The 72,089-nt window shown below is 52.0% G+C and overlaps 1 protein-coding gene across 1 annotated transcript; it reads left to right on the plus strand.

Annotated features, from left to right (window-relative positions):
• The first annotated feature begins 14,995 nt into the window (after positions 1-14,995).
• On the plus strand, positions 14,996-52,856 carry LOC144951638 (uncharacterized). Its single transcript, XM_078881928.1, has 15 exons — positions 14,996-15,047; positions 20,137-20,214; positions 20,626-21,008; positions 21,088-21,752; positions 23,588-23,674; positions 24,355-24,411; positions 25,157-25,338; positions 26,737-26,829; positions 27,769-27,880; positions 29,366-29,530; positions 30,053-30,122; positions 34,414-34,545; positions 45,770-45,984; positions 46,708-46,961; positions 49,651-52,856. The coding sequence occupies exons 1-15, from the start codon at positions 14,996-14,998 to the stop codon at positions 49,716-49,718; spliced, it is 2,613 nt and encodes an 870-aa protein (XP_078738054.1). The 3' UTR covers positions 49,719-52,856.
• Positions 52,857-72,089: the final 19,233 nt, after the last annotated feature.

Here is a 72,089-nt window from a genome sequence, read left to right on the forward strand (position 1 = left end):
CACTTTATCTCTCATCACTTTATCCCTCATCACTTTATCTCTCGTCACTTTATCTCTCGTCGCTTTATCTCTCATCACTTTATCTCTCATCACTTTATCTCTCGTCGCTTTATCTCTCATCACTTTATCTCTCGTCACTTTATCTCTCGTCACTTTATCTCTCGTCGCTTTATCTCTCATCACTTTATCTCTCGTCACTTTATCTCTCGTCACTTTATCTCTCATCACTTTATCTCTCGTCGCTTTATCCCTCATCACTTTATCCCTCATCACTTTATCTCTCATCACTTTATCTCTCGTCACTTTATCTCTCATCACTTTATCTCTCGTCACTTTATCTCTCATCACTTTATCTCTCGTCACTTTATCTCTCGTCACTTTATCTCTCGTCGCTTTATCTCTCATCACTTTATCTCTCATCACTTTATCTCTCATCACTTTATCTCTCATCACTTTATCCCTCATCGCTTTATCTCTCATCACTTTATCCCTCATCGCTTTATCTCTCATCACTTTATCTCTCATCACTTTATCCCTCATCACTTTATCTCTCATCACTTTATCTCTCATCACTTTATCTCTCATCACTTTATCTCTCATCACTTTATCTCTCATCACTTTATCCCTCATCGCTTTATCTCTCATCACTTTATCCCTCATCGCTTTATCTCTCATCACTTTATCTCTCGTCGCTTTATCTCTCGTCACTTTCTCTCTCGTCACTTTATCTCTCGTCACTTTATCTCTCATCGCTTTATCTCTCGTCACTTTATCTCTCGTCACTTTATCTCTCGTCACTTTATCTCTCATCACTTTATCTCTCGTCGCTTTATCTCTCGTCACTTTCTCTCTCGTCACTTTATCTCTCGTCACTTTATCTCTCATCACTTTATCTCTCGTCACTTTATCCCTCATCGCTTTATCTCTCATCACTTTATCCCTCATCGCTTTATCTCTCATCACTTTATCTCTCATCACTTTATCTCTCGTCACTTTCTCTCTCGTCACTTTCTCTCTCGTCACTTTATCTCTCATCGCTTTATCTCTCGTCACTTTATCTCTCGTCGCTTTATCTCTCGTCACTTTCTCTCTCATCACTTTATCTCTCGTCACTTTATCTCTCATTGCTTTATCTCTCGTCACTTTATCTCTCGTCACTTTATCTCTCGTCACTTTATCTCTCGTCACTTTATCTCTCGTCACTTTATCTCTCGTCACTTTATCTCTCGTCGCTTTATCTCTCATCACTTTATCTCTCGTCACTTTATCTCTCATCGCTTTATCTCTCGTCACTTTATCTCTCATCACTTTATCTCGCGTCACTTTATCTCTCATCACTTTATCTCTCATCACTTTATCTCTCGTCACTGTATCTCTCGTCACTTTATCTCTCGTCACTGTATCTCTCATCACTGTATCTCTCGTCACTTTATCTCTCGTTACTTTATCTCTCGTCGCTTTATCTCTCATCACTTTATCTCTCGTCACTGTATCTCTCGTCACTTTATCTCTCGTCACTGTATCTCTCATCACTGTATCTCTCGTCACTGTATCTCTCGTCACTTTATCTCTCGTCACTGTATCTCTCGTCACTTTATCTCTCGTCACTGTATCTCTCATCACTTTATCTCTCGTCACTTTATCTCTCGTCACTTTATCTCTCATCACTTTATCTCTCGTCACTTTATCTCTCGTCACTTTATCTCTCATCACTTTATCTCTCGTCACTTTATCTCTCGTCACTTTATCTCTCGTCACTTTATCTCTCGTCACTTTATCTCTCGTCACTTTATCTCTCGTCACTTTATCTCTCGTCGCTTTATCTCTCGTCGCTTTATCTCTCATCACTTTGTCTCTCATCACTTTGTCTCTCATCGCTTTATCTCTCATCACTTTGTCTCTCATCGCTTTATCTCTCATCACTTTATCTCTCATCACTTTATCTCTCGTCACTTTATCTCTCATCACTTTATCTCTCATCACTTTATCTCTCGTCACTTTATCTCTCATCACTTTATCTCTCGTCACTTTATCTCTCATCACTTTATCTCTCATCACTTTATCTCTCGTCACTTTATCTCTCATCACTTTATCTCTCATCACTTTATCTCTCGTCACTTTATCTCTCGTCGCTTTATCTCTCATCACTTTATCTCTCGGTCACTCTCCAACACACCGGTTGTGCTTACGAGATGCAACCTTGCTTATTGGCTGTGTCGGGTGGTGGCGGGTTTCACGACACATTCATGAATCTTGATTTCAAGCTTTCGTGACTGCAGGAATTCATATTCATGTTCCTTCGCTAAAGCCACGTCTCTGTGTGTCTTTGTTGTGTATCTCTCTCTCTGTGTGTGTCTCTGTGTGTGTGTCTCTCTGTGTGTGTGTGTCTCTGTGTTGTCTCTCTCTGCTTGTGTGTCTGTCCGTGTGTCTATGTTGTGTGTCTCTCTCTCTGTGTCTCTGTGTTGTCTCTCTCTGTGTGTGTCTCTGTGTCTCTCTCTGCTTGTGTGTCTATCTGTGTGTCTATGTTGTGTGTCTCTCTCTGTGTGTCTCTGTGTTGTCTCTCTTTGCTTGTGTGTCTGTCCGTGTGTCTATGTTGTGTGTCTCTCTCTGTGTGTCTCTGTGTTGTCTCTCTCTGCTTGTGTGTCTCTCTGTGTGTCTCTGTGTGTGTGTCTCTCTGCTTGTGTGTCTCTCTGTGTCTGTGTGTGTCTCTCTTTGTGTGTCTTTGTGTGTGTCTCTCTTTGCCTGTGTGTCTCTCTGTGTGTCTATGTTGTGTGTCTCCCTCTCTCTCTGTGTGTCTCTGTGTCTGTCTCTCTCTGCCTGTGTGTCTCTCTGTGTGTCTATGTTATGTGTCTCTCTCTCTCTGTGTGTGTGTCTCTGTGTTGTCTCTCTTTGCTTGTGTGTCTGTCTGTGTGTCTCCGTGTCTGTGTTTTGTCTCTCTCTCAAATTGAGTTCTCCCTGATGACGACTGCTGTGTTGCGATCGAAACGTCGTATTCTATTATTGAATTTATGTTATTTCTGCCTGACTTTACCGAAAGAACCAAAGAGTCACGTAAAAAGGTTCAAAGAAAATAAGTAAAGAAAATAATAGCGGTGGGGTCTGTGGACTTCTCTAGATATTTAAGAGTTGCAGGAATTCATATTCATATTCTTTGGGTCTTTCGTGACTTTACCGAAAGACCCACATAATAAGACACATTCATATTTGCGCGACCTAACCACTCCCCCTCCGCTCCCCCTCCCCGAATTAAAACCTTTATTACAGCTTTGTTTGAATGTATGCATGAATTCTCGAGTCGGGAAATTCCGTTTTTCATTTCCATAAGCTGCGATTAATTCAACACGCAGCATACGTAGCGTCGTGGGATTTCTGTCAGCGTGCCAGCCTTCCCACACACACACACGTACGCACTGGCTCAGACCTATGGACAGGCGTCGTTAATTACACGTTGCCATTATATTGGCAACTCTTAAATACTCGACCCCACCGCTCTGCGTCAATGGATTGCGTGACACGCCATCCGATTATGCCCAATCTTGTACTTATCTTACCCTACCAATGCAGCAATCGCCTCTCTGCCTCTCTGTGCAAAACGACGTGATTTTTATGTTTTATTTCACCAGGTAAAGCCCCGCTCATATATTTAGCGTCGTTGTCAGAAGAACGACCTATCTACCACAAACCACAGTGGCTCACCATCATCATCACCACGTGGAAATGCATAGCAGCCAAACAACTCTGAAGTGCATGTTGAGTCGGAATGTGGAGGGGAGAAACCGGAGGAGCCGGAGAAAAATCCACGCGACCACGGAGGGAGAGAGAGATTGAGCGAGAGGCACGCGCACACTCCAAATACACAGCAGCAGGCGTCAAGGTCGGGATCGAACCCACGGACCTCCTGTATAGCAGGCGAGGGAGTTAACATCTCGCCGTCGTGGCGCCCTGCGCTTGCAAGGGCGGTGTGCTTCGTTGCCACCGATTCCGACAGTCATTTCATTAACGCACGCAAAGTACGTGGTTCTGCATTCAGATGCGATCACATAAAAATTTCCATATTTAGTGTCATATCTGATGACCTCAACGACCCCACCCACCCACGACCAACCCATGACCACACCTCGCCCCTTTAACCCCTCCCCCCACTACCCTTGATCTCGTCTCTCCCCCACTTTATGAGCAACACCACACACTCGGGTTGCATCTCTCTGCAAATCCGTCATGCAGTCATCCATACGTGCGTGGAGGGTTGTGAACCACGGGGGCTTTGGTCGGAAGCACCGAGGGTAGGAAAGTATAGCAGTGTCCATCACGTGCAGTCGTAGCGCTAACCGCTGCACCACCGCTCTCGACGTGTCCGTTCGCACGTTTGGCTACGTACGGTGCGAAAGAAGTTCAGCAGGACGTGTCGAAATGCCCTGCCGCTGGGGCACGTGACGCAACGATGGCTCAGTATTCTGTTGACTCGGCGCTTGCCCCCCCCACCCCCCCCGTAATGGGCATGGATCCAACTTTCTGTGCAGCGTCTCGGGGGTGAATGCTGTATTGTGTTGTGGTCGCAGTGCGTGAGAAAGCGGGTGAGGCTTCTTTTGTTTCTTTTAACTGAATGGTAACCTTTAAAATATATATATAAATGTATCAACGTGATTTGATTTATTACCAACATTTTTCGATGTCGTCATTCGGAAGACAACGACAACGATAGCATTGTTACGCAACGAAAACGCAACAACAATAACCAGGGTATGTATGTGCAATGACAATAGAGCCTGCATGTGTTGTGAGGGGACTAGTGGCCACGGGGGGTAATGACAGGGGAGTCAGCTGTGAGTGTGAAGGGACTAGTGGTCACGGGAGGTAATGACAGGGGAGTCAGCTGTGAGTGTGAAGGGACTAGTGGTCACGGGAGGTAATGACAGGGGAGTCAGCTGTGAGTGTGAAGGGACTAGTGGTCACGGGAGGTAATGACAGGGGAGTCAGCTGTGAGTGTGAAGGGACTAGTGGTCACGGGCGGTAATGACAGGGGAGTCAGCTGTGAGTGTGAAGGGACTAGTGGTCACGGGAGGTAATGACAGGGGAGTCAGCTGTGAGTGTGAAGGGACTAGTGGCCACGGGAGGTAATGACAGGGGAGTCAGCTGTGAGTGTGAAGGGACTAGTGGTCACGGGAGGTAATGACAGGGGAGTCAGCTGTGAGTGCGAAGGGACTAGTGGCCACGGGAGGTAATGACAGGGGAGTCAGCTGTGAGTGTGAAGGGACTAGTGGTCACGGGAGGTAATGACAGGGGAGTCAGCTGTGAGTGCGAAGGGACTAGTGGTCACGGGAGGTAATGACAGGGGAGTCAGCTGTGAGTGCAAAGGGACTGGTGGCCACGGGAGGTAATGACAGGGGAGTCAGCTGTGAGTGTGAAGGGACTAGTGGTCACGGGAGGTAATGACAGGGGAGTCAGCTGTGAGTGTGAAGGGACTAGTGGTCACGGGAGGTAATGACAGGGGAGTCAGCTGTGAGTGTGAAGGGACTAGTGGTCACGGGAGGTAATGACAGGGTAGTAAGCTGTGAGTGTGAAGGGACTAGTGGCCACGGGAGGTAATGACAGGGGAGTCAGCTGTGAGTGCGAAGGGACTAGTGGTCACGGGAAGTAATGACAGGGGAGTCAGCTGTGAGTGTGAAGGGACTAGTGGCCACGGGAAGTAATGACAGGGGAGTGAGCTGTGAGTGCGAAGGGACTGGTGGCTACGGGAGGTAATGACAGGAGAGTCAGCTGTGAGTGCGAAGGGACTAGTGGTCACGGGAGGTAATGACAGGGGAGTCAGCTGTGAGTACGAATGGACTAGTGGTCACAGGAGGTAATGACAGGGAAGTCAGCTATGAGTGTGAAGGGACTAGTGGCCACGGGAGGTAATGACAGGGGAGTCAGCTGTGAGTGTGAAGGGACTAGTGGTCACGGGAGGTAATGACAGGGGAGTCAGCTGTGAGTGTGAAGGGACTAGTGGTCACGGGAGGTAATGACAGGGGAGTCAGCTGTGAGTGCGAAGGGACTAGTGGTCACGGGAAGTAATGACAGGGGAGTCAGCTGTGAGTGCAAAGGGACTGGTGGCTACGGAAGGTAATGACAGGGGAGTCAGTTGTGAGTACGAATGGACTAGTGGTGACGGGAGGTAATGACAGGGGAGTCAGCTGTGAGTGCGAAGAGACTGGTGGCCACGGGAGGTAATGACAGGGGAGTCAGCTGTGAGTGCGAAAAGACTGGTGGCCATGGGAGGTAATGACAGGGGAGTCAGCTGTGAGTGCGAAGGGACTGGTGGCTATGGGAATGTTCGATAAGGGAGCGTGGTCAGAGGACGGTGGAATCTGCCGGTGGAGCGAGCGTCCAGAGTCAGCAAGATGTGTCGAGAATGGGGGCGTGGCCTCGTGTTGAGATATGAGGGAGATGCGCGGGAGATTTGGGGATGCTAAGTGGGATAGCGGCCAAACCACAGAGTCTCCTGGCGGCTGCTAGATTTTTCTTTTTGCACGTTCAGCAAAGTAGCCCTCGACGATTTACCAAGCATCGCACCGAGTAGTGTTCGCTCATTCGGGGGTGGCGGTGGCCGTGGCTACGCCGCCATATGTGGCCTGCCCCGTAATCCAGTCGCTGTTGGAGGCACGGGTGAGGTTTTGCAAATCACGCACGTGTGTTGGGAAACTCCATTCGCGTTAGTGGATTGCTCGCAGGGTGAGGCCATGAAGTTGTTTAGTTTTCACAGATGTCCGGCAAGGGGTCACGCGCCAGAGTCAGCGAACAAGAACAACAACGAATACAAGAAACGATACAAGGGTAAGATGGACGAAAGATAAGCAAGTCAATTTAAAACAATATATAACTTACAGCAGTATTCTTCATTGCCCGTGGGCAGAGGTCGCAACCGGGTACCCGATACCCGTACCCTACCCAATACCCGGCTACCCGTACCCGGCCAGGTATGGGTACGGGTACCCGTTTGCGACCCTGGTGCGGCCGGGTACGGGTACGGGTAAGGAATCAAAACCCGTTTGCGACCTCTGCCCGCGGGTCATTGGCGACCCCTGGTAGCCTTTAGTGCGGCCCCTGATGTGCGGCAACCGACAATACACAGCATGTGAAAACACACCCCATCATCATCATCGTCACTGCGCTGCTGTCAAACCCCAAATGCATAATGCAGGTTTTATGGGTTAGATCGCGTAAATATATAAATGTGTAGTTAAAACCCGACACCACCCGACACAGTCAACTAGAAAGGGTTGTCACGTAAACAGAACGTGGCCAATTCGTCACTAGTACAGCACTAGTGTGTAGTGTATAGTGTAATGTATAGTGTAGTGTATAGTAGTGTAGTGTATAGTGTAGTGTATAGTAGTGTAGTGTATAGTAGTGTAGTGTATAGTGTAGTGTACAGTGAAGTGTATAGTGTAGTGTATAGTGTAGTGTATAGTGTAGTGTATAGTGAAGTGTATGGTAGTGTAGTGTATAGTGTAGTGTATAGTAGTGTAGTGTATAGTAGTGTAATGTATAGTAGTGTAATGTATAGTAGTGTAGTGTATAGTAGTGTAGTGTATAGTAGTGTAATGTATAGTAGTGTATAGTAGTGTAGTGTATAGTAGTGTAGTGTATAGTGGAGTGTATAGTGTAGTGTATAGTAGTGTAGTGTATAGTGTAGTGTATAGTGTAGTGTATAGTGTATAGTGTAGTGTATAGTGTAGTGCAGGGGTCGGCAACCTACGGCTCCGGAGCCGCATGCGGCTCTTTGCGGGCTGCTTCTTGACAATATGTACGTATGTACAGTATGTACTCAGATGCATTGCGGCTCTTGAAATACTGAATTTTGTACCGAATTGGAAAGAAATGGCTCTTCTTGTTATTTTGGTTGCCGACCCCTGGTGTAGTGTATAGTAGTGTAGTGTATAGTAGTGTAGTGTATAGTGCAGTGTGTAAGTGTAGTGTATAGTGAAGTGTATAGTGTAGTGTATAGTGTAGTATATTATTCGTACAGCGCACCGATGTGTTGGAGAGCCAAGCCACAACATTTCCAATCTGAGTCCGACGTTTCGCCAGTAATTACAACCAGCTTCATCAGGCAAACAGCCAGATTTGTGAAGTTCACCAATTTCGTTCCTTCAATAGTTTCAAATGTGTGGCGGCCCTCACTCACATCGGTGATGTCTTATCGGCGAAAATGCCATCACACTCCCTCCGCCCTCCCCCTCTGAAAATGAATGATAGGACGCTGGCTCACAGCACGGAGGTACAAATGAACTCTGCCTTCGCATATCTCAACCGCAGTCACGCATTACGGGACCCGGAGGAGGGAGCGGCAATTGGAGGGAGTTATCCTCGCTACAATCATCGCATTACCCGGCCAAGTGCCTACAAACTGATATCGTCAGGATGTTCTGGATTCTATCAGACATGACAGGGTGTTTGCAAATAATTTTTTTAAACACTTCTCAGAATTTGTAAACAATACCACGAGGAATGTGCCTCCGGGTTCTGGAGACCACCTGGAGCAGATTGCAGGCGTGCGTTGACAATGATGGCGAACGAGTAGGAGACTCTTTGACTTGTTGAAGCTATTAACATTCCTGCGGAGGGAGCTGGTAGGAACGTTGGGTTGCTCGGTCAATGGCCAGGGTCAATGTCGGCGTGGTGTATTCCGCAAATATGCCAAACTGTGAGGGCGGGCTCAAGCCGGCGTGAGTAGGTTAAACGTTGAGTTTTACAAGGGCACCACGGGGTGACCAGCCCCTCCCCACCCAGCCTGCCCCTCCCACCCCCCACCCAGCCCAACCCTCCCCACCCAGCCCCTCCCCACCCAGCCCCTCTCCACCCTCCCCTCTCCACGCAGCCCCACCCCTCTCATTGTTGGATGCACGACGGACGGACGGACACAATAATCCCCTGTGGGCTGGTGTAACCAGGAGGTTCCTACCAGTAACATTACATTTGTTATCATGTTACAGTGTTATTATCGGTTCTTTTTCCATTCAAATCGATAGTTCCCATATAAGTGTGAAAACATTTATTAAAGAACCCCGTATACATATATATATATTTTTCTTATCGTTTCAAAACATGCCATCGATATGCCTCGGTGGCTCAAGATCGGCCGAGTTGAACGATCAATCGTCAATTTAAAGCTTTCGTGACTGCAGTGATTCATATTGTTGGTTCCTTCGGTAAAATCACGTAGAAGTGAAATAATAAAATAATAATGTTTTATTTTTTATTATTTCCCTTCTACGTGACTTTACCGAAAGAACCAAGAATATAAAGATCAATCGTCACTCGAAAGGCAAAGATCCCCATCCGATTAGCACGGTTGGCAACATAGGTTGCGTAACAAGTCCAACATGCATACTTCACAGATTGTTGTTGGGGGGTGAGGGAGAGGCGAAGTGCTTTTAGCGAGTAGCACCTATGAAGACCGTCACGACGCACGGAAGATGTGGGTGGATGGATGGGTGGGTGGATGGATGGGTGGGTGGATGGATGGGTGGATGGATGGGTGGGTGGATGGATGGGTGGGTGGATGGATGGGTGGGTGGATGGATGGGTGGGTGGATGGATGGGTGGGTGGCAAGCACCACGCCCAACCGCCCTCATCTCCCGAAGAACAAATATGTGCGCATCGCGCCAAAGGTGTCATTCATTTGAGGCTGAGTCGACCTAGGGGGATGGAGGCCCAGGACAGAGCCAATCGAGTGGAGTCGCCGTATTGTGCAACCTCCACCGCCCCCCGCCCCCCGCCCCCCCCCCCCGGGCGATTTGGCTTCTCGACAAAGCGTAGGAGCAGCGTTGGAGGGCTAATGACATGTTGACAAAAATAAATATACACACGAGACTTCTTCTTGGTTCTTTCGGTAAAGTCACGTAGAATGGAAATAATAAAATAATAATAATAAAATATATATAAAAACAAAACGTAATAATATTATTCTTTTATTACGTTTCATTATTATTATTTTATTATTTCCATTCTACGTGACTTTACCGAAAGAACCAAGAAGATGAATCCCTGCAGTCACGAAAGCTTTAAATCGAAATTTACACACGAGACGTTGACAATTTGATATCCGCCCTCCGACTCTCTTGGGAGGATTGTGTCGAGCGTCATCCGCCGCCGCTAGCGGGCAGCTCAGCCGTTCCCGTGCGCACCGCGTGCGCGCGTGTTGAACGGCGTTTTAGCACCGTGCCAACAAATGGTTGGCCCAACGCGGCAAACGTTGTGCCTGGAAAAGAGGGTGGGTTGTCAGTTGCCGTGGCCGCAGCACTGGATTGGAAGCGATGGGCCGAGGTAGCAACAGCAGCAGCAGCTGTCGACCCATGCGCTTCGCAGTGTTGCCCCACGTTAGTGTTTTGTTGTCCAGCAGTGGACAAGAGGCACTGAACTCTGTCCGCTGGGGCAACGGGCGGGCGAAGTTGCCCCAGTGTGGCGACTGACGGACTTAGAAGGTGACGGGCGCGAGCCTCTCGTTACACGAAAGTCGTTTTTAAATCCTTTATATTAAGTTCGCTTGCTTGCTTGTTTGCGCGCTTACGACCGTGCAAATCTTTCGGTCGTTTTTTAACCCACTTCCCGTGATCCAATCGAGCTGACATTTTGCACACAGACTCGTTGTGCGTGACAATTTATTTTCGTGAAAATTTTTTTCCAAAATGTTACACTTTTTAGGAAAAAATAAATTATATTTAATTACCAATTGCTTAATGGTGGCAGGCAATCATCTGATCCATAGGTGGCAGCCATCTCAAGCCAGAGGACGAGAGGACTCTAGCCGCCACGCATATAAAGGATTTATAGTGAAAAACTTTGTTTTTACGGGTTAATTTATTTGTTGTTGCTTTGCTGGATACGCCATCCCGACTCAGAGCATAACAATATTCCGCCTGATCGCACATTTACATAGCGCCTTAACGACGACGCTGTGCGGTGAACTAACTATGGTACAAGGATGGTTGGTGAGATGAAACGAGATGAGTGGAATGGGATTGTTGTGTGTAAAATGAGGTGGTGGTGGTGGTTCTGACGATGCGTGGAATCGACGAAGATGGAACTGAGACGAGTGGATTGGTGATGGGTGGCCACGGTTGAGTCGGGGATAGGGATGGTGGCGTTCGTGCGAGTGGGGAGGACAACACGGGGAGATGAGAGGGTGGGCAATAGAGAAGGAGCGGGGTTTCAGGGAAGAGTGGAAAGTAACGAACGAGAGAGGGTGATTGTTTGACGCGCAAAGGGCAGTTGATTCCAGTGACGAGGGGGAGCTAGGAGAGAGAGTGAGCGAGCGAGCGTGCACACGGAGGAGGAGGAACAGAAAGAGCCAACAAAGATTTGGAACGCAGAGAGAGTAGCAGGAACTTAAAGGGAGATTAGAGAAGAGAGTTGAGGAGGAGCCAGGCCCTGGAGTGATGTATAAACGAAGGTGAATGCAGATTCGCATCATCACCCAGCACAGAAATCCTCTCTCATCAAGACGCTCATCCATCGGGCAAAAGGCAGTGTCAGATGGTGAAAGTTTAAGGAGAGAGATTTCAAAATGTTAAAGAAGCACTAAGACTGAATGGCTACAATAATGCTCAAATTGACAGAGCACTGAATGCCAAATCAAGATCGAACAACACTACTGCTGAAAGTGATCAGATTATCAATACGATTAAAATACCACATATCTCGGGCGTTATTGACAAATTAGCCCGTGTTTTGCAAAGCAAAACATTGAAGTGAGATTTGGTACGGTGCACAACATTTAAAAACTAGTGTCTTGTACTAAAGATGAATTACCGAAGTCATCAACAGAAGGTGTATATCGGATCAATTGCTGATGCGGTAAGTGTTATATTGGACAGACGCGGCGTAACATTAGCGTAAGACTGAAAGAACACCAAAGGAACATTGAATGATCCCAAACACAGCTGTCAGCAGTGGCAGTGCATGCTTGGCAACAAGGACATTCAATTTTGTTTTGATTACCGTTGAAGTGCTATGCAGAACTAATTATTACTGACCAAGATTAGTTAGAGAATCAATTGAACTTGAGAAGAATTCAATTAATTTCAACCGCTGTGATAGCTATAGACTCAGCGCTGCCTGGAAGATTATTATTAAGAAATACACAGCACACATTACAATTCCTTACAGGTGAGTCACATGTTAAGTGGCTGATGACTGATCTATTACGTAAGTGCAAACACCTCCGCCTCTGATCTCGAATCCTGATAGGGTTCAAAAACGATGACGTTAATAATTTTTTACCATTTTTTCTGGCAACAAAACTGAAACCTTTTTGCAATTAATCATGTTTGAATTAACCACAATACCTGCAGTCAGAATGCAAACAAAAAACACACTCGCCCTCCCCCCAAAACCATATTTCCATTTTGAAAATAAAACATGCTTCAAATCGCTTTAAACTATTGTCATTGTAGTGCGTAGGTAATGTGGCGCTACACTCTGACGTTGTAGGAGTGCTGTTATAACAATCAGTGTTCTTATAACAATTCTATATAAATTTAAAGTTGCGCATTTTGATGTGACGTCACATTTCTCAAACACCCCCCCCCCCTCATCTTCTTGGTTCTTGCGACAGACCTGTTCTTCACCTGAGGACGGCTGCTTGCGTTGTGGCCGAAACGTCGTGATAATTATTTTATTATGTTTATTTTTATTATTTTATTACTTCCCTTCTACGTGACTTTACCGAAAGAACCAAGAAGATGAATCCCTGCAGTCACGAAAGCTTTAAATCGAAACCCCCCCCCCCCTCGTCGACCCCCCCCCCCCTAGGTGCGTGACGTCATTTATGGACGGCCCCTTACGAGGCGCCCTGGCGATCATGAGTAACAATCACGTGACCTCGCGTTGGCATCAAACGGAGCGCCCTCGCCCGTCAATTACGAGCCGAGGCCACATTTTCCCGTGCTAATTGGCGTATCATGTAACACAGAATATTTGCATTGGCTTTGGATGGATGTTTTAATTATCTGAATGACGGCCAAGGCGAAGCCCCAGCAAGTGCCCGCTGACGCCACTACTGGAGCTGTAGAGATCTGCCCTCCCTCCCTCTCTCTAGATGGTATTTGGCCTCCTCCTCCAAGCCTGCCACACGTCTAGGGACGATGTGACAACAGCAATACCTCACCACACCTGGGCGCAGCATGCCCATAGACTTAACTGTGATAGCTTAACTGTGATAGACTCGTTCATACTGCTGGGCGGACAGAGGCAGGGGACACGTGTTAAGAGACTTGCAGAATTACTTCATCGGTGGATGATATGGCACGGGATCGGTGGATGATAGGGCAAGCATCGGTGGATGATAGGACACGGGATCGGTGGATGATAGGGCAAGCATCGGTGTAGGAAAGGGAAACTTCTCACGTGATGAACGCACATTTGTGTGACCCATCGACCTGAGTGCTGGTAGGGCGTTGTTGCTGCCGTAAATTCCAAATCCGTCCGTGAGTCAAAGTGAAAGTCACCCACTAGCAATTACGACGGTAACGCTGTTGCAAGAGCCGTCTGAGGGGGTTGGGGGGGCCTTGGGGGGGGGTGGGGCGGGTTGGGGAGGGTTGGGGCGGGTTGGGGGGGGGGGGTTGGGGGGGGGCTGGGGGGGGTTGGAGGGGGGTTGGGGCGGGTTGGGGGGGTTGGGGCGGGTTGGGGGGGGGGGGTTAGGGGGGGGGTTGGTGGGGGTTGGGGAGGGTTGGGGGGGTTGGGGCGGTTGGGGGGGGGGGTTAGGGGGGGGTTGGTGGGGGTTGGGGGGGTTGGGGCGGGTAGGGGGGGGGGCTGGGGTGGGGTTGGGGGGTGGTTCGGGGAGTGGGGTCGAGGTGGGATTGGGGCAGAGGTCGCAAACGGGTTTTGATTCTGTACCCGTACCCGGCCACACCAGGGTCGCAAACGGGTACCCGTACCCGTACCTGGCCGTACCCGTACCCTCAGGTGGTGGGTGTACACCCAAGAACCCATTCCAACCAAAGGTGGCCTGGTCTCAGCTAGCTGATGAAAGTTGCAAGCGAGAATTTCATCATCGCTTGCGGCTGGGGTTGGCATCGTCCCCCACTCCTCCAGATGTCGAGGGTAAATGGGCGAGGTTATGGACTGTGACTCATGCAGCTGCAATGGCTGACCTGCCTACGATCCATCCTGGGTTTAACCGGGCTGGATTGTGAGCTCACAAATCCCTGAAAGATCTGGACAAAGTCCTATCGGTGAGCTCCTCCAGCAGGCAAGGCTGCGTTGGCTGGGCCATGTAGCCCGCATGCCAAGTCACCGCATGCCTAACCATCTTTTGTTCGGCCGGATCGAGGGGGCTAAACGGGCGCGGCACGGGCTAGAGAAGGGGTGGAGTGATGTGGTACAGGAGGATGTGGAGCTGAGTGGACTTGCCGATGACTGGTACCAGCGGTGTCAAGATCGGCCTCAGTCGAGGAGGCTCGTGAAGGACGCTACTGGGCAGTTGGAGGCAGTTGCCCTCCAACAACAACGGAGGGCGGAGGAGCGACGCTCACAACAACGAGCGGAGCGCTGGGTGGCTAAAAGCACAGCAAGTTGGCACAGGTGGTGCATCAGCCAGTCATCTCAGTCATCTCAGCCAGTCGACCCGTGGCACCTGGGTCTGCCCCGTGACCTGCCAAGCGGGTGTTCGACACTTCACGTGGCCTCAAGATGCACATGGCCTGGCACAAGCGTCGTGGTGACGTCACCGCCACTTAGTGGCGAATGGCGGTTGTTGTTGTTGAGGGGGGGGGGAGTTTGGTGTGGGGGATTGCGTCACCGGTGACGTCACGAGGCCTGTTCTGCTTGGGGATGAAAAGCGAACAGCTGATCGGTGAACTCCGGCTTGGGCATTTATAAACGTTGCTTTTATTATTCTCTTTTAAAAAAACACATAACAATGCGTGCTTAAATTTGTTTACAAACAAGAAGAAGAAGAGGACGTCTTTAAAACCGTCGGAATGCGCTGAAGGAGGAGGATAAAGCCCCCTAATGTCAATGGAGGAAAAGGAGTCCCTGCAGAGGCAGATTCGCTTCCTCACAGGTACGCGTCTCGTCGCTTTCACACGTCGGTCCGGATCGTTCATTTGCGTCTCCATTCGTTGGTCGTTCGATCGTTCCCCTCTTGGTATCGCTAGCCCAGACGACAGCCGATCGCCTTCGCGGGCTGCGTGTTGAGCAGGCGACAGACTCGGCTCTTCCTAATTGTTTTCATCATCGTCGTCGTCGTAAATAGCTTCTACAGGTTATAAGACACACCCCCCTCTCCACCCACCACCCCGTTTGTGTTTTAAAGCGAAACGTGGAGAGAGTAGCGCGTCTTATAAGCCAGTAGTTGTGTACGTACAGTGGTGTACTGTACGTGTGCGTGTAAACCATCAGCGCTTGGGAGAGTGTTGCCCCCCCCCTCGTGTACCCCCCCCCCCTCGTGTACCCCCCCTCGTGTACCCCCCCTCTCGTGTACCCCCCCCCCTCGTGTACCCCCCCTCGTGTACCCCCCCTCGTGTACCCCCCCCCTCGTGTACCCCCCTCGTGTACCCCCCCCCTCGTGTACCCCCCTCGTGTACCCCCCCCCCTCGTGTACCCCCCTCGTGTACCCCCCCCCTCGTGTACCCCCCTCGTGTACCCCCCCCTCGTGTACCCCCCCCCCTCGTGTACCCCCCCTCGTGTACCCCCCCCCTCGTGTACCCCCCCTCGTGTACCCCCCCCTCGTGTACCCCCCCTCGTGTACCCCCCCCTCTCGTGTACCCCCCCCCCCCTCGTGTACCCCCCCTCGTGTACCCCCCCCCTCGTGTACCCCCCTTCGTGTACCCCCCCCCTCGTGTACCCCCCCTCGTGTACCCCCCCTCGTGTACCCCCCCCCTCTCGTGTACCCCCCCTCGTGTACCCCCCCCCTCGTGTACCCCCCTTCGTGTACCCCCCCCTCTCGTGTACCCCCCCTCGTGTACCCCCCCTCGTGTACCCCCCCCCTCTCGTGTACCCCCCCTCGTGTACCCCCCCTCGTGTACCCCCCCTCGTGTACCCCCCCCCCTCGTGTACCCCCCCCCCCCTCGTGTACCCCCCCCCCCTCGTGTACCCCCTGTTAGCGAGTCACCTTCATAGGTGACTCGCTAACAGCACTTGCCCCTACAGCCTGTTGAGGCTACACGGGGGATCTTTGTCTTTGTGGGGAGCGGTGGCGCAGTGGTTAGTGCGCTGCGTTACGAACCCAGCGACCCGAGGAGTTCGATTCCAGCTCACGGCTGTCGCCAACCCCACTGACGATGATCTGAAACGTGCCTGGGCCCTCCCCTAGGTCGGCTCGGCCTCAAATGAGTACCTGGTGCGGTTGCGTAAACATCGCCGCTGGGGAGACAAAGGCGGCCGGGCGTGGGGCTGGCCACCCACCCCCTCGTGTTACCGGGCCCGGCCTTCATAGGTGCTCGCTAACAGCACTTGCCTCTACAGTCTGTGTCATTCATTCTTGATTTGAATCTTGATCATGAGGAGGAGGAAGCCATTTATTTGGTAAAGCCCTGTGAGCCATGTGGCTCTTGAATCGGGTGCAACCGCAACAAACAAAAAAACTAAAACATGAACAAGAAAACATCTTAAAGTTACTAGGCGCAAACAGAAAAATCCAGGAAAAACCAGCAAAGTCTTCCAGAAAAAGCACCGTATGCAAGTCAAACAATAACATAAGACCATTTAGATTAAAGTTATCAGTCTAACTCTGTACTACAACAAACAAATATGGCTAAACCAAAACGTTTTCGAAATCACCAAAATAAAGCTATGCAAACAATGTCACAGTGATAATTGTTTTTTTACCCTTCTATCTGGCAACAAAACTGACACCTTTTTTTAAAAAGGAGTCATGTTTACATAGACCACAATACCTGCCAGATAGAAGGGTAAAAAACCGATTATATTTTTTACTGGCAAATGAGGTACCGATGGTGTAAATGCTTGCCCCGAGCTCTCATACTCTGATGGTGCATTGTCTTTGAGTTGTGCTCCTTTTGGCGTCATCTGGTCCAACACCATGTGAGACTAGGCTCTAAGGAAAGCTGTCTCGGGTGTGAACCAATCAACTTCAAGGACAATGCATACATTATCAGAGTTATGTTTTTTGTTTGCATTATGACCGCAGGTATTGTGGTCTATGCAAACATGACTCCTTGTAAAAAAGGTGTCAGTTTTGTTGACAGATAGAAGGGTAAAAAACCAATTATCATATTTTTTATTGGCAAATGAGGTTCCAATAATGTCACAGTGATCGTTGGCACTGATTGAAATTTAACAATAACTCTACATAACATGTACTACCAAATGTACTACCAAACAATGCGGGCACAACTAATATTTGTCTCTGTTTGTCCCTTGTGATGGTACTTTTGTTTTTTAGGATGAACTTTGAGATATATGAGGGTCTGTAATAAGGTATAGGGGCACTGACATGGGGTTAACAGGTAATGCTGTAGATTTGAAGTTTTCGTGACTGCAAGGATTTTTTGTTTTTTTTCGGTAAGGTCACGTAGGTAATTTTTTTTAAATCGGCACACTTAAGCGGTGTGTATATTCTTGGTTCTTTCGGTAAAGTCACGTAGAAGGGAAATAATAAAATAATAAAAATATAAAACAATAAAAATTCTCACGACTTTTCGACTGCAACGGATCTGATGATGATTGCTTGTGTTGCAGTCGAAACGTGAGAATTTTTATTGTTTTATATTATTTTATTTTTTCCCTTCTACGCGACTTTACCGAAAGAACCAATAATAAGGACGCTTGTGTTGCGCCCGAAACGTCGTGATTTAATTTATTAAATTTTTTTACCGACGTAACTTTACCGAAAAAACAAAGAGTATGTCTGGTATTAAAACCGTTGTTTTTTTTAAACAGATGTTTTTTTTAAACAGATGTTTTTTTTTAACATGTTTTTTTTAAACATATGTTTTTTTAAACAGATGTTTTTTTTACGCACGGTATTAGCCAAAAAATATATAAAACACGATAGGTTATATAACTTAAAATAAATTTTTAACCGATTAAAAATGAAGAGATTATTTGTTAAAATTACATTAAATGCAGTTTGGTTGTAACGACTTTGAATTGCGTAGACCGCTTACGCCGCGCGCCTCGCTCGGCCAATCGGCGCCGGCGGCTGCCACACCGCGTGACGCGGCGCGAGCCAATGGGCGCGCGCGGACATCGCCTGTCCGCGGTGGGAAATGCAATCGGGGTTCGCGTTTCTTAGGGTTCAATACTATTTTTAAAAATTTATCTTTTTTGTTGTGGCCAGAATCAAAGTGTGAACATCTTAACACCTCTTTCATTTCCAGAGAGGTTAAAAATATGATATTATGTTTTATTTTATTATTTTAATAAAATATTATTATTTTAATAAAATAAAACATAATAAAATAATATTTATAATTATTTTATTATGTTTTATTCTATTATTTAATTATTTCCATTCTACGTGACTTTACCGAAAGAACCAAGAAGAGGATTTCTACTCCTCCGCGCCCCACTGGAATGAATGTCGCTTAGCTGTTAATGCATGCATTTGGTCGAGCAATTGATATAAAAGCCTTCACAAGCTTCCTATAGTAAGTGGCTAAGTCAAGAAATTGCTGGACTTCCGTGACATTCTTTGGTGTGGGCCAGTCTTGCACACTCCGATTATTTTCTGTATCTGTAGCCACCCTCTCCTGACTGACTACGTGGCCCAAATATTTAACTTCTTTCTGCAAAATACAACACATGTGCGGTTTTAATCTCAGATTAGCCGCCTTCAAGCGGGGTAAGTACCTCATGCAAAGTGCTCCTCAAATGTGCTGGTGAACACAATAGCATCGTCGAAGTAATTCAAGCAAGCAGTCCCATTGGAAGCCAGCTAACACCGTTTCCACGAGTCTTTGGAACGTAGCTGGCAAAGCTTGGAGGCCCATCGCCAAAACGTTGAACTCAAACAGTCCCCCTGGTTAAATTTCGATTTAAAGCTTTCGTGACTGCAGGGATTCATCTTCTTGGTTCTTTCGGTAAAGTCACGTAGAATGGAAATAAAATAATAAAATAAAACAAAATGAAATATTTCTCACGACGTTTCGGCCACAACGCAAGCAGCCGTCCTCAGGTGAAGACCAGGTCTGTCGGGAAGACAGCGTCTGAATGAAACAGCGCCCTTCCCCCCCTTCCAACCCAGCTTAAATATACGCTCCAAGCATGGTGCTGTTTCATTCAGACGCTGTCTCCCCGACAGACCTGGTCTTCACCTGAGGACGGCTGCTTGCGTTGTGGCCGAAATGTCGTGAGAAGAATTTTATTATGTTTTATTTTATTATTTTATTATTTCCATTCTACGTCACTTTACCGAAAGAACCAAGAAGATGAGTCCCCCTGGTGTAACAAATGCTGTTTTATGCTTAGTGGCTTCATAAAGTGCCAGTTGCCAATATCCCCAATTTTAGTCAAGCATAGAAAAAAATAATTCGCTCCCGATAATGCACCAATAGACTCATCGATTCTTGGAAGTGGGTAAGCGTCTGCAACTGACGCTTCATTTAAGCGTCTGTTAGTCGATGCAAAAGCGTGCACTCCCATCCTGATTATGTCCGCTTCTAACATGTCTTTCACACATTCCCGGATAATTATTTTCTTCTGGGATGCTCATTCTATAAGCATTTTGCGGAATGGGTCTGCCCCCCTTCCCCCCCCCCCTCATTTAAATCACTTGCTTAATAGCATCGGCCCTTCCCAAGTCATACTTCGAATGGCTGAACACATCAGAAAATTCCGTCAGCAACCCAACGAGTGCGGCGGGCTGGTCACTCGACAACATCTCCCCCTCGTCGTTCGCTGGTGAACATGCTCCAGTCACGTTAGCGTTCTCTCCCTTTTCCACCTCCTCTACAGCTGACACGTGCGCCATCGGAGTGTGTGCATTCAACGCAACCGGTTCATCCGACGCTTTCAGCACTTGCAATACAACCGGCTGATTTCGCTTAACCACAGTGTCAGCCGCAATGAGCGGCGTGGCGAAACAGCGAGCGCAATCTCAGAGGCGCCGACACTCGCGAGCGCGGTGGAATGACCGATGCCCGCTTCAACACCGCCTGCACGTGTGCACCTCGCGCGGATATCCCCAGATGGCCGGATGAAGGGCACGACTCCCCACGAGGTGTTTCAATCCATTCCCTGGCCGTGTCGCAGCGCGGCCTTGGAAGGTGAACCGTCCAGCGAGGCCATCTAGCGCATCAACTCTTCAAGTTGTACCCGCCCTCTGTCCGCCCACTCTGCTGCGTCCACTGTGATCCGGAAAGCCTGTAGCTGCTGCCCATGTCGTGGACTTAAGGCCGGTGGTGGCGGCCTTGCCGGTTTTGGCCTTTCGACGTCCCGGCTGTTTGCGTTGTGGCCGAAACGTCGTGAGAATTATTTTATTATGTTTTATTTTTATTATTTTATTACTTCCCTTCTACGTGACTTTACCGAAAGAACCAAGAAGATACATCTCAATAGTTTACCTTGTTTTCGTTGTTTTGCAATGTTTAACTTTGTCCCATGGTGTTTTATTCCCCACCCCCACCTCCTGCAACCCCCCTCCCTCCCCCCTGCCCCCCTTCGTCCTCACCCCACAGGTCTCATCAACGCACACAGGAGTCAGCATGGAGACGCGCCACGCTGGCCGTCGGATCACCTCTCGGGCCGTGGCCTGGTCGACCCTTCGTCCTGCACGTGGACCAACCCGGCACGCGCCCGTGTTGTCTCCTCGCCACCGACCGTCGCTTCCGTTCTGCCGCCGCCGGCGCCCGGCAGGCCGAAACGACCGGCAGCGTCCGCCCGTCTCCGTCTCGGCCCCGCCACGGCCGTGACGTCGAGCGTCCCGGCGGTCCAGGCGGCGGGGGCCGTCCCGACGAACGGCTCCGGCAAAGCCGCGGCCGTGCCGCCGGGACCGCTCGGCGTGACGCTGGCGTGCCGCAGTCCGGCGGCACCGAGCGTCTGCCGCGCGCCCAGGAAGCCCGTGATTTGCGCCGACGGGCTGTCGCGCTACTCGTGGCGACGGCCCCCGTCTGTGCGCGCCGCCCCCCGCCGGCGCGAAGGCCGACGTTCCGAAGGGCTCCGCTCCGGGCCCCGCGCCGGCGTCAGTCGCGGCGGCTCGCGTCCGTGGCGGCGACAAGAAGCAGCTGCAGCAGCTGCAGCAGTTGCAGCAGTTGCAGCAGCAGGCCACGAAGCTGCGCAGCAGCACGCCGCTGTCGGCCCGCTCGAAGGCGGCCACCGCCGCCGCCGCCGGCACCAAGTACGTGTGGACGGGCGCCACCGCCGGACGCGGCGGCCCGCTCGCCGCCTCGCCTGCGTCCGGTGTTTCGCCCGGCTGGGGCTTGTCTCCCGTGATGCGGTCTCGACGGACGGACGCCGAGTCCACCGAGGTCGGTTCGGCGACGTCGTCGGCCGGCGCCACTATCGCCGCGGCGGCGGCAGCGACGGCAAAGCCGCAGAAGGGACGTCCGCCGCGATTTACGGCCGCTCCTGAAGCCGCTTCTCCCGCCGCGGTGCGTCCCGGAACCTCGCGCTACAAGTGGAAGTCGAGCGGCGGCGACGGTGGCGGCACTTTGAGAACGCCCTCGCCGTCCGCGGCCGCCGCCTGCCCCTGCGCGACGATTTTGGCCCCGGCGAGGAACCGGACGAAGTTCGTGCGGCGCAGGAGCGTGCTCTACGCCACAGCGGCCACGCCGCGCGTCACCGGGAAGGTGGCGCTCAGGACCAGGTGCGTGTAACCGCCGCTGACCCGGCTGACCCAGTGACCCGGGTCAACCTGGTCCACACCCATCCGACACGTGTATTCTCTTGAGTCTTGGCCCAACAGTCGGATGGAACAGTGGCGAAGTGGTTAGTTTTGCTGTGCTACAAAATCCACCCGCCCGATTTCGATTCTCGGTCACGCCGAACAGTCGTTGTCCTTCCCCGTTTCCGCCTCGCCAGCCCGCATAGACCAGCACGGCGAAGTATGGTCAAACAAACGCAGTCAACCCCCACGATGTGTGACAAGACGTGGGGAGGTCTTCATCCATTGGAGGATAGAGAATGGCTGGAATGAACACGTAGATAAATATATGCCCTGCGTACCTTGTGGCTCATGGACATACTAAGGGATTCATATTCTTGGTTCTTTCGGTAAAGTCACGTAGAAGGGAAATAATAAAATGATAAAAATAAAACATGATAAAATTCTCACGACGTTTCGGCCACATCGCAAGCGGCCGTCCTCAGGTGAAGAACAGAGCTGTCGGAAAGACAGCATCCTAATGAACACTGCTAAGCTTGGCAGCGTATTTTAAGCTGCCAAGCTTAGCAGTATTCATTAGGATGCTGTCTTTCCGACAGCTCTTCATTCTTCACCTGAGGACGGCTGATTGCATTGTGGCCGAAACATCGTGAGAATTTGATTGTTTTATTTTTACAATTTTATTATTTCCCTTCTACGTGACTTTACCGAAAGAACCCAGAATATGAATCCCTGCAGTCACGAAAGCTTTAAAACGAAAAATTCTAAGGGTTTTTTCTACATGGCTGGTAACGTCATCAAGAAGCTAAAACACACGCACGCGTTATACCACGCTACGTTGCGATGCGAGAGACGCTGCGTATTGCAGCTGTGATGGTTGAACGGTTAGAAAGCACCGATGATCAACCATTCATTCGTTTTTGAGCGCACGTTTTCTCTCTCCCGCCCGAGTTCGCGTGAACCTCGCTCGGTTTGAGAGGTGTGTTCACCCTCGGCTGTCACACTTCAACGGTGCGGCGTGCTTTTGCGTTTCAGAGCCCTTGCATTTCAGGGGTTGCGTGCTCGGCAACTTGGCGATTCAATAAATAAATACAGCGGGGTGGGAAAAAGCAAGAATAGTTTACATTTTTACGGTAATTATACGTCTTCCAGCGAGCGTCGCATTGCCGCTCATAACACATCATAACGCTATTCAAAACTCGCATGGTGATTCATAATGACGGTTACACCTAAGCGCTGGCGCCAATCATTTCGTGATGTACTTTTGTTTTCTAACAACATTTTGTCGTGGGTCCCCCGCCCTTCCTGCGCCCACCACCACCACGACTGCCATCGCCAAATGAGGGGGGGGGGGCCCTCGCGGACTTTATCCCACAACAGCCAACGCGCCCAAGAAGCTCAACTTGAACGGCGCCCCGGCCCAATAATAACCCCGTCGCCGAGATTAACCGGCGGTGAAATTAATGACAAATGTACCAAAAGTTTCGTGGGAGGGGTGCCGGGAGATGGGGGGGTGGTGGTGGGTTTCTTCTAACGAGGGATTCGATTTCAATCCCACCGTGGGATTTGCAGACCGGACTCTAATATTAGACAGTGCGTGCACTATTTGCCAAAATGCGCTTTGTATTTTACCCCCCACCCTCGCTTTCGCCCGCTGCCACCCCCCGCTGCCCCCTTTGCCCCCGTGACCTTAATGAGCTGCCCGACACGAACGGGCCGGCCTGGTGGGTGGGTGCCCTAGTGGCCGGGTGCCCTGGTGGCGCTAGCGACGACGCCGCCGCCGTGACAATCTCTTTCTGCTGCTGGCTTTGCCGCAGGTACAAGCTGGTGCGGCAGCCGTGGGGCCCCGTGTCCCCACGCATGCCACGGAGCGGGCCGCACGCGCGCGGAGACTTCATGATGCGGTGCGTGCCCGTCGAACGCGACGCAGGCGGCGAAAGATTCCTCCTGGCCGGAATGCCTCCACTAGAGGGGGCCCCAGACAAGAGGAAGTTTGGGCAAACTCTTCCACGCTAGGGGTGTGCGGCTGGTAGGGCTGTAGGTCGGGTAGGGGTGTAGGAGTGGTAGGCCTGGTAGTCCTGTTAGGGCTGTGGGTCGGGTAGGGGTGTAGGGGTGGTAGGCCTGGTAGGGCTGGTAGGGCTGTGGGTCTGGTAGGGGTGTAGGGGTGGTAGGGATGTGTGGAGTAGTGGGGCTAATAGGGCTGTAAGGCTGGTAGGGGTGTAGGTACACAGTGTTGGTGTACGGTGCTTTTTCTGCAATATTTTGCTGTCTTTTCTTGGATTTCCTGTTTGCACAGTTACTTTAAAATGTTTTCTTGTTCATGTTTTTGTTTTTTTGTTTGTTGCGGTTGCACCCGATTCAAGAGCCGAATGGCTCACAGGGCTATACCTAATAAATGAAACTTGAAACTTGAGGTGTGATCGGGGTGGTAGGGGTGTAGGTGTGGTAGGAGGGCGGGTGAGGTCGTAGGGCTGGTAGGTGTGGTCTGTGTGGAGGCTCTTAGAGCTGGTAGGGGCGATGAATGTTGGGAACCACGGGTTGAGAGCGAGCGGTCGAGAGTGAGCTCCGCGCGTGTCTCCCGCAGGAGGATGAGCGTCATCAAGTCGCGGCCCCAGGCCGACCTGACCCAGACGCAAAGCAGGTGCGGCTTTCCCTGTGCGCAGTGCGTGTGTGTGCTGTGTTGTGCGTGCGTGTGTGTGTGCGCGCTGCGTTGTACTGTGCGTGCGTGTGTGCTACGTTGTGCCGTGCGTGTGTGCTGTGTTTTGCTGTGCGTGTGTGCTGTGCGTGTCTGTGCTGTCCTGTGTCTGTGCTGTCCTGTGTGTGTGTCCTGTGTGTGTGTACTGTGTGTGTGTGTATGCTGCGTTGCATTGTGCTGTGCGTGTGTGTGCTGAATTGTGCTCTGCGCGTGTGTGTGAGCTGCGCTCACTGTGCCGGGCACGTGCGTGCGCTGCGCTGTGCCGTGCGCGTGTGTGCTGTTTGATCAGTGATTACACCGTGTGCGTGGTGTGTTCACGCTGGTGGTGTGCGTGGCGTGCGTGTGGTACGTTCAACGCTGATTAATTGGATCATTGATTTGATTTGTGCTTTCGGTAAAGTCACGTAGGTAAAAAATGAAATTAAAATTAATAAAAAATAAAAACAATAAAATCACGACGTTTCGGAGGCAACACAAGTTTCCGTCTTCAGGTGAAACTGTCACAGTGAAAAATCTGGATCAAGTGTTTTTATTTTTTTTATTAATTTTAATTTCATTTTTTACCTACGTGACTTTACCGAAAGAATGAAGAGTATGAATCCTTGCAGTCAAATCTAGAATTGATTGGTGCTGCTTCTCGCGTGTAACACACACACACGCACGCACACGCACGCGTGCGCCTCCCCCACAGCGCCGACGTGTGGTGGGGCCGGAGGTGCCTGCGACTCATCGGCGGCGTGGCCTACAGCGTGACGGCCCAGCGGCTCGCACGAGCCGGCCACGCGCGGCCACCGTCACAGCAGCAGCAGCAGGGCCAGGGAGCGGCCTCATCGCCCGCTAGGACCCCATCGCCAGCTCGCTCGCGAGCCAAAGGTATGGGGGGGGAGATCGGTGGGGCCGGGGGGTTGGGGTGGTATCAGAGGTCGCAACCGGGTACCCGATACCCGTACCCTACCCGATACCCGGCTACCCGTACCCGGCCGGGTACGGGTAGCCGTTTGCGATCCTGGTGCGGCCGGGTACGGGTAGGCCGTGAGTCACTGGTGAGTCACCGTTTGTCACTCATTTCAGGTAGGGTACGGGTAGGGAACGGGTACCCCTACCCGGCTGGGTACGGGTACGGGTACCCATTTGCGACCCTGGTGCGGCCGGGTACGTGTAAGGAATCAAAACCCGCTTGCGACCTCTGCGGTGAGCACGCTGGACTCGCAGCGCTGGAATTCGCAATCTACAGGTCGCCGGTTCGGCTCTCGTCTCCCCACCCCCCACCCCCCCCGCGCGTCGGTTGACAAGACGGGTGCGAGCTGCCAAAAGAATCCCCTTCCGTCCAAGTCAGCTGTTCAATTTCTAGATTTGAAGCTTTCGTGACTGCAAGGATTCATACTCTTAGGTTTGTTCGGTAAAATCACGTGGGTAGAAAATAAAATTTAAAATTACTAAAAGTGATAATATAAATAAAATAATAAATCACGACGTTTCAGAGGCAAAACAAGTCTCCGTCATCAGGTGGGACCGTCACAGCTAGATTTGCTGTATCAAGTGAGGCAGGGATTCCAAGATACAAGTTCTTAAATACAAGTTAAGGGGGGAGGAGGGGCTTATCTGAATGTGGTAGCCAATGAATGGAACGTATTGGGAGGGGGGGCGGGGCTAAAAGAGAGTGCATGTGGAACTGTTAGTGCACCTGTTGGTGCACATGCTAGAAGAGAACGAAAATGCCCATGTTGTTTTACCCAGCGTTGGTTGACAATCAAATACAAAAAGGAGAGTACTGTTAAAAGCTGGGGATATTAACACTCGGTAAAGTAAAATAGTGCCTGTCAAATAAGATGGTCCAAAAATGTGTAGTTACATCTTTTTTGCATCAGCTGTTCAAATAGCCAATTGGCTTTCAGCACCGAACGTGGAACCTCTGCAACGAGCGGCGAGTACGCTCGGTCCCCGCGTGTTGGGTTCCTTAACCCTTTCCCATTCTGATGAGGTACACCGAAATAGAGTTGCTTTATCGGTACCGAGGCACCTATCGTAGGGTGCGGTGGTGTCGCTACGGTTCTGTGCGGTGAGCAACACTGTCTTTAAAAACAACGGCGTGACGCCGCCTCTCTGAACGGGGACCCACCCTGCAACTTGCAGACGTCACGGAAGGGAAAAGGCTGAAGCCATTGATTTGTCGTGCACATGTTGGACGATCACCGCCCCTCCGCCCCCCTCCCCACCGCCTGCTCCACCTTCTCGACCCCCCCCCCTCCCCTGCCCTCCCCCCCCACGCAGGAGGCAAGACGCTGCACGTGTACGTGAACCAGGGCGGCGTGCGCTACTCGGCGAGCCACTCGGGCAAGAAGCTGCGTCGACTGCACTCACCGAGTAGGGCACCCACCGCTGACAGTCCCTGGCGTACTAACGGTGCCACCCGTAACGCCTGGTATACAGGCGGCCGTGGGTTCCATCCTGACCCTGACGCCTGTATATTTTTGGAGTTTGCATGCTCCGTCTCGCCGTGGCCGCGTGGATTTTTCTACGGTTTTTCTCTCCCCATTGAGCGATCATTTGTGAGAGCCAGGTCGCTTGTGAAAAAGAGCCAACGTAGCCCAGTGGGCCTTAGCTGGTGAAATAGAAAAGTGTTTACTTTAATATTCCGTACGACGACGGCGGTGGCACGGTGCCGCCCGACCGATGCAGTAGTGTAGCGGTTAGCGCTACGCTGCACTACGAACCTGGCGACCCGGGTTCCATTCCCGCTCACGGCAAACACCAGTGACGATTATCTTAACCGGTCCTGGGCCTCCCCTAGTTTGACTCAGCCTCAAATGAGTACCTGGTGCGGTGTGTAAACATCGCCGCTGGGGAGACAAAGGCAGTCGGGCGTGGTGCTGACCACCCACCCCCTCGTGTACCGTTCCGGCCTTCATAGGTGCTCACTAACAGCACTTGCCCCTACAGTCTGTTAAGGTTATACGGGGGATCTTTGTCATTGTGCGTGGCGGTGGTGTAGCCGTTTGCGCGCTGCACTACGGAGCCTGACGGCCCGAGTTCGATTCCCGCTCACGGCCAACACCAGTGACGATTATCTGAACCGGTCCCGGGCTTCCTCTAGGTCGACTCAGCCTCAAATGAGCACCTGGTGCGGTGCGTAAACATCGCCACTGCGGGGACAAAGGCGATCGGGCGCAGTGCTAACCACCCACCCCCTCGTGTGCCGCAGTGCCGGCCTTCATAGGTGCTCGCTAACAGCACTTGCCCCCAACTGTCTGCTAAGGCTACACGGTGGTGAAGGGGATCTTTGTCTTTGTGCGCGTGTTGCAGGGCTGGGGGCCAGCACGATGTTCTTCGCTCGATCGCCGGCGACGCTCAGCCCCGGCAACCTCTCATTCTCGGCCAGCAACAACAACAGCAGCAGCAGCCGCGTCCTCGCCTCGTGAGTCGCCCCGCAGTTAAACCTCCCGTCCCCCGTCACGTCGTAGTCAAGGAAGCGTATTGTTAAATAAATACATCTTCTTGGTTCTTTCGGTAAAGTCACGTAGAAGGGAAATAATGAAATAATAAAATAAAACATGAGGACGGCTGCTTGCGTTGTGGCCGAAACGTCGTGAGAATTATTTTATAATGTTTTATTTTATTATTTTATTATTTCCCTTCTACGTGACTTTATCGAAAGAACCAAGAAGATGAATCCCTGCAGTCACGAAAGCTTTAAATTGAAATTTAAATAAATACAATTACAGTTCCTTCTAAGGGAAACAAATACCAATGAATAACAATTGGATGATTACCAATCTATATAATTGCAATACCCTCCCCCTCTTTGCCTCGAATCACTGCACCAGATTGAATTGAATTAAATGATGACGTCACCCTGATGCTGCTCTATTTATAACCGGAAGCAACAGGAGAGCTTCACCATTCTTGCCCGATGAAGCTGATTGTAATGATCAGCGAAACGTCGTACTACTCAAATTTATAAATGCTGTTGATTCTCTCTTCAGCACACCGGTGGGCTAAAGAAGTGAATTATTTTGTCCGTTGAAAAACGTGACACATTTTTTTACTGTTTGGCCGTGTCGGGTGGTGGAGGGTTACGACACATTTATAAATAACGCGATCTGACCCAAAACCCTATATTATGATGGAAGTTCCCGTGAAATATTCTGTCCCCCGCCCCCCCCCTTCCCGTGACGTTCTTTTCGAAGCGTCATCTGAGACACGTCCCTTCCACAACGGTGGCGAGATCTTGGCGACCTCGCCTGGTAGTCAGGTAGTCGTGGGTTCGATCCCGACCCTGACGAGGCCTGCTGTGCATGAGGAGTTTGCGTGTCTCTCTTCCCGTGGCCAACTGGATTTTGCTCCGGGTCGTGATGCATTTTTTTACGTGATGCATTTAGAGCATTTGTCTGCTCTAAATGTCCACGCGATGAGCCACTTTGTCGGGCTATCATTTGTGATAGCCAGGTTGCTTCTGAAAAATAACTACACAGCTGAGTGAGTCTTACCTGGTAAAACAAAACATTATTTTTAGTTTAGTCTATCCCGTTTGTGCTGTGAAAGCTCCAGAGAGCCATTTTGCCTAGTCTTGTTCGCTGGCCAGATTAATGGTAGTAGTGACGTTGATCGTGGTGATGATGATGATTGTGGCAGTAAAGTTGATTGTGGTGATGATAGCGGCATTGATTGTGGTCGTGATGCTGATTGCCGTGATGATGTTAGCGACGTCGATTGTGGCGATGATAATGGGAGTGATGTTGATTGTGGTGGCGGTGATGATGATGGTTAGAGACATTGTCGTCGTGATGATGATGGTAGTTGACGTTGGTCGTAAGCGGTGGTCGTGACGACGACGACGATGATGTTAGCGACGTCGATTGTGGCGATGCTGATCGCGGGGCGGTATCGATGGCGGTGTCAGGAGCGCCGTGCAGCGGAGTGTGCAGCTCATCCGCCGGGCGAGGCTGTGGCGACGGCTGGAGCGACCGCGCGACTACTGCACCTTCTACAACCGCTTCGGCCGCTGCAACCGCGGCGACGCCTGCACCTTCCTGCACGACCCCGACAAAGTGGCCGTGTGCACGCGGTGAGTTCGTGGTGCAGATGAGTCCCGATAGGCGCGGAACCGGTCCGCTGCCGTGCGCCGATCGCTGTGCTGCTGTATTTTGGCTGATGGTGATGTAACAGTGATGATGACGGTGATGATAAAAGTGATGATAACAGTGATGATGACGATGACAGCGATGATGACATTAACAGCAATGATGACAGTGATGATGACAATGACTGTGACGATGACGATGATGACGGTGACATTGATGATAATGACAATGACTATGACGATGACTGACGATCACAATGACAGTGATGATGATGACGATGACGATGATGGTGATGATGATGATGACGGTGACATTGATGATGATAACAATGACTGTGACGATGACGATGACAGTGACGGTGACTGACGATCACAATGACATTGATGATGACGACGATGACCGTGACGATGACGATGACAGTGACGGTGACGGTGACAGTGATCACGACCAAGAAGAAGACGACGACGATGACGTTCAGTGCCTGACGTCTCGTGGCCCACCCGCAGGTTCCTGCGCGGGACTTGCAGGAAGACGGACGGGACCTGCCAGTTCTCGCACAAGGTGTCCAGAGAGAAGGTGAGGCAGACTCCTCAGCAGCCGCCCCGTCGGTCGCGGTGACCCACGGGGCGGTGGGGACGTCACCGTGACTCCGTACGGCACCGCGTCGACTGTGCCCCGGTGGTGCTGGCGGTGGTGCTGGCGGTGGTGCTGGCGGTGGTGGTGGCGGCGGTGGTGGTGGTGGTGGCGGCGGCGTTCATGATGAAGTGACGACTTGTTTGAGAAACGACGCGATGGGGGGGGGGAGACATGTTAACCGGGGTGTGACTTAACCCGATTGGGTGTAAGCCACGTTGAAAACATCGCCCCCCCTTAGGCCACGGTGACGTCATCGCCCCCTTAAGCCACTGTGACGTCATCGCCACCTCAGTCCACGGTGATGTCATCGCCCCCTCGGGCCATGGTGATGGCACCCTCTAAACAGAGTGTCTTGAGACTCGGTGTGGCTTTCCTGGGTAAATAAGTAAGTATGTGTAGATCTGTCTATAAATAGACGTATAAATTATCCGTTTTGGCTCGGTATAGAGGTTTGTGTGGAATCGACCCAAGAGGCAGCAATAGCAACAGGGCTTTAGGGGGCATGTGTCAGTTTGGGTGCGGGGGGGGTGGGGGTGGGGTCCTGGCTAATCCTCAGCCCGGCTCTTTGGCCACTTTAGCGGCGAGCGATCGCCGCCGGTGGGGGGAGGTGGGTGGGTGATGGTGGCAGGGGTGGCGATAGAGAACCACCACACGCCTCCTCGGCATGGTACTAGGCCCCGCCCCCAGTTCTCCCGGGGAGGAATATGATGCTAGCTAGTGGCTTGGGTGAGGTGGAGGGGGGGGCAGCAGTTTGTGAGACAGGGGAGTCGGGGTGGGGGGTGTCCAGAAAAACAAGCCTCTGACAAATGGGGTGCGTGCGTGGCACCGGTCGCCTGCGGTGTGAGCTTCAAGCAAATCGGGTTAAGATTGCGGGCCAAAGTGAAGTTCTGGCGTTCGCGATCAAACCCCCGCGGCGCCCCGGGTAGTGCAGCCGTGCCTTTACCTCCCAAGCCCGCCCGCCCGTGCGCCCAGCCAAGCCCGCCCTTGCTGTCGGACCCGTTCCTCGGTGGGTGGCGCAAGGCACCTTGCGGCTGCCCCCCACCGCCCCGTCCAAAAATAATTGTGGGTTCCTCGAGACGCCCGCGGGTGTCGGCTTACGGGCTCGGTGACGCACGCCCACCTCTAGCGTTACTCGCTCGGCGCGCCGACCCTGCGGCCTATCTGGGGCAAGCGCCCGGCGCCGGTTCATTATTGCCGGCCCGTGGAAGGATTGAATTTATTTCGCGGCGACGGCGGCGGCCCGGCTGAGCCAAGAAATGAAAGCAATTGTTGTAATTGTAATGATCTCGTATTCTGAACGGTGGGAAGATCTGCCGGCCGCATGCGGTTCGTGCGCCAGCGACCCGGGAGGTCGCCGGTTCGATCCCCAGTTGCCCGCCGCTCCCCACGTCGAAAGCCAAGCAACGGTTTGAGCCTGGCGAAGCACCGGAATCGGTGACCGCCGTGCCCCTGAAAAACAGGCGTCATCGGACGCTGCGGTGGCCGCTTTGCGGGCGGCAGGGGGCAGATGCGGCGAAAATCTATATTTTTTTTGTTGCACTACGCTACGCTCTTGCGTCTGTGCTGTTCGCCTGACCATTGGGCGCTGCAGCGGTGAGATGTTAACCACCTCACCTGGTATGCAGGAGGTCGTGGATTCGATCCCAACCCTGACGCCTTGCATATTTGAAGTTTGCGTGTCTCAATCCCCGTGGTCGCGTGGATTATCCTGCGGGTCCTCTGGTTTTTCCAGCCACATTCAGAATCAACGAGCGCTTGAACACACGTGCGAGCGCTCGTGAACGTGCGCGTGCCACACACCGCGGCTCCGGGTTGGAGGGCATGGGGAGAGGTGGCGGGCGAGCGATGGCGGCGGACCGGTAGTGTGGCGGCAGCGGTGGGCGGCGGCAATCGGAGATGACAAGATCAGACTCAAAGTGAATTCTCTGGTGCTGTGCCTCCCAGACAGACGCGGGGCCCTCTCCTTGGCAGATGCGGCAAATACTTGGGCGTTTCCCCGCCCCTCCCTCCCTCCTTTTTTATTTTTTAAACGATCAGACGAGAAAGATGCTCAGTCTTTCGGCACTTTACTTCGTTCATCATGTCGTTTGTTTGTATTTTTTTTTTATTTCAATTTTTTTTGCTTATGTGCTCCGTTTTTTTCTATCAAAGATATAACGCGGGTTTCCCCGTGTAACATTAGTTCCATTGTGTGTTACTGTGTTCATAGACACCAACAAGAAACACAAATCACCCTCGAAAAACCCATCACCAGATCCCCTGCTGCTGCGCTACCAGCACCATAGCGGCGAAGGCACCTCCCTCCCTGCCTCCCCTCCCTCCCTGCCTCCCCTCCCTCCCTCCCTCCCTCCCTCCCTCCCCCCCGTCACCAGGACGGAGGGTCAGGAGGAGGGAATTTTAGCGTCGACGATCGGTCGCCTCCATCCGGTGGCGTAGCACCGGGGGCCTCCCAGCTGCCCGCAATCGCTCTTGAGGCTCCTCGCGGTCCCACGGTCTGGTCCCACGCACCCGCGGTTCCTTTTTGGGAGGGCGCTTTCCAAAATAATGTGGGGTGGAGGTGGGGGGGGAGGGCTGAGTAGGGCGAGAGGTGGGGGCGTTTGTTTTTTTTGGCTTGCGGTGGTGGGGGGGGGATGGTGGTGGTGGTGGTTCGCTTGCTGTGTGTTTCCCCCCCCCCGCCTCATAAACCCCCCACCTACAACCGATGCTCGCCAGACGTCGCAACCGGGTACCCGATACCCGTACCCTACCCGATACCCGGCTACCCGTACCCAGCCGGGTACGGGTACCCGTTTGCGAACCTGGTGCGGCCGGATACGGGTACGGGTAGACCGTGAGTCCCCAACGTCTTGTCTCTCCCAACGTCTTGTCTCTTCTCACAATTCAAGTTCCTAGAATCAACCCACCCGCGCCTGCAACGTGGCTTCATCCCAGAGGTCGCAATCAGGTACCTGATACCCGTACCCGTACCCGGCCGTACCCGTACCCTACCCGTACCCGGCCGGGTACGGGTAGGGTACGGGTACGGCCGGGTACGGGTACCCGTTTGCGACCCTGGTGTGGCCGGATACGGGTAAGGAATCAAAACCCGTTTGCGACCTCTGATGCTCGCTGTGGGGGGGGGGGGGGGGCGCGCCGCGTTGCTGGCCCCGTCGGCGGCGGCGGCGGCGGCGGCGGCGATGTCCATCGATGTTTTCGATTCCCCCGTCGTCGTTTTTTTGTTTCGTTCCGACGCCCTGCTTGATTCGAGGATTTATCTCGTTTTGTGCCATTGACTGCTTTCGTCCCTTTTGGTGACCCAAAGTCGGACTCTGGCCGTTGTTATCTCAGCTGGTGAGGCCCCTTTTGAGCCAAACAGCTCTGTTACAGCCCACTAGCGTCGGCAGTGGTGGCAGCTGCAGTGTGCACGTTCTCTCCGTAGTCGCGTGGATTTTTTGCCCCGGTTTTTTCCCTCCGCATTTCCACGTGATGACAAGCCCACTTCCGTTGAGCTTATCATCTGCGATGGCCAGGGTCGCTTCTTGAAACAAAATCTACGTAGCTCAGTAGTGCCTTGCCTGGCAAAAATAAAAGTGTAGTTTTAAACTAGATTCAAAGCTTTCGTGACTGCAGGAGAATTACTCTTTGGTTCTTGCGGTAAAGTCACGTAGAAAGAAATTAAATAATAGAATACTATTATTATAGTATTATTTCATTTAATTTCTTGATACGTGACTTTACCGAAAGAACCAAAGTGTAGTTTTTTTTCCCCTTTTACCCCCCCTCCCCTCCCTCCTCCCGCCTCCTTTTATCCCCTTATTTTTGTCATCCTTCCCCTATGCTTCCCGCCCCCATGTGAACGTCCGTGCCCTCGCTCGCCATCTCCACCTGACCGGCAGCCCAACTTCTCCCCCCTGTTTTAAACCCCAGGGGGCACCAAGCCTTGGGCTGTTGCCCGCGGAGTTTCGATGCCTCCTCCCCGCCGCGTTACGCTTTGTGCTTTGCACCCGGGGTTTGCGTTAATATAACAGAAAAATCTATATTTAGAAAAAATGCTAAAGCGAAGGGAACTTGACGATGACATTGATGATGACATTAACAGTGACGATGGCAATGATAATGAAGATGACAGTTACAATGACAGTGATGACGGTCACGGTAATGATGACGATCACAGTGACGATGACCGTGATGATGACGATGACGACAGTGACGATGACATTATCTGCGTCTTTTTGTCGGCGTGCGATGGCAGATGCCTGTATGCTGCTACTACCTGCGCGGCGTGTGCAGCAGCGCCGACTGCCCCTACAGCCACGTGAAGGTGTCGCGCAAGGCCGAAGCCTGTGCGGACTTCCTCAAGGGCTACTGTCCGCTCGCCGAGAAGGTGAGAGGCTCGTTCGCCCCACCTTCCCCACCCCCACCCCCGCTCACCCTTCCGCACCCGTTCCCGTCGTGCTCACCAGCCTTACTACCCGCCTCTTCCACACGCAGGTAAAGCAAAAACTTTGCATTGTTTTATCAGGTAAGGCTCTTATACAGAAGCGACCTGGCCACAAATGATTGCCCAGCGAAGTGGATTATCATCTCGATTTAAAGCTTTCGTGACTGCAGGGATTCATCTTCTTGGTTCTGTCGGTAAAGTCACGTAGAAGGGAAATAATAAAATAATAAAAATAATTCTCACGACATTTCGGCCACAACGCAAGCAGCCGTCCTCAGCGTCTGAATAACCAAGAAGATGGATTCTCATCGCGTGGAAAAATGTTTCGCAGCCAAATAACTCATCGATTCGAAATGCGGAGGGAAAAACCGGAGGACCCGGATGAAATCCAACACGACCACAGGGAGAGATCATGCCGACTCCAAATACACAGGCATCAAGCTTGGGAACGAACCCACGACCTCCTGCATACCAGGCGAGGTGGTTAACATCTAGGCACCGTTGGCTACCTATGGTCTCGCCTGTGGGGCTAGCCGTGCCTACATACGGCAGGTAGAGGGGCTTTATCCTCCAGGTTAGTGTCGAACCGCCACACCGCAGGTCACGGCAACACATCCGCTCACCCGCTCGCTCGCTCGCTCGCTACGTTGTGCAGATCACACAACATGCTCGAAGATTCGCTCACTCGGTCACTCGGCTGCTCACTCACCCTCTCACTCATTCACTCGGCCACTCGCTCACCCACTTAATCCATCTTTATCTGACCAGGTAAAGCCCACCGAGCTCTTTTTCAGAAGCGACCTGGCCACCCGCAAGGGACAGATCAACGAAGTGTCTTATCACGTGGACATCTATAGCAGCAAAATCATCCAAATCGAAGGGACAGGTGGAGATTAGTCCGCACTTTTCCCGTGCCGCCGCCTTCTCGTGGCAGAGCCAGCAGTTCGGCTCCTCCCCCCAACGCCCACGGGACGGGAGTTTAGGGACATTCGTGTGGTGATCCACCAACCCTCGCTGCTTTCCTCCACAGCGCTGGGTCACGGGCAGCCACACGTGCAAAGAATGCATCACGAGCATGATCAAAAAAAATATATCCAGCAATTGCTGACTCCTCATCATCATCGCATACCTAATAGGTCCATTCCCTCTGCGTAAACGGCTCCCTTTGGCTGACACCCAAATAAATATCTCCCTCTCTCTCCATCTGTCACAAATGTTCCTAAATGCCCGGGTCATCCTGACCGAAACTTCGGGCAATAACTCATCCACCCCAGCCTGGTCTCAACTGGCACTTGGCACACTGGGACAATGCCACTGTGGCGCTGAAATGGGTCACGAGCATCAATGGCCATGTGATCCAGAGGTCCGGCAGTTGGATTTCATCTCCCCGGCGCCCACTCACCCCACTCACCCACCCGCTCACTCAGCCACCCACCCAACCACTCACCCACCCACTCACTCACCCACCCAACCACTCACCCATCCCACCCACTCACTCACCCACCCACTCACCCAAACACTCACCCACCCCACTCACCTACCCGTCCACTCAGCCACCCACCCAACCACTCACCCATCCCACCCACTCACCCACCCACCCACCCAACCACTCCACCACCCCACCCACCCACTCACTCAACCACCCACTCACTCAACCACCCACTCACTCACCCAACCACTCACCCCACCCACTTACTCACCCACCCCACCCACTCACTCACCCACCTACTCACTCACCCACCTACTCACTCACTCACCCACCTACTCACTCACTCACCCACCTACTCACCCACCCACCCAAACATTCACCCACTCAACTACTCACATGCCAATTCGTTACGAGTGCAGCACACGGGTGTGTTGGAAAGTAAACCCGCAACATTTACAACTGGAGCACGATGTTTCAGCAGTAATTACAACCAGCATCGTCAGGCGGCAGCCAGAATTGTACGATTAACGAATTGGCATTTTTCGTTTATGTGACAATCCTTACTAATTGGCTGTGTCGGGTGGTGGGCTCAATGACACATTCATATTTACGCGAACCTCTTGTGCATCTCCAATCGTTTCCCGTGAAGTTCACGCATCAGTGACCCCACGCGGTGCATTGATCATCATCGTCGTCGTCATCTTCAGCCGTGGTCGATCTACTGCTGGATGAAGGCCTCCTCAACCCGCGCGAACGATCCTGCGATGTGACGATCCGCCCGGCAGCTGCTCCCCGCACCCGAGCCGATCTCATCATCGCTCCGTCTCCTCCTCGGACGTTCACCGTCGTTCCCCTCGTCCCCCCCCCCCCCCAACTGCTTCCCGCCCCTCCTCGACTGCCCCCCTCCCGCGGTCGTTCTCGACCCCCCCCCGCCCCCCTCCAGCGTACCCTCCCGGGCGTCCGCCGTCCGTGCGCCGTGACGCCGCGTCTCCCGGCTAGCCCCGGGCTCCGCTCGATTCTCCCAACGCTCCGGACGACGACGACGACGTTCAACCTGCACCACCGCTTCCCCTAATCGGCGCATGCCCCCCCCCCCCCCCCCATTTCCCGTCCCTTGACGTAATTCCGAGCGATCATCATGCCCCCCCCCGCTCCCCCCCCCCCCCCGTCGCACTTATTTCTACGCCTTGGCCGAGGCTCATCTTTCTCTCTCTGACAGCGGCGGGGGGGGGGGGGGGGTTGGGGGGGTGGGTTGGGTGGGTGGGGGAGGGTCAAGAATCAACACCAGAAAGGCACCTGGCATCAGCCTGACCTATTTATTCGCTCGCTCACGACCGCGCCACCAGCACCGCTCGCTCTCATTGCGCCCCTCCTCCACCCCCACCTCTCCCACTCTCACCAAAAACGGCCCTCGCTTTTAATAGCCCGGTCGGCACCGGCCAAATCGCTCCGGCGTCTTGGAACGCGGAGTCCTGTCGCCTCGCCCGGCGGCAGAGGTCGCAAACGGGTTTTGATTCCTTACCCGTACCCGGCCGCACCAGGGTCGCAAACGGGTACCCGTACCCGGCCGTACCCGTACCCTACCCGTACCCGGCCGGGTACGGGTACAGGTATCGGGTACCTGATTGCGACCTCTGGGATGAAGCCACGTTGCAGGCGCGGGTGGGTTGATTCTAGGAACTTGAATTGTGAGAAGAGACAAGACGTTGGGAAATGAGTGACAAACGGCTACTCACCAGTGACTCACGGCCTACCCGTACCCGTATCCGGCCGCACCAGGTTCGCAAACGGGTACCCGTACCCGGCTGGGTACGGGTAGCCGGGTATCGGGTAGGGTACGGGTATCGGGTACCCGGTTGCGACCTCTGCCCGGCGGCCTCCGTGGCAGTTGCGCTGAAGCCCGCCACCGAACCTGTGCAGGGCCCCCCGGGAGCACCGGCTCGACGCTTCGAACTTGCCGGCGCCGCCCGGGGATGAGCTGGCGAACGCTTTTGGAGTCGCGCCAGCCAGCATGTGCGGATGTTTGTATGTACGCGTGTCCGTGCGTGGCCCTAACCGAGCTAATCGGAGGGGCGGGGGGCGGTGGGGGGAGGATATCAGTGTTACGTTTGGCAATCGGTTTATGTTGGGTCGGATAGTCTTGTAGGTCCAATGCAAACAAAAATTGTGTCCGTAGCCCTACAACACCCCCCCCCCCCCATCCCTCGCGGCAGAGGCGATCGAATCAAGTTGCCGCGCGGGCGTCGGGGAATCGTCGATGGGGCCCGCTTCACGGTTCGGCCGCTTCGTCCGTGCACGCGAGGTTGAATGTTGAACTTCTTTCGTGCCGTACGTAGCCAACCGTGATGATTGGGGGGTGCGGGGAAAGGATAACAACGCTGAAATGCAAAAAAGCAGTCCAAAAGGAATGAGTTTGCCAATCTAGATGATGATTTTAAAGTGCATAGCTCCAGTGGCTTCCTATATTGGAAGGAAGAGCATTCCAGACGGCCATAGCGTTTTGATTATTACGCTTTGTTTCACCAATTGGAAACACATTTTGTTTTGTTTACTTACCAGGTAAGGCCCACTGAGCTACGTAGCTCTTTTTCATAAGCGACCTGCCCACAAATGATGGCTCAACGAAGGGGCCTACCATGTGGGTACTTGTAGCAGCCAAATACCGGAGGACCCGGAGAAAAATCCACGCGACCACGGGGAGCGAGAGAGAGAAAATATGCAAACTCCCAAATATACAGCAGGCGTCGTCATTGTCGGGATCGTGCCCACGATCTCCTACATAATGAGGACAACGGCTTTTGACTCCCCCCCCCCCGCCCGCCCCCCCGCCCCCCTAAAATGTGGTCATTATCGCCAAACGGGTCGCCGAGCGGGTTACGGAGCGGGTTGCCGCTCCGTAAGCATTGCGGGGTCGGCTGTCTTGGGAGCGATCGTAATCCAGGGATCAGGCTCGTCAATCTTGATGGGTCTCTGGGGACCAGCCACCATTTGCTTTCTCACCACCTCCTCCTTCTCAACCTACACCTCACAGCTGAGAGGGGCGTGAGACCCTGCCTGAAAATTGCCCCCCCCCTCCCACACGCACACCGACCCCAACGCACACACCGTCCCCCCCTCCCCTTACCCACCCACCCTGCTTTCTTCCCAAGCAAGAACGACGCTAATCACGGAGCTAATTGAAGTGCCGAGCGTAGTTTGGGGTGGGTGTAGAGCGCTCGCTGGCCGCGCCAATTATAAAACGCCGTTTGTTCGTTTGAAATCTCTCCGACGGCGGGGGGCACCCCCCCCCCCCCTCGGGCAGAGTGAACGGCCGCCGAGATTGCGACGAAACTCGGCCCTCGCGCGGCCGAGTTAACGATACTGGCGTTCGAGCTTATATAACGGACTCGGTTCCCCTCGGGGGGGGGGGGGGCTCCTCGGTTGAAGCAGCGATCCGGTGTCGCGGCTCTCCTCAGCTGGTTAACTGTAACAGCGTCAGCGGCCTTCCTTTGCCCCGATTGTATTTAAGCAGGGAAAGCCGCTGTTGACAGCTGTTGCGGGTTCTCCCTGTGTGCGTGCGTGCGTGTCTTTTTTTTTTGTTCGCGGGAGATGTGTATATATATAGGCTTTATATTTTGTTACAACCCGGTTGTTGTTTACGCATCGCAGCTACGGTCGAAAGCGGCGGCGTGGTGGCTGCTGTCCGTCATCATCCCGAGCCCTTGTAACAACGATCCAAACGCGATTGAAAACTTCATTATCAAGTTAAGTTTGCTCTCAGGGCTGCGATTACATTTTCCACGCGATGAGCAACTTTGTTGAGCGTTCGTTTGCGGTGGTCAGGTCGCTTCTGAAAAAGAGCTACATAGCTCAGTGGGCCTGACTCGGTAAAATGCAAATATAGTTTAAATAGTGGTATTACAATGGTATTATAAGGATGACATGGGTGGATCACATCAGAGCAGCATGGACCAGGCTCACGCTGGAGCCGACAATGAGGTTAGCAGAAGATACAAGTCCGTGGCGAAGGATTGCCCATGGTGCGGCCAATCCCCGGATCGAGGATGACCGAAGACAAGGCAGGAATGATGTTTAGAGTGATACTTAGAGGGGCGGTGATGTGGCCACTTGCAGGGATTCGAGGTTCGTATGGAGGGGGGAGGGGGGGGGGGCGCCCTGGTTAGTGCCGCGGTGGCCAAGCTCACCTGTGAAGAAAGAGCTTTATAGTGGGCCTCACCTGGTAAAATAAATGAAATGGTTTTCTGTTTTAACGGCGTGGCCACCTGGCCGGATGTGCGGGAGAAGCCATCGGGCAGCATCGGCCGATAGAGGAACTGGGGTGGAATTCGTGCACAGCGTGCTGTGCGCCGCTGCGGTTGGGGAAATTGCGCCCCATTTCATAATAGTTGCGTCGGCCAGGCAAGGTTGTTGATTTCGCCGCGCCAAGATGAAATCGACGAGCGGTTGGTTCCACACCTTGTTTAATTTCGTGCCATGGCAAAATAATAAAATTATAAAAATATAGAACAAAAAAAATTATCACGACGTTTCGACTGCAACACAAGCAATCGTCATCACCTGATGATGATCACCTGATGATGATGATTGCTTGTGTTGCAGTAGAAACATCGTGAGAATTAAATTTTTATTACTTTGTTATTTCCCTTCTACGTGACTTTACCGAAAGAACCAATAATAACAACGATAATTGTAATGATCCTAATAATTGGCATAGAACGTTTGCAATCCCTCACCGTTGTAACTGAATGGCGCCTTGTGATTAATTACGATCATAGCGCATAGGCAAAACGCTGGTACCCCAGTTTCAACTCTCCGGCCTCTCTCAGCGGAGAGGCGTCTCTCTGTCTCGTAAAGCAGCGCGCCGCGGTACACTTTTCATCGAGGCGTTTGTCTCTAGTTGTCTCTCCACCCCTCTCTCTCTCTCTCTGTCGCATGTCAAGCGCTCGAGTTACAAACCCAACGTGCGGTCGCCGTGGTGAGAAGCGAGCCGATCACTTTTACTTTTTCCCAATTATAGAGGCGGGCGGTCGGGCGGGCGGGCGGGCGGGGCGACCGGGCTAGCGTGTTAGGGTTTGGCGGACGAGCGAGCAAGACACAAGTTTAGCCCGGTGCGCAGGGAGCAAGGCAGGGGATGCGTGAGTGTGGGGGGGGGGGGGTGGGCGGTGGTGTTCGTAACCAAAGGCGCTGGGACACGGGGGTCGCCACGACGCAACAGCTGAGGGTTCCGGGGGTCAGGGTCAGTGGCCAGGTGTTTGTCACGTGAGCTGCCTGGGCTGCCAGAGGGTCGCCCAGCCTGGGGATATGGGGTGCAGGAGCAGGGGGACAGGCAAGGGTGGGTGGGTGGGTGGGTGGTGGTGGAGCAGCGTGGTCGAGGTGGTGGTGCCGGTCGTTTTGTTTAAATGTTAAGAGGATCAAAAAGCAAACTGCTTGATTTTGAAACACGCGGTAGCATGCCGCCCACCCCCCCTCCCCCGCCACCTGCTAAGAAACTACGGCCACAGACCGTGCACGTGTGACTCGGTGGATGGCAGGCCCTTGCGCTGTGACGATGGCGCGAATATCAAATGTACTCGCGTGCGATAATCGTTCTCGTCGCCCGTCATTATTGTCGTCGTCTCCGCTCCTGCCGTCGGGCCAATCGTGGGCGTAGGGCGCTGGGGGGAGGCGTCCCCCCCCCTCCCCACCCCCGTCGTGTTTTTGGCGAAGTCTCAGCGGTTGTGCGGTGGCTTCCGGGCCGTCGTGGGGCCCACCGTTCACCTCCGACCGTGGCACACCGGAGGTCGTTGGGTCAGATTCCCCGCGGGCCCCCCCCCCCCCTCAGCTTCTGGACTCTCACTCTCGCCTCCCGCGTCGCTTGTCGGCGTGCGAGCACGGACACGCGGCTCGGGTTTCCCTTTCTCCCCCGCGCCCACCACCACCACCCCTCCCCCGGTGCTTCTAAAAGGAGTCCCGGTCCCAGCGCTCCGATCAGCTGCTGCTCTCATGCCCCCCACACCACCACTGACTTCCCCCCGCAGCCGCCACGCGTCTCGAGCCATGTCCCGTCCCCCCCCCCCACCTTCACTGCCACCTTCAGAAGTTGCCCGTTTTCTTCTGTACCCCCACCACCCAGCCTTACTCGCTCAACCGCTCACTCACCCTCTCACGCAATCACTCGGCCATTCACTCGCCCGCTCGATCGCCCGCTCGATCACCCGCTCACTCCCTCACTTAGTCGCTCACTCAGCCCCCCACTCACCCGCTCACCCGCTCACTCACCCACTCACTCACTCAGCCGCTCACTCCCTCACTTAGTCGTTCACTCAGCCGCTCACTCACCCACTCACGCAATCACTCGGCCATTCACTTGCCCGCTCGATCGCCCGCTCGATCACCCGCTCACTCACGCACCCCCTCACTCAGCCGCTCACTCACTCACCCACTCACTCACCCGCTCACTCACCCGCTCACTCACGCACACACGCACTCACTCACTCGCCCACTCGCTCACTCGCCCAACCGCCCGCTCACTTGCCTTCTACCCCTCCATCTCCTTCCAAAATCCACCCCCCCCCACCTTCCTCCTCCCAGCGCCGAAAATAGAATGGAGGGAGGTGCTCGAGGGATAGTGTGTTACATCAGCCCCCATTGTGGGGGGCTCCGCTCCCGTTACGTCAGCCCCCATTGTGGGGGGCTCCGCTCCCGTTACATCAGCGCCCATTGTGGGGGGCTCCGCTCCCGTTACATCAGCGCCCATTGTGGGGGGCTCCGCTCCCGTTACATCAGCGCCCATTGTGGGGGGCTCCGCTCCCGTTACATCAGCGCCCATTGTGGGGGGCTCCGCTCCCGTTACATCAGCGCCCATTGTGGGGGGCTCCGCTCCCGTTACATCAGCGCCCATTGTGGGGGGCTCCGCTCCCGTTACATCAGCGCCCATTGTGGGGGGCTCCGCTCCCGTTACATCAGCGCCCATTGTGGGGGGCTCCGCTCCCGTTACATCAGCGCCCATTGTGGGGGGCTCCGCTCCCGTTACATCAGCGCCCATTGTGGGGGGCTCCGCTCCCGTTACATCAGCCCCCATTGTGGGGGGCTCCGCTCCCGTTACATCAGCGCCCATTGTGGGGGGCTCCGCTCCCGTTACATCAGCGCCCATTGTGGGGGGCTCCGCTCCCGTTACATCAGCCCCCATTGTGGGGGGCTCCGCTCCCGTTACATCAGCCCCCAAGGTGGGGGGCTCCGCTTCCGTTACATCAGCCCCCATTGTGGGGGGCTCTGCTCCCGTTACATCAGCCCCCATTGTGGGGGGCTCCGCTCCCGTTACATCAGCCCCCATTGTGGGGGGCTCCGCTCCCGTTACATCAGCGCCCATTGTGGGGGGCTCCGCTCCCGTTACATCAGCGCCCATTGTGGGGGGCTCCGCTCCCGTTACGTCAGCGCCCATTGTGGGGGGCTCCGCTCCCGTTACGTCAGCGCCCATTGTGGGGGGCTCCGCTCCCGTTACGTCAGCCCCCATTGTGGGGGGCTCCGCTCCCGTTACATCAGCGCCCATTGTGGGGGGCTCCGCTCCCGTTACATCAGCGCCCATTGTGGGGGGCTCCGCTCCCGTTACGTCAGCCCCCATTGTGGGGGGCTCCGCTCCCGTTACATCAGCGCCCATTGTGGGGGGCTCCGCTCCCGTTACATCAGCGCCCATTGTGGGGGGCTCCGCTCCCGTTACATCAGCGCCCATTGTGGGGGGCTCCGCTCCCGTTACATCAGCGCCCATTGTGGGGGGCTCCGCTCCCGTTACATCAGCGCCCATTGTGGGGGGCTCCGCTCCCGTTACATCAGCGCCCATTGTGGGGGGCTCCGCTCCCGTTACATCAGCGCCCATTGTGGGGGGCTCCGCTCCCGTTACGTCAGCCCCCATTGGGGGGCTCCACTCCCCCGCTCCGATTTTTTGCCGCTTTTCGTTTTTATTTAGCGCTCGGGCCGCGATCGTTGTGGTTTTATTCCGCCCGTGAAAAATGTCGGTGTTTGTTCCGTGGCTGACGGTGGAGTCGGGGGGGGGGGGGGAGTAGGGGGGGCAGGTGGCTGTGTGGGGGGCCGTGGGGGGCTAGTTCGTCGCTTTTGTCTGCGACCGCCGTCTGTGGTTTTCCCCGCGTCCAGTCGATGACCATTCCGGGGGGGGGGGGGGGGGGGGGGGGCAGGAGGTGGGGGGAGGTAGTGGTTTGATTTAAACTCTACACTAAATGATGTTTTATTTTACTTTAAGGCCCCCACTGAGCTACCTAACTCTTTTTCAGAATGGGACCTGGCCGTCACGTGATAGCTCAACGGAAGTGGCTTATCATCGCGGCCAATTACTGTTAACGCGTGATGATGCGTTGATTCTAAAATGTGGAGGGGAAAAAAACCGGAGGACCCGGAGAAAAATCCACGCGACCACGGGGAGCGAGAGAGAGACACGCAAACTCCAAATATACAGCAGGTTTTTTATTTAAAACTTTCGTGACTGCAAGGATTCATGTTCTTGGTTCTTTCGGTAAAGTCACGTAGAAGGGAAACAATAAAATAATAAAAATATAAAAAATACAATTCTCACGACGTTTCGACTGCAACACAAGCAATCATCATCAGGTGTGAAAAACACAGCTGTGTCGTGAGAATTTAATTGTTTTATATTTTTATTATTTTATTTCCCTTCCACGTGACTTTACCGAAAGAACCAAGAATATACAGCTGGTGTCCAGGTCGGGATCAAACCCACGACCTCCTGCATACCAGGCGAGGTCATTTAAATCTCACCACCGTGGCGTCCCTTTGCGAATGCGCTCTGGGTCCCCGCCTCGTCTTCCTAGCCCCTGATGTTTGTATGATTCCGTCCCGTCTCGTTTTGTTCCGTCCCGTCGTTGTCTTCCAAATGTGGACCGTGACGCCAGATGCCCAACCCGCTCTTCTCGCGTTTGGGACCCGCCGTGAGCCAAGAAGTTGGTCGTGGCCAAGCGCACGACCGCAGAGTTAGCCGGGGCGGCCTGCCGGATTCGAACCTCTGCGACGACACGAGCGCCGCTGGGCCCTGTGTTCAACCGTTCATCGCACAAATGAATTGACAGACGCGTCGATGACAGCCAAAACATCTCCAGTGATTTTTGTCACACGAATGTATCTTCGAGTTTCGTTTGTGTTTTGTGTGCGTGTGTGTGGGTCGCCCCCGAGTTCTATTCCCGCTCACGGCCAATGACAGTGGCGAATATCTGAACCGTTCCTGGGCCTCCCCCAGGGTCTGTTAAGGCTATTTGGGGGCTCTTTGTCGTGTGTGGCGGGCGGTGGCGCAGTGGTTAACGCCACTCCATTTCGTTCCCGGCGACCCGAGTTTACAATCCCGCTCACACGGCCAACACCAGCGACGATTACTTGAACCGGTCCCATGCCCTCCGCCTCACCCCACTAGGTCGGCTCGACCTCAAACGAGTCCGCGAAGGCTTCACGGGGGATCCTTTTGTTTCTAGATTTGAAGCTTTCGTGACTGCAAGGATTCATATTCTTAGGTTTTATCGGTAAAGTCACGTAGGTAAAAAAGTAAAATAAAAAATAAAATAAAAATCACGACGTTTCGGAGGCAACACAAGCTTCCGTCTTCAGGTGGAACCGTCACAGCACGAGAGCTGTATCAAGTGATTAAATTTTTTTACCTACGTGACTTTACCGAAAAAAACCTAAGAATATGGATCCTTTTGTTGTCTCTGTGTGTGCGCGCGCACGTGTATGGCTCGGCAGTGCAAGAAGCTGCACACGCTCGAATGCCCGGAGTTCCGCCGCACGGGCAGCTGCCAGCGTGGGCAGCGGTGCCGCCTGCTCCACCGGGCAGCCGGCACGAGCAGGCCCGCCCGGCCGCCGGCCGGAGGGACGACGGTGGGGACTGCGGCGGCGGCGACGGCGGCGGCAGCAGCAGTGGCGACGGTGGCGGCTGGGCAGCTCAGAGGGACGCGCGGGTGAGCCGGGGTCGCGGCTGGAACGGCCAGTGTCGCAGCTTGGGCGGGCCGGGGTTCGAGACGACAATCGCTGGGCAGGCGGTTTGCGTAAAATGTACGAGTGGCTTCGACATTCCAGTGTCTCATCAGCGGCAGAGTCAGGCTGTGCTGCTTTAACCAATGACGACGAACTGCCCAGATGTTTGTTGGCAAGAACCCCCTCTTTTTGTCCTAGTTTGACACAAAACTACAAAATGAAATGATCGTATTTTTAGGTTTTTTCGGTAAAGTCACGTAGGTAAAAATTTTTAATTTAAATTAATAAAAGTGAAATAAAAATAAAATAAAAATCACGACGTTTCGGAGGCAACACAAGCTTCCAGCTAGCTGTATCAGCTATCGTGCTGTGACGGTTCCACCTGAAGTCGGAAGCTTGTGTTGCCTCCGAAACGTCGTGATTTTTATTTTATTTTACTTTTATTATTTTAATTTTTTACCTACGTGACTTTACCGAAAAACCTAAGAATATGAATCCTTGCAGTCACGAAAGCCTCAAATCTAGAATGAAATGATTGTTTAAGAGTCGACGATAATACGAATTACAAGTAAAATAAGCACGACAATATGAATGTAACTTAACATTTCTGTTGGTGTCAGTGTTTCTTGAAGCCCTTTAATGGCAATGGCGATGACGGCGATTCCTATAATGTAATCTCTCGATCATCGTTTGTTCGTTTGTGACAGAGCCGAGCGACCGGGACGCAGCGCCCGCGCCACGGAGAGCGGGGCGTTGCAACGACGATCGGCCGCCACCACCGCCACCACCGCCGCCACCACCGCCACCACCGCCACCACCGCCACCACCGGCATCGTGACCAATGACGACGGCAGTGGTGACGATGCCGCGCGGGGGAAGCCGAGGCAGCTGCCGTCGTTCATCGCGCTCGGCGGCGGCGAGCCGGCAGAGGACAGCGCGACGGTGTCGCCGCGGAAGGCCGGTGAGAGACACACGGGGCGGGGGGGGTGGTGGCAGGGACGGGGTCACGGGGTCACGATGCCTCGAGTCATCGTGGGTTTGACGGAATTCCTCGTCGAGCCGACGCGGGACGGAACTTTAGCGTAATGCTGCCGCTCAGGAAGGCCTCGAAGCTGATTTGCAGACCGGGCGAGTTGATGAAACAGTAAACATAAGCTATTTTTTTATATTACCAGGTAAGGTCTTGCTGAGCCACCACCGAGCCGGTGATTGCGAGCTCTGCTACGCTCTGCGAGAGCTCACGCCTTCCGTAGCGTTTCCCGACGCGCGCCGCTCGTCTCGTGCATAGTCCGGAGAGCGAGGAAGCCGTTGGCTGACCGGCTGGTTGGCTGACCAGCCGGTTGGCTGCCCGGTGGGCTGGCCGGTTAGCTGGCCGGCTAACCGATTGGCTGGCTGGCCGGCCAGTCGGCGGAGCCCTTGAAAGTGCGCTAGTGCGGCCACTCAAATCTCCAGGGCTGAGGCTTCAACCCGCCCACGGGTCCAACCCGGATGAATGTCACACGAGGAGCGTGTGCCGCGCGATCGTGGGGGGAGGTTGATGACTTTGTGACGGAGAGACGGAGAGAGAGTGGGCGGAGAGAGAGCGCTCCGGTTTGTCACGGCCGCCCCCCCCCTCCCCGCCGCCTACCCCACTGCGCCCGGCGGCATCGATGAGGTGTCCCTTTCTCAGCCCTCCCACCCCCCGCCGACTCCCATCACCCACAGCCCCAACCACGCGCGTTTCCAATTGACGCGCGCTCGTGTTTTGCGCAATGGAAAAAATAATAGTTGTCCAGCGCGGGCAACCGAACACCGTGTGCGTTGGGCGGAGCTGCTTGCTGTGAAGCTGTTGTGGGAAACCGCCGGAGTTGAGTGTGGCGACCCCCACTCCGAATCCCTCTGCCCAACCCGGGGACCCCCTCACGCCCACCTCCGTGCCGCTCACTTCTGCCCGCTCATCGCCACTCTCCCTTCTCCTCCGGTCTTCCTCGCAGAAGCAGCATTAGCAGCACAGCGGCTTTCGGCTTGGCCACGGAACAAAGACGGTCACGAATGATGCAAGAGTGATCACCGCCGTTCCGCTACGAAATGTCACGTCTCTCCTGTGTGGCTTCTGCAAGAGGTTGATCCCGTTTTTTGCACAGGATTTACCCAAGAACCCCACAGCTCGCATAAACCAACGTCAAGAGAACTCCGCTCATCGGCAGCAGCGGCCAGCGGCTTTTGGCTCAGTCGTCGAACAAAGGCTGTGGTCACCGCATCGCGCGGCGCTATCAGATGCGCTCCTGCGGCCGTCTGGAACGCTCTTCACATTTTAGGAAGCATCTGGAGCAATGCAACTTTTAAATCGTCAGCTCGATTGAAAACGAATTTCTTGAAAAACTGCTTTTTGTGTCGAGTTTTTTTTGTACTGACCCACGCGCCCTCCGGTTGTCTACGTTAAGTGCAAAAGAAGTTCAACATTCAGTCATACACACCTCCTGCCCTGCGCGTCATGGGGATTGATTGAACGTACTTCACCACGCCGGTGCGTGCCGAGTCAGTGAAGTGAAGAGAGGAGAGGACCAAACCAAGGCCGCTTCGCTTGATCGGGAATTTAACTCGGGCCCCGCCGGCGGATTTCGTAGCCACCGCCGCGTGCCGTTCACGCCGCCCGTAGCCTCCCGGTCCGCGTGTCAGACAAATAACACTGGTCAACAAAAAAAAAAGCATTTTTTTCTGGCCTGGACTTTTCAGCTGTTTTAGACTAATTTCAGGGTGCTGATTCCAAATCTGATCTCAGATTTGCTCTATCACATCTCATTTTTATGCTATCGGCATACCCCATTTTCATTAATTTTACCCGAAATTAACTCTGTCACTTACGATTGCAAGTTGTTGCGAGTCAGTGACTGCTTTCGTGTTAAAATATGGTGCTGTATTTTTAGGATAGTGTGTTTATAATGTAATTTTATGTAGATATCCACATTTATTTAATACTTTTCTTCTGCAGTTTTTATTGAAAATGCAATATTTGATATCTCAAAAACCTGATGTGATAGACAAAAACCGATGCCAGATTTGGAATCAGCACCCCAAAATTACCTTAAACCCGTTGGAATACCTTATGCCAGACAAAGTGTGTTGACCAGTGCAATCATTGAATCCGGAAGCTGCCCAGTAGAATAGTCGCTCATACACGTGGGGATGGGGGGGCTTTCTCCGGATTTCTCTTCCTGCTAACAAAAATACTCTCCCCCCCCCCCCACATAAAGGGGAAGAACTTGGACAAACTTCCGAAAGCGATGGACATTTGCTAAAAAAATAAAATTCTTGGAAACTCTGTGAAAAAAATTCTGATTACGATAATTTGGCTGCCGCTGATGCTGTCGTGATGAATGTTACTGACCTCGCAGGCCAAGCAGGGCATTGACGATTTTTTGTTAACTCGTCCTAGGCCTCTCCCCTAGGTCGACTCGGCCTCAAATGATTACCTTGCGCGGTGTGTTAACATCGCCACTCGGGAGACAAAGGCGGCCGGGCGTGGTGCTGGCCACCCGCCCCCGTCGTGTGCCATGCCGGCCTTCGTCGGTGAAACTCGCCGATACCGCTTGCCCCAACACTGTGTTGAGGCTACACAGTGGGTGATCTTTATCTTGTGCGCGTGTGTGTGCGTGTGTCCCCGCGTGCAGGTGCGTCACTGCACATCAGACCGCGCCTGCCCGAAGTAAACCCCGCCGCCAAAGCCAACAAGAGCTAAAGTCTAAATCAATGGGTAGAGCCGCATTGAATTCGAGCAGCAACAAAATGCACGGGAGGTCTGCGGAATTTTTCGTGACATTTACATTCATGTTCAGTTACCCGCGCACGAAGGTTGCGTTTCTTTTCACGACACCAACAACAACAATAGGTAATTGTTCGGTCTGAACTGTGGGGGATGATTAACAGCGAGCGTATCATTTAGGCGGGGGTTAAGCCATGCGGCGACGGTTCGAGGGATGTTCCGCAAAACCGCTGGCCGCGCGTCGCAGCTGCTAGCGACCCCCGCCCCCCCCCCCCACTTCACGCCAGCCCACCTGGCGGTTCCTACCAGTATAAACGTGATAGATCTTCGTGGTTCTTTCGGTAAAGTCACGTAGAAGGGAAAGAACCAAGAAGATGAATCCCTGCAGTCACGAAAGCTTTAAATCGAATAATGTGATAGATGTCCTTCTTGGTTCTTTCGGTAAAGTCACGTAGAATGGAAATAATAAAATAATAAAAATAAAACATTAAATAAGTCTGTCTTCTCGACAGACCTGTTGTTCACTTGAGGACGGCTGCTTGCGTTGTGGCCGAAACGTCGTGAGAATTGTATTTTATTATGTTTTATTTTTATTATTTTATTATTTCCATTCTACGTGACTTTACCGAAAGAACCAAGAAGATGAATCCCTGCAGTCATGAAAGCTTTAAATCGAAAAATGTGATTCTTTTTCTTGGTTCTTTCGGTAAAGTCACGTAGAATGGAAATAATAAAATAATAAAAATAAAACAATTAAATAAGTCTGTCTTCTCAACAGACCTGTTCTTCACCTGAGGGACGGCTGCTTGCGTTGTGGCCGAAACGTCGTGAGAATTATTTTATTATGTTTTATTTTTATTATTTCCATTCTACGTGACTTTACCGAAAGAACCAAGAAGATGAATCCTTGCAGTCACGAAAGCTTTAAATCGAAAAATGTGATAGATGTTGTTCCGTTTGCATAATTACTTTAATCATCATTACAATTGGGCTCGTTTACCCCAGGAAAGCTATAAAGCAGCGCCGTCGCTGGAATTCAAACGGCGAACCTCTGCAAGGGGCGGCGAGCGCACTTCCCTCATCGTGACCCCCCAACTAGTGACGGCACCACGGTGGCGAGGAGATGTTTGCCACCTCGCCTGGTATACAGGAGATTGTGGGTCCGATCCTGACCTTGATGACGCCTGCTAAATATTTGTCGTTTGCGTCTCTCTCTCTCTCCCACCGTGGTCGCTTGGTTTTGTCTCCGCGTCCTCCGGTTTTTCCCTCCACGTTTGTCATCGCCAGCGCGCATTTAGAGTGTTCGGCCGCTATAAATGTCCACGTGATGATGATGGTGATGATCATCATCATCGTCGTAAGCCACTGTCGTTGAGCTGCTATAATAATAAGAGCGACGTCGCAGCTCAGTTGGCCTTGCCTGGTAAAATAAAATTGTAGGTTATCGTAAATAGTTTTTATAGCCATCGTCCCGTCGTCACCCCCATATAGTGACAATTCTCAGTAATCGTGGAAAGGGTCCGGAGGAGCCATTGATTTGTCACGCGATTATTTTTATATCCCTCGTTCTATACTTCCTCCCTCCCAGTGGGAATTTTTTTTCGCGCCCAAATTTCTCTGCTGTTGGCGTCACGAGAAATCTGCAGATCTCGTTGAGCAGAACGTCACCCTCGGGAGAACGCCACCGCAGAAGTGGATAGCGCAGAGCTACTTCTTCAAATGACCACTGGTCGACACAGAACTGCCCTTGGAAGCTAATGTCACAGATCTACCTTTTGAGAGTCCCCACTTCTTCAAGTGACCACTGGCCCACAGAGAACTGCCCGTGGAAGCTAATGTCACAGATCTACCTTTGAGAGACCCCACTTCTTCAAGTGACCACTCTGGCCCACAGAGAACTGCCCGTGGAAGCGGATGTCCCAGAGCTACCTCTGAGTCCCCGCTTCTTCAAATGACCACTGGTCGACGCAGAACTGCCCTTGGAAGCTAATGTCACAGATCTACCTTTGAGAGACCCCACTTCTTCAAGTGACCACTCTGGCCCACAGAGAACTGCCCGTGGAAGCGGTTGTCACGGAGCTACCTCTGAGTGCGGTTCGTTGCGTGACAGTCAAAGCGATCCTTTATATTGTTGTTGTCTTCGTGTTGTGTAACGTTGTGTACGCAATAGGTAACCGGCCAGGTGGCTCAGTGGCAGAGAAATTGGCTCGCGATCTGAACACTCGCCAGTTGAAATCCTGGTTGAGGGGCCAGTGCAGTTCTACGGGAACTGCTGATGGGTTTTTTTCTTTCGTTCCTCTCCATAACGCACAAAGTTCCGACCGCGCGTTACACACACACACGCACCGTTGCACGTTGTGTTGAAGGCCGCAAGTTCGAATCCTGATTGCTAGGGGTGGGGGTTGGCTAATCCCATCATCACCCCCAGCCCCATCCAGGAGGTGTGGGGGGGGCAGTCTTTAAAATTGGTAACTTTGTGAAGAAGCCAACAGCGTTTGATCTTTGGATGTCCTTACCCCTGTCGTAGGAATGTGGAATTTCCACCGCTAGCTCAAGCGGGCGACAGCGGTCATTTGAGCGACGAAATCGATTTTTTTAACTTCGACGCTTCAGCCTATAAGCCACGTTGCAGACCCTTCGAATCGGCATAATATGCGTTTGCTATCATTGCCATTGCTCAGAGCAAGGGTCACCTACTGGTTCACCTCCAGGTTTACCTACTGGGTCAACTACTTTTTAATCTACTGGTTCACCTACTGGGTTACCTACTGGGTCACCTAGGTCACCTGCTGGGTCACCTAGTAGGTCACCTGGTTCAACTACTGGTTCACTTACCGGCGTCACCTGATTCAGCTGCTGGAGGTCACCTGGTTTATCATCTGGGGTCATCTACCGGTTCACCCACTGGTGCGTCACCTGGGGTCACCTGGTTCGCCTACTGGGTCACCTGCTGGGTCACCTACTGAGTCACCTACTGAACCCTCCGTGCCGGGGCATGTAACTGTTGGCCCTCCTCTATCTTGGCCCTCGTTGTTTTATATATTTATATGTTGTTCGTTTAAGTAACAACGCGTCGCTCCATCCGAGTGGAACTTTGTCAATAAACGCTTTAGAATTAAAATGCCCCTTTTATTTTTACGGATCGTACGACGCGTCACCTCCCCCACCCCTCCACCTCCCTCCCAGCATGTAATAAAATCAAATAGCGTGTGTAGCGATGATGTATGTGGTTTGACAGGCAAGAGGAGACGCGGGATATGATAGCGTCTATTTTAACACGTCGCTGGCTTTCGCGACCAATGTCACCCACAATGCAGGTTCTTTGGGTTAGATCGCGTGAATATATAAATGTGTCGTTAAACCCGCCACCACCCGACACAGCCAACTGTGGTCAGGTTTGCTAAGTAAACAGAACGTGGCCAATTCGTCACTGGTACAGCAACACCGGTTGTGTGTTGGAAAGCAAAGCCACAACATTTACAATCTAATTGGCTGTGTGGTGGCGAATTTAACGACACATTTTTACGCGATCTAACCCTCCCCCCCCAAAAAAAAAAAAAACCCTCGTTACATGATGGAGACACCCACATCGTATTAATTATATCGAATGAACCGAAATCATTTAGGACACTTAGAGTTGGGGGGGGGGCAGCATTCCCGGTTGTAGGGGTTGGGGCTGGGAGGAGGGTTACGCCATCACTCGAGTGCGAAGAGACAAATAAAATGTTGGGGGGGGGGGGTGGGGCCCACACCCCAGCTGATGATGGAGTTGACTACACCACTGAGCTAACCCTGCGGGTGGAGGGGGTAGCGGGGGGTATGGGGGGTGGTGTCCGTTAACAATCTGTTTTCAAAGTCCTTAAGGTTCCTTCGACAAACCCCGTGAGACAAAAATCACCCACCACCCACCCACCCACCCCTGGACTTGCTGTGGCATGGCAGAGGCGCGCGTGGCTACGGGAAGAACGGCGCGGGGGGTTGTGGGGGCTTCTGTCAGCAGTGCCAAGCGCTGCGCTCACCCCCGGCTCTCAGCGGTGACGCATCGCACGGAAGACGAAGATGCCCCCCCCCCCCCCGTGTAACCTCTCCAACAGACAGGGGTCAAGTGCTGTTAATGAGCACCGGGCCTTCAGAGGTCGCAAACGGGTTTTGATTCCTTACCCGTACCCGGCCGCACCAAGGTTGCAAATGGGTACCCGTACCCGGCCGGGTACGGGTACCCATTTGCGACCCTGGTGCGGCCGGGTACGGGTACAGGTAGACCGTGAGTCACTGGTGAGTAACCGTTTGTCACTCATTTCCCAACGTCTTGTCTCTAGGGTACGGGTATCGGGTACCTGATTGCGACCTCTGGGATGAAGCCATGTTGCAGACGCGGGTGGGTTGATTCTAGGAACTTAAATTGTGAGAAGAGACAAGACGTTGGGAAATGAGTGACAAACGGTGACTCACCAGTGACTCACGGGCTACCCGTACCCGTTCCTGACCGCACCAGGGTCGCAAACGGCTACCCGTACCCGGCCGGGTACGGGTAGCCGGGTACGGGTAGGGTACGGGTATCGGGTACCCAGTTGCGACCTCTGCCGGGCGTGGTGGTGCTACTGCCCCCCCCCCCCAACGCGCCCTTCGTGTGCCACGGTGCCGGCCTTCATAGCTGCTGCTGCTCCTCGTGAAGCAGCACTCGCCCCTACAGACGGTCCCCACGCGCACCAACAGCGCGCACTCGCACATTCACGTCACTCAGCCGGGGATGCTGGGCGCAGTCACGCGCCTCGACAATCCTGAGCCGAGTTGCAGGCAGCGGAACCCTGGGGGGGTGAGGGGGGGGTGAGGGGGTGGGGGACCCGGGTGGGGGACCCGAAGCCGTGACTCAACACACCGCATCGCACAACAGCCCGGGGGAGAAAGAGGTGGTGGAAGGGGGTGGTGGTGGTGGAGGAGATGGTGGTGGAAGGGGGTGGTGGAAGGAGGTGGTGGAGGTGGTGGTGGTGTAGGATGTGGTGGAAGGGGGCGGTGGAGGTGGTGGAGGAGGTGGTGGAGGAGGTGGTGGTGGTTGTGGAGGAGGTGGTGGAGGTGGTGGAAGGGGGTGGTGGAGGTGGTGCAGGAGGTGGTGGAGGAGGTGGTGGAGGAGGTGGTGGTGGAGGTGGTGGTGGTTGTGGAGGAGGTGGTGGAGGTGGTAGTGGTGTAGGTGGTGGTGGAGGAGGTGGTGGTGGTGGTGGTGGAGGAGGTGGTGGTGGAGGTGGTGAAGGAGTTGGTGGAGGTGGTGGAGGAGGTGGAAGTGGTGATGGAGGAGATGGTGGTGGAGGTGGTGGAGGAGGTGGTGGAGGAGGTGGAGGAGGAGTTCAGGCCCGCTGAGTTGCATTCGATTGCGTAACTCGTCAGCAAATTGTGCTTATTCTAGATTTGAAGTTTTCGTGACTGCAACGATCCATACTCTTTGGTTCTTTCGGTAAAGTAACGTAGGTGAAAAAACAAAAATAATGAAATGAATAGAACATTTTTTTCTTCTTCTTAATTTTATTTTAAATTTCATTCTTATTTTTAGTGTGCTAATCTTACCCTGCCAATGCGGCAATCGCTTCTCTTTCTCTCTCTGTGTAAAACTACCCAACCAGTTATTTTTATTTTACCAGGTAAAGCCCACTGAGCTATGTGTACCTTCTTTTTTTTCAGAAGCGATCTGGCCACAAATGATAGCCCAACGACGTGGCTAATATCATCATCATCACCACCACGTGGGAATTCATAGCAGCCAAATACTCTTCAAGGCACGCTGATTCCAAATGTGGTGGTTCAAACCCGGAGGACCCGGAGGAAAACACATTTACACGGCCACAGAGGGCAGAGAGACACACAGCAGCAAACTCCAAATATAAACCAGTAGGCGTCATGGTCGGGATCGAGCCCACGACCTCCTGTAGACCAGGCGAGGGAGTTAACATCTCGAAGGGGACGAGGGAGGGGCAGCGAGGTTGATGGTCGGCAGTAGGGAGCACTGGTTGAGTGGGGGGGGGGGCACGTGCCCCCCCCAATAATCCCCAATAATCCGATCGGCATTTTGCGACCCCCACTGCCACTGTGTAGCATATGATTACGTGCCAGGGACTCTATGAGATGATAGGACAATAGTCTGAGTCCATAATTGGCAATAAGTAACGGCAAAGCGGTTATAAGTGACTCACATAATTGTGCGCAGTTGCGTAGACAGCACACGACTTCCCTGAAGGCATCAACACCTTCAGCGAGCGCGATGCCGATCGCACAACGCGGTTCGAGTTCGACCCTCGATCGATGGCTGCGCCATCGCCGCACACGCGTCGAATAAAAAGCAAGGGACAAGTCCTTGCTTACTAACAACTCCTCTTATCATTTTTCATTGCTGGAGGGGTTGCCCCCCACCTGGAAATCCTGGCTCCGCCTTTGGGAAGGAGGTCTGTCATGTTGCCCCCTTTATCCGGAATAGTAGGCAGCTGCAACACATTCCTGCGGAGGGAGCTGGTAGGAACGTTGGGTTGCTCGGTCAATGGCCAGGGTTAACGGCGGCGTGGTGTATTCCGCAAATATACCCGACTGTGAGGGCGGGCACAAGCTGGCGTGAGTAGGTTAAATGTTGAGTTTTATAAGGGCACCACGGGGTGACCAGCCCCTCCCCACCCAGCCCCACCCCTCCCACCCCCCACCCAGCCCCTCCCCACCCAGCCCCTCCCTGCACGACGGACGGACACAATAATCCCTTGTGGGCTGGTGTAGCCAGGAGGTTCCTACCAGTATAAACCAAACGTCTCGAGACGGACGTCAAAGTGACGTATGGCAAATCCCCTCTTAACGACGGTGATTGGTGCCACGTAAGGGGTCGCTAAGTTATTTGCTCGCTAAACGAGTAGAGGAGATACACGTTGTGAAGGCTCCATTCGGTACGATGGCATCGAAAGTTACCCCCTTTTTTCACCCCTACTCCCCCCCCCCAAAAAAAACGTACTTTGTCATGTTTACACAATGGATTTTAAACACGTAAAGATATCAGCAACATTATAAGCACATACTATTAAAATGAACATCGTTATTGCATTCATTATTATCCACGGTACCTAAAACAGCCAGTCGTTAACAGGGGAATGGGAGGTAAGCAAACATTGGGCTCTATAAATGCACTATACTACACTATACACTACACTACTATACTATACACTATACAGTACACTATACACTACACTATACACTACACTATACAATACACTAGACACTCCACTACTATACACTACACTATACACTACACTACTATACATTACACTACTATACACTACACTATGCACTACACTACTATACACTACACTACTATACACTACACTATACACTACACTACTATACACTACACTACTATACACTACACTATACACTACACTACTATACACTACACTACTATACACTACTATACACTACACTACTATACACTACACTATACACTACACTATACACTACTATGCACTGCACTATACACTACTATGCACTACACTATACACTACACTAATATACACTACACTGCTATACACTACACTATACACTACTATGCACTACACTATACACTACTATGCACTACACTATACACTACTATGCACCAGAGGTGTGGACTCGAGTCATGCGACTTGGACTCGAGTCAGACTCGAGTCATGATTTTGATGACTTCAGACTCGACTTGGACTTGCCTCATCTTTGACTCGACTTGACTCGGGACTCGAGAGCAAAGACTTGAGACTTACTTGTGACTTGCATAACAATGACTTTGTCCCACCTCTGCTATGCACTACACTATACACTACACTATACACTACTATACACTACACTACTATACACTACACTACTATACACTACACTACTTTACACTACACTACTATACACTACACTGCTATACACTACTATGCACTACACTACTATACACTATTATACACTACACTATACACTACACTACTATACACTACTATGCACTACACTACTATACACTATTATACACTAAACTATACACTACACTAATATGCACTACACTACTATACACTACTATACACTCCTATACACTACACTACTATACACTACACTACTATACACTACACTACTATACACTACACTATACACTACACTATACACTACTATGCACTACACTATACACTACTATACACTACACTATGCACTACACTATACACTACTATGCACTACACTATACACTACTATGCACTACACTATGCACTACACTATGCACTACACTATACACTACTATGCACTACACTATGCACTACACTATACACTACACTATACACTACACTATGCACTACACTATACACTACTATGCACTACACTATACACTACACTATACACTACACTATACACTACTATACACTACACTATACACTACACTATACACTACTATACACTACACTATACACTACACTATACACTACTATACACTACTATACACTACACTATACACTACACATTGGGCTCTATGGAGGCCCGTCGTTAAGCGATTAGTCGTTAAGAGGGCTGATCATTGAGGCCCGGCGGCTCGACCACTGGGCCCCCCCCCCATCCCAACCCCCCAACCCCCATCCCCCCACACCCCCCCAACCCCCCCACCCCCCAACCCCCCATCCCCCCCACCCCTACCCCACCCCTCTAGGCAGTAGATATAAAACACCGCGGAGTGAGAAGGCAGCCCCGCCCCCCCGGTCGAACGCCGATCGAGAGCGGAGCAGGGGGCACGTTCCTCGAGTTGCTTTCTGGCAACCCGCCGCCGGGGGGGGTGGGGGTGGGGGGGGGTGTGGGGGGGTGTGGGGGGGGTTGGGGGTAGGAGGTTGGGGATGGGGGGGTTGGGGGGGTGGGAAGGTTGGAGTGGGGGGGATTAGGGGTGTAGGGGCTTGAGGGTAGGGGGTTGTCGATGGGGGGGATGGGGGGTGTGGGGGGGGTTGGGGGGTGGGGGGGTGCCCCCCCCTTAACTCGGCGAGGCCAGCTAATTGGTGAGTGACCTCCTGACCCTCCTGAAGCACCCCCCGTCACCCCCGCCCCCCTCCGTGCGGCTCGCATCTTCTCCCCCCAACCCAACCATACCCCCCCCCCTCTTGCTTCTCTCATTTCCCTCTCGCCGCCCTCCCTGTCATCTTCGCCGGCGCCGCCGCTGACGGCTGCGGCTTATGGCTCGGACGTGGAACAAACAAACAAAAAAAACGGACGGGGTCTCCGCTGCGATCGGGCGGCTTCTGCGGCCGTCTGGAACGCTCTCTTGCCTCCGATGTCGCGGAGCCGCTGGGTGGCGGGGGGTGGGGTGGGCACGTGTAAATCGTTCTCTGGATTGAGAAACTCATTTGTTTGTTTGGAACTGGTTGTTGTTGTTGTGTCGAGTGTCTGTTTATCCTTCCCGCGCCGGAGATTGGGAGAGGAGGGATCTGCTTGGGTCGCAGTGACGCAGGAGATGGAGGAGGATGATGGTGATGACGACGACGCGTGAATTCGGGCAACACAGACGGATGTTCCGGTGATGAGTGGTCCTTCGTTCCCGTGCAGTGGAACGTCGTCGTCCTTACCACCACCGCACCTCCGATTTGCGGGGTTGGCTACGCACGGCGCGACACAAGTCCAACGTAATCTCTTTGGTTCTTTCGGTAAAGTCACGTAGGTACAACATAAAATAAATCACGACGTTTCGGGCGCAACACATACACACACAAGCGTCCGTCATTGCGTTGCGCCCGAAACGTCGTGATTCATTTTATTTTATACCGACGTGACTTTACCGAACAGAACCAAAGAGTATGGATTTCCTGCAGTCACGAAAGCTTCAAATCAAGACGTTCAACGTACACACACAAACATCTTGACCCGGGTCATTCCATCTCCTCTTTCTCCCTTACACGGCGTTCCTCTTCCAGCTGCTCACCTTGAGCCGTGCCCTCATCGTCTTTGTCCGTCAGGGCCTCTCCCTTCCCTCTCGTGCTCATCACATCCATCCTTGGGCTCTTACTGCCCTGGTGAGCCGCGGGAAAGACCCGTGGCTGGTCAAAGGGGCGGTCAGTCCTCTAGGCCAAATGCTCCGGTGGGGCCCCGGTCCATTCCGAGGGCCTGTGGGGCCGGTCCTGTGCTGGCATATTGTAGATGTGGCCAAAGTAAAACAGCAATATGCAGGGTGAATTTAGACTTAAATTTCTATTTAAAGCTTTCGTGACTGCAGGGATTCATCTTCTTGGTTCTTTCGGTAATATTTTAATATGTTTTATTTTTATTAATAATAATTTAAAAAAATAATAAAAATAAAACATAATAAAATAATATTTTATTATGTTTTATTTGTATTATTTTATTATTTTTTATTTGTATTATTTTATTACTTCCCTTCTACGTGACTTTACCGAAAGAACCAAGAAGATGAATTTAGACTTGTAAAAACTTTCGTGACTGCAGGAATTCGTAGTCTTGGTTCTTTCGGTAAAGTCACGTAGATAGCGAACAAAAATCGCAATTGAAAGCTTTAAACCCACGACGTTTCGATCGCAAGACAAGCGGCCTTTTCAGGTAGATAGCAAACAAAAATCTAAATTAAAAGCAATAAACCCCCGACGTTCCGATTGCAAGACAAGCGGCCTTCTTCAGGTAGATAAAAAAAAACATCAAAATTAAAAGCAAAAAACACACGACGTTTCGATCGCAACACAAGCGGCCTTCTTCAGGTAGAGAGAAAAGGAAAAAAATCTAAATTAAAAGCAAAAAACCCTCGACGTTTGGATCGAAACACAAGCAGCCTTCTTCAGGTGGAGAGAAAAGAAAAAGAAGACCGCTTGTGTTGCGATCGAAACGTCGTGGGGTTTTTTTGCTTTTAATTTAGATGTTGGTTTTCTTTCTACGCGACTTTACCGAAAGAACCAAGAATATAACATGCAGGGCGCTTCAAAAAAGACGTTTACACTCCTGAGAATTTGTAAACAATAACCACGAGAAATTTGCCTGTGGGCTCTGGAGACCACCTGGAGAAGATTCCAGGCACGTGTTGACAATGCTGGCGAACAAGTGGGAGACTGGTTGACTTTTTTTGCATCACATCCATCCTTGAGAAGCTATTAACATTGCATTTGTTATCATTTCGATTTAAAGCTTTCATGACTGCAGGGAATCATCTTCTTGGTTCTTTCGGTAAAGTCACGTAGAAGGGAAGTAATAAAATAATAAAAATAAAACATAATAAAATAATTCTCACTATTTTATTATGTTTTATTTTTATTATTAAACATAATACAATAATTCTCACTATTTTATAATGTTTTATTTTTTATTATTTTATTACTTCCCTTCTACGTGACTTTACCGAAAGAACCAAAAAGATTTGTTATCATGTTACAGTGTTGTTATCCGTTATTTTTCCATTAAAAACGATAGTTCCCATGTAAGTGTTAACATTTTTTTGAAGCAACCTGTATATGCACAGTACTCGCTTGCGCGTGCCGTTTGTTTTAATTTTGCACGCCGTGTATTAGGTGCCGTTTGTCGCTGGCCGCTCGGCGCTGTTGGGCCTGGGCTCGGCAGCCGTGACACTGCAATGTCGACGAGAGTTGGAATGTCATCGCTGCTTCACAAAGGGAAAATCAGAGACAGATGTCACCGTTCGTGGCTCATATCAAGATCATCCTGTACTCTGAGCACGTGAGAGTAAGCTGGTCTGTTCCCTCTCTCACTCGTGTAGACATAATACAATGTCAAGATAATGTGTGTGTGTCTTGTGTGTGCGTGTGTGTCTTTCTGTGTACGTGTGTCTGTGTGTGTGTGCTCGGTCGGTCGACCCGTGGCACCTGGGTCTGCCCCGTGACCTCCTGCCAGCGGGCGTTCGACACTTCACGTGGCCTCAAGGTGCACATGGCCTGGCACAAGCGTCGTGGTGACGTCACCGCCACTTAGTGGCGAATGGTGGTTGTTGTTGTGTGTTCGCGTGTGTGTTGGGGAGCGGTGGTGCAGCGGTTAGCGCTACGCTGCCCTACGAACCTGGCTTCCCGAGTTCGATTCCCGCTCACGGCCAACACCGGTGACGATTATCTGAACCGGTCCTGGGCCTCCCCTAGGTCGACTCAGCCTCAAATCAGTACCTGGTGCGGTATGTAAAAAACATCGCCACTGGGGAGACAAAGGCGGCCGGGCGTGGTGCTGGCCACCCACCCCCTCGTGTGCCGTGCCCCAACAGTCTGTTCAGTCTACACGGGGGAATCTGTGTCTTTGTGTGCACCATCATCATCATCATGGCCGATGTGAGAGCCACAGATTCTGCTGCAAGGGGACGTGGTGATGTTGGCGGTGGATGATGATGGTTGGAGCCCTTCTTGGTGTTGAGCCACCCTTTGCGTTGAAGAGCAATGGTAGTGCATCACCACCACTACCAACACCCAGCCATTCGCCACGACGTGACGTCACCACGGCGCCTGTGCCAGGCTAGGTGCACTTTTGGCCCACGTGGAAGTGTCGAAGGCTCGCTGACAGGAGGAGGTCTTGGGACAGACCCAACAGGCGCCTTGGGTTGGCTGACTGAGATGACCGACAGATGCACCCCGCTGTACCCCCCCCCCCTCCCCCACTGTGTCAACTTGCTGCATTTTAGCCGCTCCACCACGACCACCACAACCTTCCACCACCACCCGTGCCCGCATGGTCGCATTGCCACCCAGGACATCGGCGATGAATCGGTGTAAGCCCATTCTCTCCCGTGAGATGATAAAACAACCACCCACTACCCACCCCACACAGCCCCGCCCCCCGCAACCCCAGCCCCCCGCCCCTCACCCCCTCTCCCTTTCTCCCTTCACCCAGGCGACCACTGGCGTGTCACGTTGCCTGTCTTGACGGAAATTGATGGCGTCTTGATGCCGTTCCTTGTTTGTCACATCGCCTTCTTTGGCTCTGAACGAAGTCTCCAGGTCACCGTCCCTCCCTACCTACCCCGAGCTTCGGAAACGTGGAGGTCAAAGCGGTTGGCACGTGGAGGTCAAAGCAATTGGCCCCTGGAGGTCAAAGCGGTTGTCCCTTGGAGGTCTAAGCGATTGGCCCGTGGAGATCAAAGCAATTGGCCCGTGGAGATCAAAGCCATTGGCCCGTGGAGATCAAAGCCATTGGCCCGTGGAGATCAAAGTGGTTGGCCCGTGGAGGTCAAAGCGGTTGGCCCCTAGAGGTCAAAGCAGTTGGCCCCTGGAGGTCAAAGGAATTGGCCTCATAGAGGTCAAAGCGATTGGCCCCTGGAGGTCAAAGCCATTGGCCCGTGGAGGTCAAAGTAATTGTCCCCTGAAGGTCAAAGCGATTGGCACGTGGAGGTCAAGGCGGTTGGCGCTCATCGTTGGCCATCTATGCCACCCGCAGCCCCCGCGGTGGGAAGTCGACCTCGACACTTCACGTGGCCTCGGTGTGCACCTAGCATGGCACGAGCGCCGTGGTAGCGTCACCGCCACTTCAGGAGCTCTGTTCCTACTGCAGGAAGAATCCGATGAGCAATGAAGCTCTTTTTACACGCTTTCATTTAACTCACTCCGTCTGTTGTCGTATCCTCAAAACATCTTCTAACTCAATTTTTACCCACTTCCCAATGTGCTATCGACTGCAAACTTGGTATGTTATACTGATGACAAGACTATATTCTATCATTAAAATTTAAATATATATAGTTTTAAACATTTTACACGCTTTTTTATTTAACTCACTCTGTTGTATCCTCAAATCTTGTTACTCAATTTCAACCCTCTTCTCAATGTCGTATCGACTGAAAACTTGGTAGAAGTATGTCATACTGATGACAATACTATATTCTATCGTTGAAAATTAAACATATATATTTTTAAACAATCTTTTATACGGCTCTAATTGTCCACGCTCAACTCACGTTGCCTGTAAATCACCACGTGGTCCCTGACGTCACGGCAAGCCTAGGGGAGCTACGCCCAGGGGCGGGGGATGTGGAAGGAGGGGAGGGGCGATGGGGGAAGGGGTCAGGGGGAGGGGCAGCTCGGACAGTACATTTCATTAAATCGTGTTTTTTTTAAGTATTCAAAATATTTTATTATTATTTAACAGATGTCCAGTGTGTGGGGGGGCACGGGGTCAGAAGCTTACAACAACAACAACACAAAAACAATAGGAGTGCAAAGTATAGCAAAGGTAAACAAGTCACTTAAAAAATGCATCCAAATAAAACTGAACAAATGTTTATTTTTATTTTACCAGGTAAGGCGTTCGCTTGACCAAAAATCGATTATTCTGAAAACGGGTTACAGATTTACCGGTTAACGGTTTAACGCCCCCCCCCACACCCACTCCTTGAATCGAATTTGAACCAACAATTTGTCAACATTAAATAACACCGTGGCATTATTTTTTTTTAACAAACGTCATATATTAATCATCATATTATAGTTATAATAATGCTATAATTATAATATAACGTAATAATAATGTAAATATCATATATATGATATTAAATATCATGTTATCATATAATGTAATTATAACGTAATTATCACATATATTATATTATTTTTTATATTATAGTTACCATATATATTATAATTTTAATATAATTATCATACATATAGTATATCATATGTATATAATGTGAGTATAATGTAATTATCATATTTATGATGTTATCGTATCATTATCATAATTATAATTTAATGCAATTATAACGTAATTATAATAGAATTATCATAATTATCATGGAATATAATTATAACGTTATTTACATGTATATGTCTCTGTGTTTTATATGCTTAATGTATAACTGTATAGGAGCATTAGTGGAGTGGTTAGCTAACGCACTGCACCACGATCCCGGCAGAGACGCAAGATCGATTACTGCTCTCACGGTCACCAGCACCAATGACGATTGTCTGTCGCGGTCCTGGGCCTCTCCTAGGTCGACTCAGCCCCAAATGAGTACCTGGTGCGGTGTGTAAATACGTCGGCGCTGGAAAGACAAAGGCGGCCGTGCATCGAGCGAACCACACCGTCCCCTCGTGTGTGGTGGCGGCCTTCATAGGTGCTGCTCGCTAACAGCACTTGCCACAATCGTCTATAAAGGCTATACGGGGTATCTTTTCCTTTATGTAAATACACAGTTAAATTATATCACTGCATTACATGTATATTATGTGTATATGCCCTGTATACGTTCTTGAATAATGTTCAGATTTGAATGTTAAGATTACGGTTTTGCAATGGCGCTTCTTCAAAGCGCACGTGATTTGATCTGCTATGAAGTAGGGCCATTGACCGAAACGTCGACAATCACATCTCGTTTTTTTTTTAAGGCCACACACAGTGTTATTATTGTTAGTATTCACACGGAACGTTGCTGTTGTTTTCTGTTGGACTGTTCGTGCCTGTGCACCACTGCCAACGCAGCAGCAGCAGCAACACCACCGCCAAGACAAAGACAAAGATCCTCCGTGTAGCCTTAACAGACTGTTGGGGCAAGTGCTGTTAGCAAAGCAGCACCGATGAAGGCCGACCACTGCAGACGGGGCGGTCGAGTGGTCAGCACCACGCCCGGCCGCCTTTGTCTCCCCAGTGGCGATGTTGGCACACCGCACCAGGAAACTCATTTGAGGCCGAGTCGACCTAGGGGAGACCCTCGTGACTCGTGTGGAACCGACATCACCACCAACCCACCACCACCACAGAGGTCGCAAACGGGTTTTGATTCCTTACCCGTACCCGGCCGCACCAGGGTCGCAAGCGGGTACCCGTACCCTACCCGATACCCGTACCCTACGCCGGGTACGGGTAGGGTACGGGTATCGGGTACCTGATTGCGACCTCTGGGATGAAGCCATGTTGCAGGCGCGGGTGGTTGATTCTAGGAACTTGAATTGTGAGAAGAGTCAAGACGTTGGGAAATGAGTGACAAACGGTTACTCACCAGTGACTCACGGCCTACCCGTACCCGTACCCGGCCGCACCAGGGTCGCAAACGGGTACCCATACCCGGCCGGGTACGGGTAGCCGGGTATCGGGTAGGGTACGGGTATCGGATACCCAGTTGCGACCTCTGCACCACCACCACCTATCACCACCACCGCCGCCGCCGCCACCACCAAACTAATCCCTTCCAGATTCACTGCACGCCCCGCGATGAGACTTTCATTTTCAAAGGGGGCTGTAAGGATCACGGCGGGAAAGCTCCCGGGCCTCGGGTATCTCGGGGCCGTCGCTGCTCAACGGGAACGTCTGGGTCACGTTACGGGACAGGTGGCGGATTTGTTCAGATGGGATTTGGGTGATATTGGCTCGGGCGCTACGGTGGCTAGGAGATGTTGACGCCCTCGCCTGGAATACAGGAGGTCGTGGGTTCGATCACAACCCTGACGCCTGCTGCTGTATCTTTGGAGTCTGTCTCTCTCATCATCATCACGGTGGCTAGGAGATGTTAACGACCTCGCCTGGTGTACAGGAGGTCGTGGGTTCGATTCCGACCCTGACGCCTGCTGTGTATTTGGAGTCTGCGTCTCTCTATGTCATCATCATCATGGTGACTAGGATATGTTAACGACCTCGCCTGGTGTACAGGAGGTCGTGGGTTCGATCCTGACTCTGACGCCTGCTGCTGTGTGTTTGGAGTTTGAGTGTCTCTCTATGTCATCATCATCACGGTGGCTAGGAGATGTTGACGACCTCGCCTGGTGTACAGGGGTCTTGGGTTCGATCCCGACTCTGACGCCTGCTGTATATTTGGAGTCTGCGTCTCTCTCTCATCATCATCACGGTGGCTAGGAGATGTTAACGACCTCGCCTGGTGTACAGGAGGTCGTGGGTTCGATTCCGACCCTGACGCCTGTTGTGTATTTGGAGTCTGCGTCTCTCTATGTCATCATCATCATGGTGACCAGGATATGTTAACGACCTCGCCTGGTGTACAGGAGGTCGTGGGTTCGATCCTGACTCTGACGCCTGCTGCTGTGTGTTTGGAGTTTGAGTGTCTCTCTATGTCATCATCATCACGGTGGCTAGGAGATGTTGACGACCTCGCCTGGTGTACAGGGGTCTTGGGTTCGATCCCGACTCTGACGCCTGCTGTATATTTGGAGTCTGCGTCTCTCTCTCATCATCATCACGGTGGCTAGGAGATGTTAACGACCTCGCCTGGTGTACAGGAGGTCGTGGGTTCGATTCCGACCCTGACGCCTGCTGTGTATTTGGAGTCTGCGTCTCTCTATGTCATCATCATCATGGTGACCAGGATATGTTAACGACCTCGCCTGGTGTACAGGAGGTCGTGGGTTCGATCCTGACTCTGACGCCTGCTGCTGTGTGTTTGGAGTTTGCGTGCCTCTCTCTCCGTGGTCGCGTGGATTTTGCTCCAGGTCCTCCGGTTTTTTCCCCTCCACATTTAGAATCAACATCACCACGCGTTTAGAGTCGTTTGGCTGCCATTAATTTACACGCGATGATGATGATGAGCAACTTCGCTGAGCTATCATTTTTGATGGCCAAGTCGCTTCTGAAAAACAGCTTACAGCTCAATGGGGGAATTTATCTGATCAAACAAAAATATTTACGTTTTTTTCGATTTAAAGCTTTCGTGACTGCAGGGATTCATCTTCTTGGTTCTTTCGGTAAAGTCACGTAGAATGGAAATAAGAAAATAATTAAAATAAAACATAATAATAAATAAAATAATTATCATGCTTTATTTTTATTATTTATAATAAATAATAAAAAATAAAACATAATAAAATAATTATTATGTTTTATTTTCATTATTTTATTATTTCCATTCTACGTGACTTTACCGAAAGAACCAAGAAGAAGTTACATTTTTGTTTATCCCCCCCCCCTCGCGGCACTAGTTTGTGATGAACTCTCCAACGCCGAGGGATCCGTAAAATGCAAAGGCGCTACTCTGAAATTTCCAGCTCACGCCACTGCTCGTGCAAGGGGCCTCCTAACTAGAGATGAGCTCCATAGAGCCCCCCACCCTACTGCAGCCAAATCCCCCCACACCCCCACCCCATCCCCCCCACCCCCACCCCCCCACTCCACTTCACCCACCCTTCCATCCCACCCCCACTCCTCCACCCCACTTCACCCACCCCCCCATCCCACCCCCATTCCCCCACCCCCCCCACCCCACTTTATCCACCCCCCCATCCCACCCCCATTCCCCCACCCCAACCCCCCACCCCACTTTACCCACCCCCCCATCCCACCCCCCCACCCCCACCCCCCCACCCCACTTCACCCACCCCCCCATCCCACCCCCACTCCCCCACCCCCCCACCCCACTTTACCCACCCCCCCATCCCACCCCCACCCCCCACCCCACTTCACCCACCCCCCCACCCTCACCCCCCACCCCACTTCACCCACCCACCCCACCCCCCAAACAAAACCCAACGAGTCGCGGGCGCGAGAAGATCGTAAATAATGCACGGACACAAAATCGACGTTAAATCAAAATTTGACATCAATTCCCTTGCAGGCGCGGCTATTTCGAGACGAAGTCGCAGTGCCCCATCGCCGACACGTGTTGCGAGTTGCTGTTGTGTCAATATCTCGCGGCGGGCACGTGTTGCCCCGATCACAAGACTCTCCGTGGCTCGGAGATGTTAACTCCCTCGCCTGGTCTACAGGAGGTCGTGGGTTCGATCCCGACCCTGTCGCCTGCTGCTGGATATTTGGAGTCTGCGTCTCTCTATCTCATCATCATCATCACGGTGGCTAGGAGATGTTAACTACCTCGCCTGGTCTACAGGAGGTCGTGGGTTCGATCCCGACCCTGTCGCCTGCTGCTGGATATTTGGAGTCTGCGTCTCTCTATCTCATCATCATCATCATCACGGTGGCTAGGAGATGTTAACTACCTCGCCTGGTCTACAGGAGGTCGTGGGTTCGATCCCGACCCTGACGCCTGCTGCTGTGTATTTGGAGTTTGCGTCTCTCTCTCTCATCATCATCATCACGGTGGCTAGGAGATGTTAACTACCTCGCCTGGTCTACAGGAGGTCGTGGGTTCGATCCCGACCCTGACGCCTGCTGCTGTGTATTTGGAGTTTGCGTCTCTCTCTCTCTCATCATCATCATCACGGTGGCTAGGAGATGTTAACGACCTCGCCTGGTGTACAGGAGGTCGTGGGTTCGATCCCGACCCTGTCGCCTGCTGCTGGATATTTGGAGTCTGCGTCTCTCTATCTCATCATCATCATCATCATCACGGTGGCTAGGAGATGTTAACGACCTCGCCTGGTGTACAGGAGGTCGTGGGTTCGATTCCGACCCTGACGCCTGCTGCTGTGTATTTGGAGTTTGCGTGTCTCTCTCTCTCTCTCTCCCCCTGGTCGCGTGGAGTTTTCTCCGGGTCCTCTGGGTTTTTGCCTCCACATTTCGAATGAACATCACGCGTTCAGAGTGTTTGTCTGCAATTAATGTCAATACGATAAGCCACCACGCCGAGCTATCATTTGCGCTTCTGAAAAAGAGCAACGTATCAGCATAGTGGGGCTTCACCTGGTAGAACCTTCAGTTTTAGTCTGCAGTGCTAATTCTAGATTTGAAGCTTTCGTGACTGCAAGGATTCATACTCTTAGGTTTTTTCGGTAAAGTCACGTAGGTGAAAAATAATAATAATAATCAAATAAAATAATAATAATAAAGGAAAATAACAAAATTGAATCACGACGTAATTCAATTGATACAGTAAATCTGGCTGTGACAGTCCCACCTGAAGACGGAGACTTGTGTTGCCTCCGAAACGTCGTGATTTAATTTAGATATTTTCATTTATTATTATTTTATTTTATTATTATTATTTTTTTTACCTACGTGACTTTACCGAAACAACCTAAGAGTCTGCTGTGCTACTCACATAGCCGGGTAACAACATGAGCGGGGATGGCCCTGATGATCCAGTAGTAGATTGAACAATTCTAGATTTGAAGCTTTCGTGACTGCAATGAATCATATTCTTAGGTTTTTTCTGTAAAGTCACGTAGGTAAAACATCAAAATTAATAAAAATAAAATAAAATAAAAAATCACGACGTTTCGGAGGCAACAAGGCGGGGGGGGGGTCTGTGCCCTACACGTGAGAGAGAGAGTGCGGTGACACGATCACATTGAGATTTGAGTGGGTTCACCTGCGAAAGATGGTATTTTTTTTATATAATTGAAAAGAATGATTGTAGTTTTTAAAAAAAGTTTTTTGTTGCGCGCGTGACTCACAGTCTCTGAAATAAAAGGAGGGTGCGGAGAGAGGGGTGGGGGGGCTAGGGGATGAGAGACCATGTACACACAAAAGTCAGTACCCCCTCGAGAATCATGACCGGATTCACCGGATTACAAGACACACTTTTTTTGTCCCTTGAATATCAAATCAAAAGTGCGTGTGTATGTGGGTGTGTCGGGTTATGGATGCAGGGTGCGTCTCTGAGTCGACCTAGGGGAGGCCCAGGACCGGTTCAGATCATCGTCACCGGCGTTGGCCGTGAGCGGGAAATCGAACTCGTGAAAGCCAGGTTCGTAGCGCTGCGTAGCGCTAACCGCTGCACCACCGCTCCCCAACACACACGCGAACAAAGACAAAGATCCCCCATATAGCCTCAACAGACTGTAGGAGCAAGTCCTGTTAGCGAGCACCTATGAAGGCCGGAACCGTACACGAGGGGGTGGGTGGCCAGCACCACACACACAAACACACGTACACAGAAAGACACACACGCACACACAAGACACACACACATACTATCTTGCCATTGTATTATTTATACACGAGTGAGAGAGCGAGAGAGAGAACAGACCAGCTTACTCTCACGTGCTCAGAGTACAGGATGATCGTGATATGAGCCACGAACGGTGACATCTGTCTCTGATTTTCCCTTTGCGCAACAGCGATGACATTCCAACTCTCGTCGACATTGCAGCGTCACGGCTGCCGAGCACAGGCCCAACAGCGCCGAGCGGCCAGCAACAAACGGCACCTAATACACGGCGCGCAAATTGAACACAAACGGCACGCGCAAGCGAGTACTGTGCATATACAAGATGCTTCAAAAAAACGTTAACACTTAATGGAAAAAGAACGGATAACATATATACACTGTAACAGAAGGCCGTAGCCATGGAGTCAACATTGGGGGGACCAAATATTCTAGGAGGTATTGGGACCCCCCCCCAGAAAAAAAATCTAAATTTTAAAAGAATTTCCTGCCTAAAATATTGCAAAATCACTAACACTTAGGACGGACTTTTTATTAATTTTTTACAGTAATGTCTAATAGTGTATTGTATTACATTGCTCTGTTTTTTCTTTGTTTACCTTTTCTTGTTTCATTGTATGTAATGGCAGAGATTAGGGATTAATAAAGTACAACCATGACCACAATCGAATAAACAAAATCTATTTGATAGCAATATATTGGGGGGGGGGGATGTGTCCCCCCCAATATATATTATAATTACGGCCTTGCTATAACATGATTTTAAAAAATGTATGTTAATAGCTTCAAAAAGTCAACGAGTCTCCCACTCGTTCGCCATCGTTGTCAACGCGTGCCTGGAATCTTCTCCAGGTGGTCTCCAGAGCTCGGAGGCTAATTTAGCGTGGTTCCGTAGCGAATTCTCAGAAGTGTGAACATTTTTTTGAAGCGCCCTGTTCTGTGCTGTGTATGTGCAGAGCATTGCTATTCATATTTTTAGGTTTTTTCGGTAAAGTCGATCGTCGTGGGTTCGATCCCGGACCCTGGCGATGTCTGTTGTAATGCAGCGTGCTTTAACAATAATACAAAAAATACGTTAACACTTCTGAGAATTTTCAAACAACACCACAATACTCTTAATTCAGTTGTTTTTTCATTTATTTTAATTTTATTTTTCACCTACGTGACTTTACCGAAAAAAACAAAGAGTATGAATCCTTGCAGTCACGAAAACTTCAAATATAGAATTACCACCACAATAAACGTTCTCTTTCCATTGAAAAGATAGCCCCATATGAGTGTTAACATTTTTTTAAAGCACCCTGTATACTACACTATGCACTACACTATCCACAACACTACTATATGCCACTACAATATACGAACACTATCCAGGGTGGATGGATACACACCCACCCGCCGGCTCGCTCGCTCACAAACAACCAGACACGTCTCGCCTCTCTCGCCAGAGCGCTACCCACGATGTGACCGACGCCACACTTCACCACCCTCGCGCAGTTGGTCGGTACGAGCTCGCCCGGAGGTCCGGGGGCAGCCCCCGACGAAGCCAGGGACCTCCTCCACCCCCCCCCCCCCCCTTCTTATCTCCCTACCTCCCACTCACCGCCACCCTCAGCAGCTCTGCATGGAAC

The sequence above is a fragment of the Lampetra fluviatilis genome, chromosome 63 (assembly GCF_964198595.1).
Source record: "Lampetra fluviatilis chromosome 63, kcLamFluv1.1, whole genome shotgun sequence".
Taxonomy (NCBI): Eukaryota; Metazoa; Chordata; class Hyperoartia; order Petromyzontiformes; family Petromyzontidae; genus Lampetra; species Lampetra fluviatilis.

What these genes read in the sequence shown, in the direction of transcription:
- LOC144951638 (XM_078881928.1), top strand. Translation starts at nt 14,996, where the DNA reads ATGTCAATGGAGGAAAAGGAGTCCCTGCAGAGGCAGATTCGCTTCCTC. An exon ending in AGCAGCCGCGTCCTCGCCTC is followed by an intron (nt 27,881 to 29,365) that starts GTGAGTCGCCCC and finishes TGGCGGTGTCAG; the next exon opens with GAGCGCCGTGCAGCGGAGTG. An exon ending in CAGCTCAGAGGGACGCGCGG is followed by an intron (nt 45,985 to 46,707) that starts GTGAGCCGGGGT and finishes CGTTTGTGACAG; the next exon opens with AGCCGAGCGACCGGGACGCA.